The following is a 69,699-nucleotide window of genomic DNA, read 5'->3' as shown; positions in this document are numbered from 1 at the left end:
AATAATGCTTAAAAACTGGAAAAATCCCGGATAATTAGTTTGTTTATATTATTTTTTAACTTATTTTGCAATGGTTTCGATAGTGTAGCATTTGTAAGGATTATATATATAAAATCAAATGCCTTTCTTTGTTTAAGAATGCATAATGGATTAAAAAATAAAATAAAAAGGCGGGTAAAAGGATAAATTTCAAGACCTCATAACTCCCTTGTTTGGATATTAAGCTATAATATCCAAACTGGGACCGGAAGTAGGCCTCTTTGAGCCGAACGACCCTGCCTAAGTAAATTTTTTAAAGAGCAATTAGGGGGGCAGCAGTGGCCCCTTAAAACATTTGTTTAACTAACCGGGAGAGGGTATTTGAAGCTAAAAAATCGCACGATCCACGTATAAGCGTGGTTCAACGGATAGCGCTCTGGACTAGCAACTTAGGGCTAGCGCGGATCGGCGCAGGTACGAATCCCTGCAGTAATCAATTTTTAAAAATTCTTCTTTTGTTCTTTTTCTATTATAATGTTTTTTCAATGTGTTTTTAGATATTTTAAAGGGTCCTATATACATAAAAATAATATTTTTTATTCTGAAAATCGCAAATAATGCTTAAAAACTGGAAAAATCCCGGATAATTAGTTTGTTTATATTATTTTATATTATTTTTTTACTTCTTTTACAATGGTTTCGATAGTGTAGCATTTGTAAGGATTATATACATAAAATCAAATGTCTTTCGTTGTTTAAGAATGCATAATGGAATAAAAAATAAAATAAAAAGACGGGTAAAAGGATAAATTTCAAGACCTCATAACTCCCTTTAATATTAAGCTATTATATCCAAACTGGGACCGGAAGTAGGCCTTTTTGAGCCGAACGACCCTGCCTAAGTAAATTTTTTAAAGAGCAATTAGGGGGGCAGCAGTGGCCCCTTAAAACATTTGTTTCACTAACCGGGAGAGGGTATTTGAAGCTAAAAAGTCGCATCATCCACGTATAAGCGTGGTTCAACGGATAGCGCTCTGGACTAGCAACTTAGGGCTAGCGCGGTTCGGCGCAGGTTCGCATCCCTGCAGTAATCAATTTTTAAAAATTCTTCTTTTTTTTTTTCTTTTTTTCTTTTTTTATTATAATGTTTTTTCAATGTGTTTTTAGATATTTTAAAGGGTCCTATATACATAAAAATAATTTTTTTATTCGGAAAATGGCAAATAATGCTTAAAAACTGGAAAAATCCCGGATAATTAGTTTGTTTATATTATTTTATATTATTTTTGTAACTTCTTTTACAATGGTTTCGATAGTTTAGCATTCGTAAGGATTATATATATAAAATGAAATGTCTTTCTTTGTTTAAGAATGCATAATGGAATAAAAAATAAAATAAAAAGGCGGGTAAAAGGATAAATTTCAAGACCTCATAACTCCCTTTAATATTAAGCTATAATATCCAAACTGGGACCGGAAGTAGGCCTCTTTGAGCCGAACGACCCTGCCTAAGTAAATTTTTTAAAGAGCAATTAGGGGGGCAGCAGTGGCCCCTTAAAACATTTGTTTAACTAACCGGGAGAGGGTATTTGAAGCTAAAAAGTCGCAAGATCCACGTATAAGCGTGGTTCAACGGATAGCGCTCTGGACTAGCAACTTAGGGCTAGCGCGGATCGGCGCAGGTACGAATCCCTGCAGTAATCAATTTTTAAAAATTCTTCTTTTTTTTCTTCTTTTGTTCTTTTTCTATTATAATGTTTTTTCAATGTGTTTTTAGATATTTTAAAGGGTCCTATATACATAAAAATAATATTTTTTATTCTGAAAATCGCAAATAATGCTTAAAAACTGGAAAAATCCCGGATAATTAGTTTGTTTATATTATTTTATATTATTTTTTTACTTCTTTTACAATGGTTTCAATAGTGTAGCATTTGTAAGGATTATATACATAAAATCAAATGTCTTTCGTTGTTTAAGAATGCATAATGGAATAAAAAATAAAATAAAAAGACGGGTAAAAGGATAAATTTCAAGACCTCATAACTCCCTTTAATATTAAGCTATAATATCCAAACTGGGACCGGAAGTAGGCCTTTCTGAGCCGAACGACCCTGCCTAAGTAAATTTTTTAAAGAGCAATTAGGGGGGCAGCAGAGGCCCCTTAAATCATTTGTTTCACTAACCGGGAGAGGGTATTTGAAGCTAAAAAGTCGCATCATCCACGTATAAGCGTGGTTCAACGGATAGCGCTCTGGACTAGCAACTTAGGGCTAGCGCGGTTCGGAGCAGGTTCGCATCCCTGCAGTAATCAATTTTTAAAAATTCTTCTTTTTTTTCTTCTTTTTTTTCTTTTTTTATTATAATGTTTTTTCAATGTGTTTTTAGATATTTTAAAGGGTCCTATATACATAAAAATAATTTTTTTATTCGGAAAATGGCAAATAATGCTTAAAAACTGGAAAAATCCCGGATAATTAGTTTGTTTATATTATTTTATATTATTTTTGTAACTTCTTTTACAATGGTTTCGATAGTTTAGCATTCGTAAGGATTATATATATAAAATGAAATGTCTTTCTTTGTTTAAGAATGCATAATGGAATAAAAAATAAAATAAAATGGCGGGTAAAAGGATAAATTTCAAGACCTCATAACTCCCTTTAATATTAAGCTATAATATCCAAACTGGGACCGGAAGTAGGCCTCTTTGAGCCGAACGACCCTGCCTAAGTAAATTTTTTAAAGAGCAATTAGGGGGGCAGCAGTGGCCCCTTAATACATTTGTTTCACTAACCGGGAGAGGGTATTTGAAGCTAAAAAGTCGCATCATCCACGTATAAGCGTGGTTCAACGGATAGCGCTCTGGACTAGCAACTTAGGGCTAGCGCGGTTCGGCGCAGGTTCGAATCCCTGCAGTAATCAATTTTTAAAAATTCTTCTTTTTTTTTTCCTTTGTTCTTTTTCTATTATAATGTTTTTTCAATGTGTTTTTCGATATTTTAAAGGGTCCTATATACATAGAAATATTTTTTTTTATTCGGAAAATGGCAAATAATGCTTAAAAACTGGAAAAATCCCGGATAATTAGTTTGTTTATATTATTTTTGTAACTTCTTTTACAATGGTTTCGATAGTTTAGCATTCGTAAGGATTATATATACATAAAATGAAATGTCTTTTCTTGTTTAAGAATGCATAATGGAATAAAAAATAAAATAAAATGGCGGGTAAGTGGATAAATTTCAAGACCTCATAACTCCCTTTAATATTAAGCTATAATATCAAAACTGGGACCGGAAGTAGGCCTCTTTGAGTCGAACGACCCTGCCTAAGTAAATTTTTTATAGAGCAGTTAGGGGGGCAGCAGTTGCCCCTTAAGTCTTTTGTTTAACTAACCGGGAGAGGGTATTTCAAGCTAAACAGTCGCACGATCCACGTACAGGCGTGGTCCAACGGATAGCGATCGGGACAAGTAATTTCGGGCGATCGCGGTTCGGCGCAGTTTCGAATCCCGGCAGTGGGCAGTTTTTAAAAAATTTTCTTTTTTTTTTGTTCTTTTTTTATTATATTTTTTTTCAATGTTTTTTTTAGATATTTTAAAGATTCTTATATACATAAAAATAATATTTTTTATTCTGGAAATGGCAAATAATGCTTAAAAACTGGAAAAATCTCGGATAATTAGTTTATTTATATTATTTTTAAACTTATTTTACAACGTTTTTGATAGTTTAGCGTATGGTGTTCTAAGTATAAAATCAATATTCTTTCTTTTTGAAAGAACTCCTAATGGAATAAAAAATACAATAAAATGATTTGTCAAAGGTTAAAATTTCAAGACAGTATAACTTCCTTTAATAATAATATTTATATTGGACCTCGTATTATATTACGGGGTACTAGTTAACCCTATCAGAGGAAATAATTATAGGCCTATTAGGAGGTACACTATGTGGCCCTACAGGTTTCTATGTATGTATCTATGTAATAGTGTATTAAATAGCCTTAAAATGAGGAAATTCAAAGGCAATATTCTGGATTAACCCCTAGCCCTATATCTTACCTTAATATTGACTCATAATACTTATATTGGACTTCGTATTATATTACCGGGTACTAATGTACCCTACAACAGGAAATAATTGTTTTCTTATTATGAGGTACACATTGTGGTCTTATAGGTTAAAATGAGGAAATTCGTAGTCAATATTCTGTTTTAGCACATGGCCCGATATCTTACCTTAATATTGATCCATAATATTTATATTGGTTGGTTGTTCAAAATGCCTGCATATTGGGCCGATACATTTGGACCGATAACTGCCACACATGGCCCGATATCTTACCTTTATATTGACCCATAATATTTATATTGGTTGGTTGTTCAAAATGCCTGCATATTGGGCCGATACACTTGGTCCGATAACTGCCACACATGGCCCGATATCTTACCTTTATATTGACCCATAATATTTATATTGGTTGGTTGTACAAAATGCCTGCATATTGGGCCGATACACTTGGTCCGATAACTGCCACACATGGCCCGATATCTTACCTTAATATTGATCCATAATATTTACATTGGTTGGTTGTTCAAAATGCCTGCATATTGGGCCGATACACTTGTCCGATAACTGCCACACATGGCCCGATATCTTACCTTAATATTGATCCATAATATTTACATTGGTTGGTTGTTCAAAATGCCTGCATACAGGGCCGATACACTTGGTCCGATAACTGCCACACATGGCCCGATATCTTACCTTAATATTGATCCATAATATTTATATTGGTTGGTTGTTCAAAATGCCTGCATATTGGGCCGATACACTTGGTCCGATAACTGCCACACATGGCCCGATATCTTACCTTAATATTGACCCATAATATTTATATTGGTTGGTTGTTCAAAATGTCTGCATATTGCTATATAATTTATATTGAAGCAAATATTATATTTCCGGGTACTAGCATACCCTATCAAAGGAAATAATTATAGGCTTATTTGGGGGTACCCCCTAATTAAGGGACAATTAAGGGGTTATAGCAATTAAGGGGTTCTGTAATGGGTCCAAAACCCTTTTGTTTGAATCTAAATAGGCTGACGAGCACTATATATGCGTGGCGCAGTTAGTAAGGCTGTGCGCGTGTGATTTTCGTTGAGCGCAGGGTTTTGCAGCACCGAATCTCGGCTGTGCTCAATTTTAAGTTTTTTCTTTGTTTTTATTTTACATTAAATTATTTTTTAATGTGTTTCTCGATATTTTAGAGGATCCTATATATAAAAAATATTTTTTCCTTCGGAAAATAGCGAATAATGCTCAAAAACAGGACAAATCAGGGAAAATTCATTTATTTATTTTATTTAATATTATTTTTTAACCTCTTTTACAATATTCTCGATACTTTAGCGTGCATAAGGTGTTCTATATACAGAAACAAGTATCTTTCTTTGTTAAAGAGCGAAAAATTAATGAAAATGGTACAGAAATGGATGGGTCAGAAATTCCAGACAGTGTAACTCCCTTTAATATTAAGCTATAATGTTCAAACTCGGTCCGAAAGTTGGGTCGATTGGGCCGAGCAATCGTACCGAAGGAAATTTTTTAATAGAACAATTAGAGGACCCTCAATGGGCCAAAAGCCTTTTTGGTTAACTTACCGGGTGAGAGCTCCTTAAGCTAAATATTCGAGGCATTACCATGTGTGGCGTGGCCCAGTGGGTCAAGCTGTGAGCGTGAAAGGTTCGTTGAGCGGAATGACGCGGGTTCAAATCCCGGTCGGGTCAATTTTTTAAATTTTTTTGTTTATTTTATTTTATATTGTAACAGGTCGTGAGCTTGAAACTGATTTAAGATCCATATTTTCACAACATAAATAAAGTGTAAGGTTTTCCATGTTTTGAATGTTATCCCTTATTTCGCTTTATTAGTGCACAATGTTCTCCGACATCGAAAATGACCTAAAAACCCTAAAAATTAAAATTTGGAAGGGAGTTTTCAGGGAAATGAGTCATGGCGTTTGTCAACTTTTGCGGAAATCAAGGCCTGCAAATTACTGTTGCGCAGACAAAGAAAAAGAAGTATACAATATCACTGTATTGTTATTTTTTACGATAGAATCATAGTATGCTAGTTGATTTTTCCAAATTCATTTGTTGTTTGTTTCGCTGAAATTTGAATTGTAAGAACGCGCTATAATGTAAGCACTACAAGTGTAATAATATTGGATGGTATGTTTTTTGAAATCTCAGGCATAAAAATGAATCGAAATTTGTGACCCGGCAGACTTTCGACGAATTTTAATCACTAGCGCCATCTGTGCCTAGCTTTACTCGATTAACTCTGTCTTATCGCTATCTGTTATTAAAATATGGTGTCATCTGGCAATGAATCCATAGCGGAAAATCTCTCAGCCAATTGTTGACTAATAGGTGTGCAATATTTGGCAACTTTTCGCATTTACAGCTGATTGAGGCGTCAAAATTTCAATCTGCGCATGCGTAGTTGCTCAGCTGATTGCACGTATAGACACAAGTCACAGTGAAATAATAAGTAATACAACTTTGACTACTCACATACCGTTGCGGGGAAACTAAATTCTGTACATTTAGTAGAGTCATTAATCTTTCTTTTACCTAATTCACATTTAGTTATTTTTTATTTGAATGAATTTTATATCTATATAATCATGTCAACCCTCAACCCACAATATGACACTCTTGCTAAAACATTTGTTCAACAGTTCTATGGAGTTTTCGATGATGCAGCAAGGCGTGCAACTCTGGCCTCCTTTTATAATGTAAATAAATCTATGCTATTTGTTTTGTTAAGAGAGCTATTTGTTGTTGATTACAGATATGTTCATCATTTATTTTTTGAAAGAATGTTTGAAACAATTTGTAATATGTATTGATGTGCTACGTTAAACAACCAAACATTTCAAGTAAGGCCGTTCAGGTTAAACATGTTTTGGTTGATAATTAAGTACCTATTGAATCAATATAGTATTGTTTTTAAATTTCATTATTCATGTGTTAGCTCTAAATAAATATTTTTTTAGTATTTGTGTTAATCAAGGTGCAAGGCTTGGGACGATTTTATCACCTGTCTTTAATTTGTTAAATTAGTGTTATCTGTAATAAAGCTTGGTAGTAGCGCTGTTATATATTAATAATTTAAATTTTTCTAAAGCACTGTTTTACTTTAGGCAGAATGAGTTGGGAATCTATGCAAATAAAACTTCCAGGCAGTAGGCCTTTGAGAATCTAACAAGAATATATCACAGAAAGGGACCAATTTGAACTCCAGAGTTCTCCCTAGAAGTAGAAAAGGGCTCTCACCACCTTAAAAGTTTTTCAAATGGTGTAATGTAATAACTGAGCTTGATTCTAAACAATTACCCTTTTATACTAGCTTATGTGTGCTTTTTATAAAAAAAATAGTTTTCAAGTGTTATCAAAATAACACACAAATTTGAATATTTCATAAAATAATTTAAGGATAGCACAATTTTAATACTTTGATCCATATTATAATTATTTGGTTGATATTACAGCAGTTTTTTTAGATTAAATGAAATAAAAGTGTTTGCCGATGATTGATTGATTGAATTTTTTTTATTGATTTTCAATATTTGTTATTAGCAGGGGTATGTCTAGGTTTATATGAGAGGTACCTATTTTGTGAAAATTTAGACTTAATTTATGAAAAACTATATTAAAAAGTCCACACAAAAATATGGATCTATCGTTTCCTATGGGGGACAAAAATAAAATTTTAAGGAAAAGTATTTTTGTGAAATTGCCGATTCCCCTAAAGTTAAATTTGTAAAGGTACCGCTAAATGGTAGTAAATGTCACCGTTAATTACATTTAGGTGAGCAGAATATATCTGACAGCGCAAGCAAGACTTTGGAGGAAATTCAGGCAGCAATGGGGAAATTTTTGATCTAAAAATTAATATAAAATTTTTTGTTAAAAAATTTTTCGCTTTTCAAAACTTTTTCTTATTAAAAAACATATGTCAATTTGTGTAACCATTAGCTTGAATTCCTTTAGTTAATATGTGAGACCATAAATTTAATTGAATAAATTTACTATTTCAATTATTTTCTATTTTATAGTACATATGTTCATTTATTCAAGAATTGTGTAAAATCAAATTATTTTATTTCTTATATAAACTTTGTTTTCCAATTTATTATTTTTTTTAAAGCTAAAATTCTTGGAAATTTTAATCTACCCCCCTCCCCCCCCAAAAAAAAGAACTCCTTTGGGTATATTAGGCTGTGAGAATTTTTTGCACTCCTGCTTATATGTACCTACATGAATATTTCCAATATTAGTGAAATAATGTTAATCTTATTGATGTATGATTAGTTCACTGATTAATGAACTAATTGAAATTTATAAAAAGATAAAATAATGTATATTTAACCCACCGACGGTTCTGCACGTAGAAAGTCGTAATTTTTTTTATGCTCGCAAATGGTCGTGAACGTAGAAAACCTCCCTTCATTTTTCCATCTATAGATGTTCCTGCATGTAAAAAAAACCTCTGATTTTTGTCCGGCAAAACGGCTATGCACGTGAAAAGACTATTGCTTTTCCCCTTCCTTGCGGAAATTGGCGTGAAATTCACTCCCTTCTCAGCTACGGTTAATTGATGTCCACTCCATCACCTGAAGGGTAGAAATACTCAATACACAATGGAGTTTGCTTTCAAAGAAAATGCGAAAGGATTTTCGAAAATATTTAACAAAAACATTTTTTTTTTCAGTATAAAAAGAAAAGAAATCGGTATGGGAAGAGAATTGCATGACAAAATAGAACTAATTTTCATCTAATGTTAATTCGCAGAGATTAAAATTGATTTAAAAAAAAGTAACATGTTAAAATTGACTCAGTGCAGGTGATTGATTTTAATTTTGAAAATATAATGCAATAAATCTCGGTAAAAGTGATTCACTTAAATGTATGGAAAAAAAGGATATGATATATTTAAAAATAATGTTTATAAATTATTTACATTTAATATTATCTTCAATTGTTTAAATAGTTTTCCATTTAGTTAGATTTCTGTTTTATTAATAAAGTATTTAGCGAGTAAATAATAATTGCTTTTCCCGTTATTGTTTTTTTTTCTTTTGCTGGTTCAAAGAACATTTTCTAATATACCAAAAAAAAATTTACAAATTGCGATTTTTTGTTAGTGATTAAAAAATTAATATTTAATATTCAGTTTCCATTTTTATTCTTTCAAAGTATTATCTAGTTTAAGAGGCAGGCATTAATTATTGAATTAATGATTCAATTTTAGTTAAGGGTGTAATTGCAGGTTAGTTAGCATCATCTCATTTAACTTCAAAATACTTTTTTTTTCATATGATCCTATGTTAATTTTTTTATATTCTCTCCCTCCCAAATCAGTTGCTACATTTCCAGTAAGTTGAGTTATAAATAACTTTCGATGCAGTTTAATAGAACAACAACAACAGTAAAATTATAATAGTACTGAATTCACGATTCGTTAACTAAAATATCATTTTATGCGATTACCTATGGAAGAGTCTTAACAGAAAGGGGATTTGTTTGACAGCGATTTTCTTTCAATTTTCAAGCAATTTTTTTTAGCAACAACTTTTTTTCAAAATTAGCTTCAAAAAAGAATTTTGAAACTAATTTGGTGCTGATTTAAGTAGGGAATGATTGGTATGTAAACGTAAACTGATAGCATAGCACCTTGAAATCTCTGAAAAATGTTGAATCAAAATCATAAACTCATCAGTATCAATAAGCAGTGCAAAAGTATTCAAATGTAGAAGAGGGAGTATATTATTATTAAATGTCAATTATCTGACAGCTAGGTTTTTAGGCTTTTTTTTTTTGGTTAGAAATTTGTGTATATATTTAAATTATATATATGCATAGGTTTCACATAAAATTTTATATATTAATTAATATTTTAATTAATTTCCTTGGAATGTATTTGGGAATGTACCACCTTAAAAATATTACAATATCGAATAATAAAATGAATAATACGATGTCGAATATTAAATGTTTTATTATTTCTTAACTCGATTTAAATAAATGATTTTGTACTTAATTTGCTCTAATTAAGTTTATACAAGCACATTGGAAATTTCCTACTTTAACCCTTTAATGGGCCATTTATTTCTAGTAAAGGTAAGTTAAAGTATTTTTGGGAGTTGAAATTGACAAAAGAATAGTAATTGATATAAGAAAAAAACCCCCTCATTTAGCTTAGGTAAGTTTATACCACGACTTATTAAGAACTCATTGACTTTTCTTTTTCGTTAATTATAAAATAAATTTTATAAGTGCTACAAACTTAAAGAGAAATTATATATTTTATAACTTTTATACGCATTTTTAAACTAATAAATAGTAACCCATTTTATTCAAACGCGCTTCAAGAAAGCTGAAGTTGTTAACAAATGGAAACCTAAATTGAAAGTGGTAAAAAAGTGGTTAAAGTTTCAAAAAGTTTCTACATATCTGATATTAGATGTAAGAAGGTATTATTGTAATAGAATAGGTATCGTAATTTGTTTTTTCGTATTTTGCTCTTGGAGATGCCCCCTCCCCCAGTTTTGTTATTTTTGATGTTTAAATTTATTTATTATACCCTTGAAACAAAATAAGCAGTTCTATAGCTTTTTGTGCAAACTCTTGAAGTAACATTTAAAAAAAAATTTTTTTTTTAAATAATCGCTTGTCATTTTTAATATTTAATAAAAAATAATAATATGACATTTTAAGAATTTTAATGTACACAAATTTCTTATAATTTTATAAATTATTTAAAACTAACAAGATCTTATTTTTATAATTCGTTTACCTAAAATATGCTCTTAATATTTATAATACTTATTAATTTTAGCACTTTTTTATTAATAATAATAATTAATTAAATCAAGTATTCAACAACAGTCTGCTGTGAGCCAGAGGTTCATAAAAGGTAAGGCTCCACATACAATGGCATAATTGTGATGGTATGATCTACCTTATGCACAGGCCACCTTTACTTCCCTGACAAGCATGATAGTAAATTTATAAAAATATACCATCAACTTCTGATGATTGTAACAAACTCTAACAAAATAACTCAATTAAGGTAAATTGCAGTAAAAGTGGAGTTAAATTACACAAATTAATGTGCTGGAGTAAATATAAAAGTAATTTTGAATAATTACAATGAACGAGATATAGTTCCATCAAATATGTAAAATTAATAATTAAAAGAGTTAAAGTCTAAACAGCTGAAGAAACAAAAACTAGATATTTAGTAATTTTTATTTTGCTACTAAGTGTTCATATAAGCTTTCATCATATCTAGAAATTAAATACTAGATAATTTCAAAATGAGCATAAGTAACATGTTTTACTAAATTGAGTTAGCATTGGCTTTGCCATGTTTTTAGGTATAAAATTAGATCTGTACAAAAAAGAAAAGCATCACAACTAGTTTTTTTATCCATGTGTCATAACTTTTATTTAATGTAGAAAAAACACAAGTCGTGAATTGATATCATTATTTTAATCTTTTGTTAAACGAATTTTAATTGAATGGATTTAATAATTAAAATAGATATTTTAATTTCGTTTTACTACTATTTTTTATGACTTCTAAATAAACTTTTGCGTTGTTAAAAAAATAAAAAGCAAAATTTTATTACCATATTTACTTTATCTCTAGAATAAATACTTATTATTTCATTCTAAGAAAAAAAAAGAAAGAAAAAAAAAAAACTCGTGCCATTTTTTAAATAACTGATTCAATGCAAATTAATTATCAAAAAAGGTTTGTTTGAAATATTTCACACAACTTTAAAGAATATTTCTGCCTTTATACCGTTAATGGGAAAGTTGATTACTCCAAATTAATTAAACACTTGCACTTCTACATAATAAATCGAATTTTTTTTAGATACATTTTGATGCATTCTATATAAAATAATCTACGCTATCGACAAAAAATACTGTAATAAAAAGGACAATCATGTAATAAAAAGAAAAATATTGACAAAAACAAATTTTAAAACGCTACGCTAGATTTTACTTGTTTCTTTTTTCCTTTGTTTTTTTTTCCGCAAGAGATTCTATGCTCACTCACAGCTCAAATGAAATATTTTCAAACAGATTGAAAAAGTATATCTTTCACGTCCCAAAATGACCTGAGCAAAGGGGATAGTGCGGACAGTCTATAATTACAACACCTCCAAAAGTAAACCACCCCACCTGTCAAGTAAATAATAGGAGAAAAATTGCCCTTTAAACACAGTTTTCCATTATAGGAATTATCTCTTGGCAAGGGTTCTTAGAAAATGCAAGCGGCTATTTCAGGAACAGCAGTTTCTAGATATTGTAACCATTTGGAAGTAGTCAAAATTAAAATATCAGAACCGTCAATGGGTTAATAAGTTATTAATATACAATAATAATTTATAAAAAAAATAAGTATAAATTTTTTTTGAATGACTTAGTAATTTTCTTCAATCAATCAATTCAATGGTTTTACCATATTACTATTTAGTACAGTTATTAAAATAAATATCCTGGTTACTTGTTATTTTATTATGTTATAATAGCTTTGATACCTCTTCTTTCTAGACTATGCAGCTCTGCACCAATCAAAAGAATAGTCTTATTCATGGGAGTACAAAAGGCTTTCTATTGGTGTATGCTTTAGGCAGAGTTAAAATGGTTGTTAAGTGTTTTTCTCTTTTAACTATGCTGATGTGTTTCGATTTCAAATATTTTTACAAGTGAAGAGATTGGATGAATTTCAATTTTATGCATTTTTAGTTGTCTACCTATTTTCTACACAAAAATTTGGGTTATTCGCAAAAATTATCTAAAAGAGTTTAATCTCAAAATAATTCAAGAACATTATTGATTGATCATTTATAATTTTGTATGTATGTTTATATATAAATACTTCTTTTTTATAATATCTAATAATTTTCCTTACGCTAAAATTTTGGTTTTTTTGACGTGACGGGGGGGAAAAAAACTCCTGTCAAAAGCTTGCCAACTCTGATAAAATTGCTTTTTGTTCACTTGGCAGATACAAGTCCTTCCTTGAGTATACCTTCTACAAATTGCAAGATGAGAGGCAGGTAAAAGCAGGGCTGCAAAAAACCCTCCTACACAGAAATACTACTACACAGGGTTGCAAAAAACCCTCATACACCTAAAGTGGGTTTTTCTGAAATTTTCTTCTTTTTTATCCTCTGTTATATTAAAGACCTATTCTATTGAAATATATATGTAGTCTAGCCTAAAAAAATGAACCTATAATGAAAAAACTAACAACAATCTGAAAAGAAAAATTATTTGTGGAATTCATGAAGAAAAATTTATAGGTTTCATATAAAAAATAGAATAATTGGAGTATAAATCATACTACAATTAAAGTTATTTCATAAGGATTTTAATTCAAAATAAACACAGGGAAAATACATCATAAATCAATGAGGTTATCAGTGTTATAATACAATCTGGATTTGACTGTATGGCCATTGATTAGTCTGTGCCTTTGATTCGTTTTCTATGCAAAAATTATTTGTGGAATTCATGAAGAAAAATTTATAGGTTTCATATAAAAAACAGAATAATTGGAGTATAAATCATACTACAATTAAAGTTATTTCATAAGGATTTTAATTCAAAATAAACACAGGGAAAATACATTGTAAATCGATGAGGTTATCAGTGTATACAATCTGGATTTTACTGTATGGCCATTGATTAGTCTGAGCCTTTGATTCGTTTTCTATGCAAAAAAAAAAAAAATTCCTCAAATATTTTTTAAGATTAAAATATAAATAAAAAGTAGTCCTGTGTTAAAATAAGTTTCAAATGTGTGGTGTATGTGAGTACATATAAAATTTTGAATCGTGATGTCAGAAGAAACTTTTTTCAGACAATTTGTATTAATTACACTTTAATTACCTATATCGTAAGTCAGTTCATAAAATTAGACTTAATTATTATTATTATTAATTTAAGCTAATTTAAAATGAGGTATTCATCTCTGCTCTCTCTTTTGAGAAAAACCCCAATGAAACATTTAAAAATTCACCCAGGTTTTTTGCAACCCTGGTTAAAAGACTAGAGCCTATCACAGACTACCTGTTGTAGAGATCTTGGGAGGGAGGAGGTAGTTTTTGAAAAATGTGCCCACTTTGCCTAAAGATGAAGGTGATAGCATAATCGTCTCACAACTTGTAGAATGCAGCATCCACTTTACGGTCGCCCTAAGATTTAATGCAGATAGCTTGTAATCTACATTCTGTGAATGTGAAGGTCATTGTGCATCTTTCTTGGAATGATTGTTCTCATTTAGAGAGGATTTGTTCTTTGCTGCAAGAAAATACTCTGAGGCAGTCTATGGTATACTAACCTTAATGTTTTAATTAAGAGGCTTCCTGAGTTAATTTCATTCTGATACAGAAGTTTAAAATTGATTATGAGAAAAACAAATCAGAAATCAAACCTATTATATATTCTTTTTTAATTTTTTTAATTATCTTTTTGTAAAATACAATAATGCATATAATCTAATATTTTAAAGGCAAAATCATTATAGTACTTATAACCTCGAATACTGCCACTTGGGTGATATTCGATGGAGTGGTCGTTCATGTCCCCTGACTTTAATTCTATTAAACATGTTTGGGTCCTTTGGGCACTCCATTTCCGAGAGGCAGCGACCTTCGATGAACTCAAGCTTGCCTTGGGACAAGAGTGGTTGCCACAGAAAATAATAAGGACCCTGGTAAACAGTATGAAACGGTTTGTGCTGCTGTCCCACGTTTCATTGACATCATCAAAAATTAGTCTAGTACTGGAATTTGATTTTCACGTGGATTTTAAATATCCCAATGTATATTTTAAACAATATAAAAAATTTGAATAGTGCATTTGAATATTTACTTTTTAAGGATATAATTCTGACGAATTTTTTGCAGCTACTGCTATTGATTTCTCCATATCTTTTAATTCCGATATTTTTTTATGCAATATTATTTATTACAACAACATAATCTTGAAACGAAACATGCATTTGAGGAGCCCAATTTGCGTGATTTCGTCGTCAATCTTTTTACAGCAATTAATAGTATGGATTTCATGATTTTTAATTATATTTTTTATTGTCATAATTATTTACAGCATTCGAAGAAAGGAAATAATTTGTGTCCCCTCTCCCACAAAATGTGAGAATATTACCCATAATATTAGAATAAAAAATTATTACAGGTATTATTAAAACATATATTATATATATTTTTTTTTGTTGTAAACACAGCGCTTTTGTTATTTTAAATTAGTAACATATTATGTTTCTTATAAAAAGTGTCTTGCAGAAGAAATTAGTAATTGAGAGTTTTGTCACAGATTGCTCGAAAAAATTCCGCCTCAGGGTTCACATTGCTAAGACTTCATGCATTGAACAGGGTGCGTAGCATTTTAAAAGAGCGCTTAAAAGTGCTTATTTTCGTTTTATAAAAACCCTTAAAGCTGCTTTTTTCATTGAGTGTTTTGAAAAAGTGCTTAATTTTCCCTTTTTCAAAGTGAGATTTTTCCTTTATCATGTTGATTTTTGCTTCGAATTACGCTAAAAGACACAGTGCATATTCTTCTATTCAACATTTTAACAATTAATTCAACCCCAATCTATTTCTGCGTATTGTCAGTCCATATCGTATAAAAACACCATTCATTTTACATGATTCAAAATTTCATGCTTTTTGACAATTATGAAAAACAATGCCAAAACCCAAATGTGAAGAACAATGCGGACCCGAATTTCTTCTAAACAGACCCCTGAATTCTGATATGTAACCAACAGTTTTATTGTATTTTTAGTAACTTAACTATACTCTCCATCATGTAAAATTTCCAAAGGAGGTCAGTCCTGTTTTCGTCCAATTCTTCTTATTCATTAGTAGCGAGAGTAAATTTTGTGTTATCTTGCAGAAGGTTATGAAAGATTGCATTTTTGATAGGCATGAAAACCTTTATTGTCATACAATTTAATCTATTTATTTATTTATTTTTTTTTTCCAGGAAGAGAGATCAATGATGACATTTGAGGGAGAACAGTTTTTTGGTTGCTCAAAAATTATGCAAAAAATTCAAGTATGTTACTTTTTCAGATTTGATTTTCAGTCAAAGAGAAACTAAATAATACCAATTAAAAGTTTTCTCTACATAGTTTTGTTAAAATTTTTTTGGTGGTTGTCTTGTAGTTGCAGGGTATCAGCCCACCTAGAAAGTCGGTAGTGGACAAAATTTGTCATGATTTTAACTATTTTTTTTAAAAAAAGTCGTGGGAAGTCATGGTTTTAGGTCGCTGAGAAATCTGATTTTTAAAATGGAATTAACATTTTAAAAATATACCCCCCCCCCAATTTCATGGTGTTTTGAATATCTGAATTTGTAGCAAAATCCCTACTCATTCATATCGTATTAAAATATAAAATGTTTTTATCGTGTTCTTTAAAAATTATGATATTCTTTCAAATAAACTTCCAGAATTTTTATTATTTTTTTCTTTTTTTTATTAATTTAAAATTCTGACTGAAGCAAGCCAATCATTGGTGAATTTTTTTATTCTGAAATGAGAATAGAAAAATCAGGAATATTTCTTTCCTTTCCGATGAACAAGAATAGTACATAGCTGCCAACTCTACAGGATTTTCTAGTAGACTACTGAATTTTGCAAGTTACTCCTGGTCTACTGGTTTAGTTGAAATTCTCCTGGTTTTTGTAAGTTTTAGAAAATTCCCTAAAAGTGAGTAAGGTTCCCCAAAAAAATCTCAATAAAAATCCCTAAAATTCCGTCTAAGAAAAATATTTAGTACATTATGCAACAATTATTATGAAATTTATATTATTTCGTAAAATCTACTGGAATTTTTAGTATCCATGTTGGCAGCTATGCATAGTGTAATACATCAAATTTATTCTATGTTTGCATTGAGTGAATTTCTTTTGATCTAAACAAGATCTAAGGGAATTAGGAGGATTTCTGCCAAATCCAGGATTGTTGGATCAAAAAATGTCCTCACTTTTTGAAAGTTAAATTTAAAAAACTTGAAAAATTGAAATCCAGTTTTTTCTATAAAAAAATTGTTTTCTTTGTGGCCTTTCAAAAACTATGCACCAGAAAGTTCATTTTATAATGATTACTTCAATCTAAACCAGGAGAATCTTACTGGTTTAGTTAAAATTCTCCTGGTTTTTGTACATTTTAGAAAATAGTAAGGTTCCCCAAAAAAATCCCTAAAATTTCCTATAAGAAAAATATTAAGTACATTATGCAACAATAATCATGAAATTTATATTATTTCGTAAAATCTACTGGAATTTTTAGTATCCATGTTGGCAGCTATGATAGTATCTTTAGAATATAATTCTGCAGAAAAAATTATTTGCTTTTGTATTTTTCTCAGCTATTTTATTGCTTCAACTCTTTCTTTACTCTGTTTTTTAAATTTAAAATCTATAAATATGAAGATGCAGTTTTGGTTATGCCTATCATTTCAATTAATGTTGTTATAATGCTTTTTTAAATTTATTGTTGTGTTTTTGTCAGAGAAAATAGTAACTTCATTATGTCATGATAAATTCTTAGAATTAGTCAAGGATAGGACTGGGCGATGTAAGAAATTTTATATTGTGATACATCGTCTGTTAGACATCATGATATAGCGATGTATCGCGATTTAGCATATATTAAAAAATTATCTATCATAAATCTTTAAATTAGTCAAAAAGGAATAAATCTATTACAAAACAAAATGTCTTAAGCAAACCCAAGCTTTATTTTAATTTTCTTTTAAAATTAAAAATGATTTAAGATTTATTGGTTTAAAAATAATAATTAACTTACAAAATATTTTACATACATGCATTAAAAATTAAAGGAAAAGAAAAACGAAAGTAAAGAAAACAAACTGAAGAAATGTTCACTTAAATGAATTATTTCTTAAATTATTAGTTGAAAAAATCTGTGCTTTTGAAACATTGTTAGATCTCTATCAAATAATTATACTTATGTGCATTAAATAAATTTAAAAAAAAAACCCTCACTTTTTATAACAAAGTAAAGTACAAAATACCCCTATTAAATTGTATTGCTTAAAATAAAGAACAATAATTAAAAAAAAAAAAAATTTATTCACATTTTCTTTTTATTAATAGATTGAGTTCAGAATGAAAATGTAGGATAACAGCGATTGTGCAACAATTGCCATGTAACAGTAGGTCTACTGCAAATCATTTACAAGAATGGTTATATCCCGCCAAACCGAAGATAAAAAAAGAAAAAAAGAGAGAACGAAAAAGTGACGAAATAATGCACAATAAAGAACGCTAAGTATCAAAAGTCTCACTGAAAATAATTTACAAGTAACGTTAAACCCCGACAAAATAAAGTGCACAGCGATCTCAAAATAACGTAAGTCCAGGTGAAAATAATCTTCAAGAAAATTAAACTTCCGAAGACAAAAATGGCGCATAAAGAAATTATGCATAGCTATTTCAATGCTGATCCTCGCACGAAGCGAAGAGTTGTTTCGATTCACTTTTTGTTATTTAACATCACGAAACTAACATCGTCTTCATAGCTAGACTCTATCAACAGCTCCGCAGTTAGACGAAATCAAAATAGTCCTCATCAGTGCGTTGTATTATACGACGGCTTAAATCAGATTTCTGATGCATCGTCTAAAGCGAAGTCACTATCGGCGGCTTATATCAGATTTCTGATGCATCGTCAAAGATCAAACAAGTATTACTGGAAACTCAGTAATATGTTTATTACTTTTATATAAAAGATTTTAAAGGCTTAATATTCGTAGTTTTAACATAGCTTAATATGAAATGATTCTGCTCCCATAAATATAATCAAATATTAAGTTATTTTTAATATTGGGTTGATGCATAAGTTCTAGAGTTTCTGTTTAAAAAAAATTTTACAACTTTATTTTTTGAGTTAAAATAACAATTTAATCAATAATGTACTCTCCGTTGTTGTTACGACTTCCGAAACATTTTTCGATGCCTCTTCGGTTGAAATCACCCCGAAGCTTCTCGAAAAAGTTGTCCAACCAAGCCCGTAATTCGACATCATTATTGAACGAAATGCCGTATAAAGCATGTACTATTAGTAAGTTTCAACAAATTTGAAGTGAAAGTTAAAAATTCAATTGTAGCAACTGTTTCCTGTATTAAATTCTGAGTTAACATATTTTATAAGATAGATCTGCATGAAATAATATTAATTTTTTCTTTGACTTTATTTGAGATTTTTTAGTGGCAGTGTTCTGTGCTGAAATAATATTGTTTTAATCCCATATTTTGTTCCTTGCATTAGTACTTATCTTTTTTTCAAGAAGCAGAAATTTATTTTGACATGCAAAACCATGAGAAAGAAAAGAATAATTCCAAAAGCAAAGTAAAAGTTGAATAGAGACTATTCTACAATAATAAAGAATGAATAAATATTAAAAATGAATGTTTAACAGGGAATAAACTAAATATAAAGAAATCAAAACAGGGTGGCCACCTGTCTGGAATTATCAGGGGATTTTTTATACTGAAAAAATCAGGGAAAGAAAAGCTTTCTTAATTTATTTTACCATCGGTTATTTTAGAATTGTCTCTAAACAGTAGAAATATCATCAACTTAGCAAAACTTTATTACGTTATGATGACCCTGTAAAACTGGAATGGAGGAACCTCTTTGGAAAATATGCAGTTCTTCTAATCCATTCTACTTTTTTTCTTTTGAAAAAATCAACCAACAGGGAATAAACTAGGTATAAAAAATTGTATGGAATGTATGGAAAACACATTAAATGATATATAAACATAGAATATAAATTTTTTAATCATATGTGCTTGTTAGGAAGAAGGAAAACAAAAACATACCGTATATTCCGGCGCATAACGCGCCCCAGCGTATAACGCGCACCCGTAATTTCTAATTACTTTTTTTAAATTTTAAGATACATTCTTCGTACAACGCGCACGAAAATTTGGATTGTACATGTGCAATATCTCGTCTTTCAAGATTGTAAATAAAAAGTATTTTTCCCTATCTTTTGCAAAAATAAAGGAACTGAATTTGACATGTATGTGAGGGTAGAATGGAAAGAGCAATAATGTGATTCTGGATGGACAAAAATGGTGTTAAATTGTGGGTAAAAAACATCTTGCAAATCCGTCCTGGTTGCGTCAGAAAACCAGAAAGCCTTTTAGAGTGGGACATGTTTAGGTCCCACCTTACAGATAATACAAAAAAATTTTTCTAATTATAATACAAAAAAATTTTAATAATTGTAATTATAGCGGAAGACGAATATAATGAACTATTTATGTAATAACGAAAATCAATGAAGTATATAAGTAAAGGTATGTCATTTCTTTAAAATAAAAGTATTTTTCTATATTTAAATTTTTTTAATCTATAATTTTTTATATTCGGCGTATACCGCGCACCCGTAAATTCCAATTTTATTTTTTGCATTAAAAGTGCGCGTTATACGCCGGAATATACGGTAGTTTTTTTTTTTTTTTTTTTGAGTACTTGATGGGTACGAATTTCTAGTTGGGCAATTCTACCGTAAGGTCAACAAGGTGACCAAAATTTTAAACAAGGCATCATTTTCATGGTTAGTTAACCTGAAGATTTAGAAATAATCACTTTTAACTTATAAATATCAATTTTCAATAAGTTTTATGCTGTTAAAGGAAAAGCTATATTGCTTGAAATTTTTAACTAAAATAAGTGAATCTCTAACTAGTGCAGTTTTTTTTTTTGGTCATCTTGTACAAATGTGTAGAAACACTTCATTTTGATTAACAAAAAAAGATTCTCAATGCACTTTTGATATTTTACATCCGACACCAAAATACATAATTAATTATACTGTGCTACTAGGATTTAACATGATTTAATTATTTTTTCTGTTTAGAGCAAGATTCTAAAAGGCATATCACACATAGCGAAAATTCGTTCAATTCAACCATCAACTCAACCCCAACTTCGACTTTCTGTTCAACAACCACCTGAAACAGTTGAACTATGGTTGCCATATGGTTGAAAAGAGTTGACCATTGATTAAAAAGTGATTTCTTTCTTTTTAGGTGATTAAGCGCTTTATAAATAGACAAATAAAATGTTTCATTGAAAGTTTAATTTAATTTAATCGACGGCAATGGATCCTTCCATTGCAATTTCAAGTTTTATCATTTACAGTTTAATAAAGAAAAAAAAAGATAAGAGAAGGACACTTTGGAGTAAAGCATGGCGCTTACGAAGACAGAGATTAGAAATATCAATAGGCCGATCATGGATTAGAGTCCCCTTGCCGTCCGGCTAACTATTGGAGGTCTCCATGGTTTTCTCCTTCATGTAATGCAAGTGTGGATTAGTTTTATCAAAAATCCTCCATGGAGTCAAATTTGTCCCAGTACTTGATCCAGGAGTTCCCTTGTCTTCTGGAATTAGTTCAAAATGACAAGGGTTCAGAGTTGAACATTTGTAGTTGACTGTTTCACAACGGTTATAAAATAAAGTAGTTTAATTCATTATAAATAATGGTTTAAATAAACTTTCTTTAGATTAAGATTTATGCACATATTTTTGACTTCGCTAAATGTAAGTGGTTATATTATTTCTAATTTTAAATTTCTCTTTTTGACTTACATGATTATGCATGATGTATCAAAACTCATAGCCTAAAAAATTTCGTTAGTAAAGTAAGATCTCCGTTATTTTATTTCTCCAGTGTTGGCCGGTATGGTCATATTTTATAATCTCTGTTAGTCCCATGAAAAATTATCTGTATTAATAAATAATTTTGTTGTTGATATTCTCTCTATTAATTAATGTTCATAATTTTGTTAGAGCCTGACCTTCCAGAAGATTGCACACAGTATAACCGCTGTTGATGCTCAGCCTATGTTTGATGGTGGAATTTTAATATCAGTTTTAGGTCAACTAAAGGTAACAATCTTTAAAACATTCTTCAATCATTGGACAAAGTTAATTGTCTTAGTTCTCTTTTAACAACTAACATAGATTCATAATGACAGCTTTTTAATCAAATTATTTAATTACAATTACATAGCTACCAACTCTACTGGATTTTGCTTATTTCTCCTGGTCTACTGGTTTAATAAAAATTTTCTTGGTTTTTGTACATTTTAAAAAATTCCCCAAAATTGAGTAAGTTTCCTAAAAAAATCCCAATTGAAATAAAATTTTTGCACTGATTATTGCTTGCTTGAATATTTAAATAAGAATTACTAATACCTAATGAAGCGAGAATAATTTATAGAAATCAATTTAAAACTTTTTTTTGTTCTTAAATGTTCAGTTTATTTTGATTCAGAACTCTCTTTTTAAATTAATTAAAAAATCCAATCTTAAGTATTTTTCATGAATGAAGTGCCTATTACTATTCAAAATTATCAGTAAACATAATACACAGCCAGGGGTCTGTTTAGACTAAATTTGGGTCTGTTAACGGACCCTTCGCAAAATATCTTTTCATAAAAACGGATCCTTCACAAAATAATTTTATCTTTTAATCGGACCCTTCACAAATTTGTTTGTCTTCATTATTGTTTTGCTAATCGAGTAAACCCTTCCCAGGAAGAGCGGGGGGGGGGGGGGAGAGAGAAAGGCAGATGTAAACGAACTATTTTTTCTTCTGCAGGCGCTTCTTCCTTTATTCGCCCGAAATTAATATTCTGCGTTCAGCAGTATAGGCTAAATACAAAATATTTGTATGTTGCATCTCGAATTTAGTAGCAGCAATTGTTGTTTATTTTTCAAAATTTAAAATTTTTTACTATAATTTTAGAGTGTTGAGTATAATCCTGTATCTCTTTACAATTTAAAAACTTCTTGAAAAAGGTTTTTACAATAACTGGACCCTATTTGCACAAATTCACAAAAGCAGGACCCTGGTTGTAAAAATGTGACTTAAAGTTTATTTTATATTAACAATAAGTAATTTTTTTACAAAAACGGACCTTTCACAAAATGTCTAGACAGACACTTGACAACATTTTAAGCATATTAATGCCAATTATTTAATTTTTCTTTTTTGATGACTAAAAATTTCTAAAATTCCCTATGTTTAAAATATTTAGTATATTATGCAACAATTAGCATGAAATTTATATTTCATAAAATCTACTAGATTTTTTCCTGTGGCAGCTATGCAATTAAATATACTGTATCAATTTCAATGCAATTTCTGAAAATAATTATTAGGAAAAATTAAGATAAATAAAAGTTCATAATTATAAAATGTTCCCAGCAGCATACAATGGGTTCCTTTGCAATCATGTGTCTCTCCATGATCCTAGAAGAGTGAAAGGTTTTTTTATTCATAAAGACATTTTGGTTTGTTGAAAATGAACTTATTAAATAAAGTCTGAAATTAAACTTAATAACTTATATTAACAAATGGACTTAAGCTGCACAACCTTACTGATCGCCAGTCAAAACGAGAATGACTCCCTCTGAATTAACACAAAAAATCATTATTCATTTGAAAGAGATGCAAAGACAATCGAACCTTGATCTCTCTGTCAAATGGCAATAACAAAGTTAATCTGTCTTACCCTTAATTACGTGTTTAATTATAAATTAATATTGACTATTTTCCTTTGGCAGAATCGCAGCGACATTGTCACCTAGTCTTACATAGTTCTTGCAGATGATGGGAAGTTTTTTTTTAAAAATAATGGTTTGCTTCTCTGCAGTAAATGATGTGCAAAACTTGAATCACGCATTTAAATAATAACATTTTGAAGTGCTCAATTAACGCCGATATCGTAAATCCATTTTGATTGTATTTTTTGCAGTTATTGTTTTTGCTTTCCACATGGCTTTCAGGTGTCCCGATATATTTCAGGTAGTATGGGAAATTCGAATTGTGCATTTGATAATTTACTTTTTAAGGCAATTATTCTGTCTATTTTTTATGGCAATTATTGCTTTTAATTTCCACATTGTTTTTAAAACCCAATATTTTTTATACATTATTATGTATTACACATGGTGCGTAGTGTTTTTAGAAAGTGCTTAAAGGTGTTAATTTTCATTTTTTAAATGCCCTTAAAGGTGCTTTTTCATGGGGTGTTTTTAAAAAGTGCTATATTTTTCCTCTTCGAAAATGAAATTTTTTCCTTTACCGTGTCGATTTTTACTGCATATTATGCAAAAGTGCGGTTTTCACTTTGTTCTATTCAGCGTTTTCACAAATCATTTAACCACAATCTATTTCGGCATTCCGTCGGCCCGCACCGTATGATAGCACCCCAATCATGTTTGATGATGAAATACTTGGGAGGTCGCTTGTGCGTCTACTGAGCTGGGTTTAGCGAGATTTACACTCTCGTTTGCAACTCTGCTGCATCTTGCAAGATATTCTCAATTTCAGACTTCATTTTCCACCCTCTGAAATTGAACCGAAAAATCTCTATCTTTTTATCGTGATTATTACAATCAAGAAAAGAATTCTTTGTAAGAAACTCGTTTTAGTTATTTTATCATATGAAAAATATTTTACATTTTGTTAATGTATATAGTGCTTAAAAATATTTTTTAGTGCTTAGAAAGTAATTTAAAGGTGCTTATTTTTGTTGAGAGATTTGGCTGCGCACCCTGTTACAACAATTAAATTTTGAACCTAAACAGACATTTGAGTAACCCCTTTCTGAAGATTCTTGATTCGTGTGATTTCGTAGTCGATCTGTTTTTCGGTGATTACTGCTGTAGATTTAATGATATTTATTATTTTTTTAATGTGATGATAATTAACAAAACGTGATAATGGAAGTAATTAGTGTGTCCCCTCCTCCAACAAAATGCGAGAATATCCCCATAATATTAGCATAAAAAAATATTACATATTTAGTTTTAAAAAATTTATATTCTTTTTTGTTTTTGTAAACACAGTGTTTTTGTTACCTTAAATTAGTAGCATACATCTTTGCTTTATTGAAAGTATCTTGCAGAAAAAGATAGTGCTGGATTATTATTTACCTGTGTTCTACAATTTGGGGAAGAATAATTATATATTAATAGGTAATGGTTATTTTTAAACTATTAATTATAAAATATTAATGTTATAAATTTCCCACTAAAGACTAAGTTTATAGTTTTGTTTTACTAATTTACATACTATCTTTAGTGGGGAATTCATAACATTAATATTTTATAATAATTTTAAAAACAACCATTACCTATTAATATATAATTTTTCTTCCCCAAATTGTAGAACACAGGTAAATAATAATCTACATCATCAGCAAATATTTCTGATGCAACTGTTCAAATACTAGAATAAATTTTTTAAAAAAATTATAGTTGTTTAAGATTCAATTTAGTGAAATGATCAGCAACAGCTATTGTAATAATATTTTCCAATAAAAAGCTACTAAAAATTACTTTTGCACAATAATCACAGGAAGCGTGCTTGCGTCGATCAGAACAAGGGATTGGTTTAAAAGCAAAAATATCAGATTTTCAGATTTGATTTAAAAATAAGGAACAAATCCGAAAAATTCTGAACAGTTGGCAGCTATGATATTATCATGATAATTAGAACAAACACTGGGAGCACGTGTAGGCACCATTGATTATAACAAGAATGTAGGACATGCATGACAATACATGTGGAAATATAAAATAACTTGTTTTCTTCCGAAATATTTATCTACATTTGGGCCACATATTTTATAATAACACCAGATTTAAGAAAAGCACAAATGAGGGAAGTACCTATCTATAATGTAATGTGAATAAATTATTCAAGTGTCACCATCTTTCTATTTCATTACTTTAATCTGCTTGCATATTTTCTTGTCCTTCAATAGAAGAATTTAAAACTTTGAATTAACATATCTGCTGAATTTTTTTCGGGCTTTTTGCGACAAAATTCTCCAGCACTATCTTTTTCTGCAAGATACTTTCAATAAAGCAAAGATGTATGCTACTAATTTAAGGTAACAAAAACACTGTGTTTACAAAAACAAAAAAGAATATAAATTTTTTAAAACTAAATATGTAATATTTTTTTATGCTAATATTATGGGGATATTCTCGCATTTTGTTGGAGGAGGGGACACACTAATTACTTCCATTATCGCGTTTTGTTAATCATCATCACATTAAAAAAAATATATCATTAAATCTACAGCAGTAATCACCAAAAAACAGATCGACCACGAAATCACACGAATTGAGAATCTTCAGAAAGGGGTTACTCAAATGTCTGGTTCCGTTCAAAATTAGATAAATACAAAAAGGAGAAGAAAAAAAATGAAGAAAATTAAGATAAGCAATAAGTATTATTTACTGCACATAAGCTGCAAGTAAATAGAACTCATAAAATAAGTTCAAAATGTAGAGAAAACATGAAAAAAATTACAGAACAATGAATAAAGGAAAAAAGTAAAAGAGGAAAATAAATTAATAAAAACTGGAAATAAAAGATAATCTTTTATTTTTTGGACTTGTATGTATATATTTTTATTTTCTGAGCTTGTATATATATTTGTGTGTGTCTTTTCAATATCAATAATTAACTAGAAAAAAAATTAGTCTATCATTATTGAAAAGAAAACATGATTTGCTCATTTTGCACAAATATGTATGAAGTGTAAAATTTTACTGAATTTTCCCAAACCTAGTTTGCTCAATAGGACATATTCTGCACCCCTTGTAACATAGAAAATAACTTTAAATTAAATTTTCAAAACGAACAATTAAAATATTAACTTAGAAGAAACAAAGCAGGGATATCTTCCATGGTGAAAAAAAAATGTTTTTCTTCAGAGAAAAAAACATCAAGGAATTAATAATTAGTTTAAATAATAGTATTAATTTACTAGCTATTTAATACACATTATTTTTAAATAAGTTGAAACTAAAAAGCAACTGTTAAATAATATTTGTGAATTTCTTAAGAAATAAAAATAATTGTGTTTTTTATTATTTTATGTGAATAAGTATAGTGAACCCTAATTTCATATTTATGTAAAGAACTGTTAAAATAATGTAAAATCAAATTATACTGATAATATGAAATTAACAAAGCACATAACAAACATACACTACTGAAAAAAAAAATTGAATTCATTTTTATATATACAGTGGAGCATCGTTTGTACGACGCCGAAGGGACCACCGAAAAACGTCGTATAAACGATAACGTCGTATAATCGATTTTTACTTCTGAAACTGAAACTAACTCTGTTTTCAGTTAATTTTAATGTTTAACGTGTTGATTTACGCAAATTTCTAAATTAGACAAAGCAAAACAAACAAATAACCAAAGAAGAAAAATTGCAGTGAGCAATTTGAATGTATGTTACCTTTAATTATATTTTCTTGCTATTAGTCTCTACAATGCTTTGAATAACGAGTTGAACCTACTGCTTTCTATGATGCAATTTTAGATTTCTAATCACGGCCAAATCTAATGGCTGAAGCGCACTTGTGCAATTTGCAGAAAAAAAGAGAGCTTTTACATTTTCCAAAATAATTAGTATCGATGGGTGCGCTGGACATTGGTCGATGAATAGCAAAATTTTTCGTTTTTGCCTCTTCATAACATTGTCTAGTTTTTTCAGTCATCTAGTAAAAATTACGGTCGTCAACCAAGCATTCTTGTTGACACCCTTTTCTGTATCATTCATGTAGGCAAATTCCGTCCTTTTTTAAAATACACAAGAAAAAATAAGAAATTTAATAAACGTGAACAAAATCTAAAAACCGACGTATAACCGATTCTGTGCGTCGTATAAACGATATATTTTTACATTAAAATGAATAGGAATGATTTGGGACCACACTAAAACGTCGTATAAATGTAAACGTCGTATAAGTGATCGTTGTATAAACGGTGCTCCACTGTATTTATTTAAATGATAGCATGAGTTTGAAGTCTCATAATATTAATATTTTAAAATGTGATGTATGGGAAAATAGCTTTTTTTTTTTTTAAATTTTCTATTACAGTACAGAATCCGTTATCCGGAAATCAAAAAACCGGAAAACCAAAAAACCGGAACGAAATTCGATAAATTTTCCCGCCATTTTAAAAAAAAAATTTTTTTTTTCCCTTATAAGATTTTAGGATTTTTCTTTCTTTTTTGAGAGATGTTTACCTTACCATCATTTTGGAAATAATCATTAGTGTATTACTCCATCGTTTTTTCTTCTTTTTAAGATTATTTCCAAAAATTTTTTTTTTTAAAGTTGGGTTTAACAATAAAAAAACGGATTTTTGTAACGATTCAGAAAACCGGATAATCGGTTCCGTACTGTACTAAATTAACACTAAACCAACCTAATAACACTTAATGTATACCTATTTCTACCATAGCCAGTCAAATGATCAGACTTAAATGAGTGTATGAAATACGGATGTTAAGAAGGAAATAAATTTTAAAAAAAACTTAATTATAATTAAAGATAATTGTATATTCCCACTTTTATGTATTACAAACACGAAGAATAAGAATTTTTAATTCATTGCTCAATGCATTTTTTACATGTACAGGATGTTTCCTTCCTTTGTACATTTTCCACAAACATATTTCTTCTAATTGTTATTTTTTTTTCTCAGAACTTGTGCTCTCCTAATTGTTTTGACATTTTTCTGGGTAAAGACTAACAGTTAGAAATGAAGTGAAGCTATCAAAATAAAATATAAGCTACTGATCAAAACTTTTTTTGTCACTTTTTCTTAAACAAAAGTGCCACTCTAAAATTTTAGGTATACTTTCTTGAAATTTGAATTCACAGTTATTCTGATTGAACTCACTGTGCACCAGTCTATGCAGAAATGTACGACTCATCGAATGCAATGCGTCGAGCACGCATGACATCGTCACTTCTGATCCGATAACCTTATAAAGCAATATACCCGTCAAATGACCAGTTGTGGTAAAAATAGGTGTACGACAAGTATTATTCGAAACAAACAAAATACCGCAAAAAAATTAATAATAATGGAATATTAACTGTAATTGTAAGAAAAAGTCGCTAAAAAGATGTTTAATTGTTGTTGTTGTTGTATTTCACAGACTGATGATGACCCTCCCCACAGTTTCAATCAAGTGTTTGTGTTGAAGCCCCAAGAGACAGGAAGCTTTTATGTGGCCCACGATGCTTTCAGGCTATCACTTCATTCTCTCTAATGTTATGTATTGCAAATTATTCCAATTATTAAATAACCTTTTATTGCTTTGAAATGAAATTTTCTTTATCTTGATGATTTAAAAACTTAATTTGCACCTTCTTAGTATTCAAGGTCTTAACCACATCCCTCATTATTCCTGGTATGTATATATTACAAATATTTCCTATCTCATGTAAACTTGGGCATAGCAGAATTCGTCAATATATTTTGCTTTATCCGGCAAAGCAAAAGATAATAAACCAGGGTTGGGGTTTTGGACGTCCTAAACTGGTTTTGGACAGGACACGTGGGTTTTACTGTCTTAAACTGGGTAAAACTGTCTTAAAGTGTCCAAAACCTTGAACGTTGGTAAAAGGTAAAAATTCTATGGGTGTAACCATTGTACACATAATAATTACATGTATCAATAAATATTTGATATTTTTTATACAATTTACTATAACTTATTAAAAGAAAATAATATAATATAATAGGAAAAGGTTAATAATTTTTGAAGCTCCACAATTCATTGAACAACAAAAGTGAATACCTAATCCTTTAAATATAAATATGCTTTTAATACTGATAAATAATATTTTTACATAAGGATAAATATGGCAATATTAAAAAATAATAATTTTTCTCCAAAAAAATACTAAATTTGTTCAAAAATTAACCTTTTATTTTTCACAATATTTTTTTTAAAAAATTTTATAATTTCTGCATCACAGAATAATAAAAAAGACATCTATTTTTTTAAAAAAATTTTTTAAATATAAATATATTAGTTTAAATTGAAAATACAAAATAACTGAAAAACGTATTAACAGTTTTGAAGGGCATAACATCAGTTTCAGTTACTGACACTGGTGATGTACACACCACTATGCTAAAAGAATTGAACATGAATGAAATAACAGTATTCTTGAATAGTACTATAGGTAAATAAACCTGTTTATGACTAACCAAGCACTTAGTCCCTAATAGCTTAACCTGTATGGCAAGGTCCAACTTCAGTTATGTACTAGTATTGAATGAGAGGACCAATTGAACTTGATTACTGATTAATCTTTCTTTGTTTAAATTGAAGAGTCAAACAATATTAATAAAACATTATACTTTTAAAAACAAATATTCTCTAGTATATTTAATTATCAATATGTTATTAGTTCTATGTTTATTTTACCTCTTAAATATTGTTCAGGTAAAATTGTGACATAATTTGAGTAAAAGGGTTTTGGACAAAGGGGTTTTGAACAGGACGGTTTAAACCGTGGATTAATCCATTCTGTCCTAAACCTTGCCAACCCTGTAATAAACTGCTGTGATTGTAAGTTTGCTAATATTTGTTTGGGAGTTTTGCTATTGGTGGGACTGCAGACGTGTTTTATACCATGGGCTGATGAATTTGCGCAGAAAAAAGAGTAAAAAAAATGGTGTTCGCGAGCGAAAGTGAAAGTAATGCAGATGATTTTTCAGTTTATGTAGATATGAACATATACAAAGACTAATATATAACTTTTTTCATTTGCCCGAGATAATTTGAAATAGTAAACTGATGGTAAATTAAATATTTTTTTACCGCATGAAAAAATTACAATTTCAACTTAGAAGTTGTGTATTATGTTTTGTTTCAGTTCTTGTATTTATTAATAAAATAAAAATTGTGATTTTTTTGAATTTTTTTGTTTTGTTTTCAAAAACACGTGTAAAGGAAGTGGTTAATTACAGTTTACGTGTTTCCAGTACTCGAAAACAGGCGCCCTTTTTCGAGACAGGTTAAAAAAAACTAAACTGTTTGAAACAGAAAATGTAAAGTTTCCAAAGAAAGTGAAGCACAAAACTTCTAGTTTAATTTTTTTAATCATTCTCGGGTTGCGTGGTTATTCTTGTACTGTTTTTCAAGCTTTATTTTCCCTTTTTAGTTAATAACTTTACGATTTTTGTTTCAAAAATTGCTTTTGTTTCCTCATTCCCGTCTGAAGTCTGTTGTTGGGCCATCGGTACATGTCGCTATGGATATACATCTTCAATATTTCAAAGGAAATGAAGTTTTTATATCGTAGAGTTTTTCTTTCCACTTCAGTTTCTTGAGATAGTTCATTTAATCATCTATTCAACTCGATGACCGTTTGCCATGTTTCTGATTATTTCATGATCCCACTCTCATTAAACTTCTGGTCCCCGTGGCAAAATCGCAGTGACACGGCAACATTGTCACAGAACGTTGCCAGGAGTCTGTTTAGAAGAAATTTGGGTCCGTTAACGAACCCTTCACAAAATATCTTTTCATAAAAACGGACTCTTCACAAAATATTTCAACTTAAAAGCGAGCCCTTCACAAATTTGTTTATCTTCATTATTGTTTTGTTAATCGAATAAACCCTTTCCAGAAAGGGGGTGGGAAGACAAATGTAAGCGAACTATGTTTTGTCTTCGTCAGACGCTTCTTCCTTTATTCGTCCGAAATGAATATTCTGTGTTGAGCAGTATAGGCTAAATACCAAATATTTGTATGTTGCATCTCTAATTTAGTTGCAGCAATTGCTGTTTATTTTTTAAAATTTAATTATTTTTTCTTATAATTTTACAGCGTTGAGCATAATCTTGTATGTCTTTACAATTTAAAAACTCCTTGGAAAAGTTTTTTGCAAAAACAGGTCCCTATTTGCACAAATTCACAAAAACAGGACCCTGGATGAAAGAATGTAACTTAACGTTTATTTTACGAGGGCGTTTCGAAAAGTAAATATACAATGGTTCGCGTTCCTTAAAAAAAACATTTATTTAGAAAACGTCAGTTACATCTTATTAACTCGATTATTTATTATTTTTCGACATAATCACCCCCGTTATCCAAACATTTGTTAAGTCGGTGCACAAGCTTTTTTATCCCACAGTCATAGAAGTTTGTATACCTTACAAGTCAGAGTTTTCGACTGTTTAAAAATACTAAATAATTATTTTTAAGAAAAATTTATGGATAAAGGAATTTTATTGTTCTGTTCAAAGATGTTTCGATTAAACATGTTCTCAAGATGCAAAAAGTAACATCGGCCTGCAGCCAGGTTTGTGTGTCTGATTTCGTAGCTTAAAAGGGTTAAATTTTAGTACGTGAAAATGCGATCGTTATACAGTCGAACTCCCGTGTATAGTGAACCAAAAGAAGGAAAGGAAATTGGATAGTATCAGAGGTGATTGTGCTCTAGAAAAAATACGAATTTCCGGATTTTTCGTTAACTGCGCTCCGGAAATCTTAGGTCCAGAAGTTTTAAGAAATCATCGATCACATTTATGTATATAATACTTGAACATTTTATTTAAAAATATTAGAACTAGGCCATGGCACAGAATAGACCAAGTTGGCAAAAACTTATTGGGACGGTCTTGGCCTGCCGTAGGCTGTAGTGCCCAGGAAGAAGAATTTATACTTGGTGTCTTTCATTTGTAAATATTTTTTCTTGTAGAATAATAAATGTGATGAGAGATAAACTTATACATAATCATTCATTTAAATTATGCTGTATATATAATTTATTTAGAATTCAATGTTTTGAAAATACCAATGATTTACATTTATAAAGACATTATGCGTCTTTAATCATTTTACTCAAGAAATTTTCTGGATTTTTGAGTTGGACTCACAATCACCCCTGTAGTATGAACTTTCTTCTGACACCGACTGATTTTTTCTTCTTCATTTTTTGGTAGTTTTGAAATTTCTACATGAAATACATATACCGATTTTTGAAATCATCTATTGAGGGGAATGTAACCATTTTTTCTTGTTTGCTTCTTCAGTTTCCCATTCCTAAATATTTTGTACGCAAGACGAAGAGTCATAAAAAAAAAAGTTTTGTTGCTACATATTGTTTTTTAAATTTCCTTTTTATGGGTCATTTGTTTAAATAATGTGTCATAAAAGGGAGTTAAAATTGTTTATAGTACGGATAGAGTGAACTGAAATTTCACTATAGCGGGGTTTGACTCTATTATAAGTTATTCAAGATTCGTACTGGACAACTAGATTCTTTATTGGATAGAAATGATAACATCATTTAATGTTACTTCGAATCCAAATAATATAATCTGAAACCCTTGTGAAGATTGTATACTTTTCAGGCATTCCGCACTGTCCTGGTATACCAGAGCTCACGATACCTTCCACTGTGTAACGATGGTGAGTGTCGTAGAAGACCAGTCCCGAACCACTGTCCCCAGTACACGCAGATGCAGTTTTCGATTGGGTTCCGAGATCCAATCCGGCACAAAACATCCCGGGTCGAATCCTCTCACCATAGGATTGGATGCATTTCTCACCCGATTGCACTGGTAGGTAAGCCATCAACAGCTCTTTGGATGGAAGATCAGTTTCCGTCTGTCCCCACCCTGTCACCTGCAAAAGAGAAGAAGGGTTTCAGTGGCCAAGAGTTCTGCCACACCCGTTTGTAGGGCGGACCCATGCATTCATCCACAGATCGTAATTTTGACTTGTTATGGGACTTTTGCGACTCTACAGATTTAACATGCATTATTCACTTTACTAAACGGGGATTCTTCGGCCTGTGGGGTTCGAACTCTCGGACATGGACCCAGCGCCCTACCGACCAGGCTATCCCAGCCCAAAATAAGTGTTAAAGACCCATTTTTGAGGGTATCTAACTCCGTATCCTTGTAACCCAACCTAGAAGATAGGGAACTCCTGGATGAAGCATTAAGGTAAACTAGGCTTTGAGGTTGAACTAACCCAGTGGTCGAAAAAACATTTTTGTAACTTACTACAACTACTTCGTTACAAATGTAATTCATTACAACTACTTTTTTTTAAAAATGTAGTGACAATAAACTACTTTGAAATTGTAGTAACTACTTTAAGGAGGCAAACTAAATGGATGTTCAGAATAGTTTCGAATAAGTAAATGGCTTGTTTTAAATACAAGGGATTCATGAAGATATGTTTACATGAGCCAGTTTTTTTTCTTTCGAATGTGTTCATTTAACCATTATTCTATGCAATTTTTTGTTGCTGTTTTATTTCCTCTAAGAAATTAAGTACATCGAAATCACTTTCCTTTCACGGGTCGCATATGAGAGTCATTATCTAATGACTGCGGGGGATGGAAATGGTGATGGCACGTCTTTGGATCTTCCTCAGGGATGTTTCCCAGACTGTCGCCAATGGCCCATTGTGCAGTTCCAGTGCGACGTAAATGAACAAGAACGATCGCAACGCCATCTAGGGAGAAGACCAGTTCCCTCTCCTTTTTTTTCCAGTTGTATAGGAATGTACTACGATATTTTTCCCTTTCTTAATATTTTTTGTATTTAATTGTTAAAAATATTTTTTTTTAATTTCCATGACGCTTTCTTTTAGTACTTTGTTTATTGTAGTTTTGATTTCCAAATCGTTTCCTAACTTTAAAAAATTTAAAATTCAAGACAAACTTCCTTCCTCCAGCTTCACATGCTAAATGATGAAAGAGTGTGAAGTGTAGCCCATTTTGGTAGTCAATAGACATGGTATAATTTTGAATACCCATCTCACAAAACGAGGTCTTAAAAATCAAACTAATTTTAGATAAATTATTGAATTTTTAGAAATCATAAAAATATTTTAACATGACATTACTATGGATGTTGGTTTTCAATATAAGTGTAAACAACAGCAATCTCGAGCTCTTAACCTTCTCTACTTCCGGTTGGAAAGTATACGGCTACTTATTCTACGATGCGATATTGTTAAACAAAAATCATTTGTTTTTAATAAAAGAAATAAACTATATAATTCTGCTGTATTTCATAAGATATTAAGTAATTCTGGTGAGTTTGATGGAAAATTTTGAATTAGTTATTTAAAGATGTATCGTTAAAAAATGTGACATGGCTGCTACCTTAAAAAAGAAAAGAAAAACTCGCTTTTTTGGCAGTCCCGACTTCGCCTCTTCTTACCATTTCTGTTTATTCTCATTACAAGCCGTGTAGCGAGATTAGGTTCATTTTTAAAATGGTCATTTAGGTTTAAAGTTGGTATAGTGTTGACAAGGTAAATAATGTTTTATAACGATTATTTTCTTCAAATGGTGATGTCTTGAAATGACAGGTCTTCAAATGACGATTCTTTTTTAAACACAGCATAGCTGCCAACTCTACTGGATTTTGCAAGTTTCTCCTGGTTTAATTAAAGTTCTCCTGGTTTTTGTATATCTTAGAAAATTCCCTAAATTTGAGTAAGTTTCCTAAAAAAAATCCCTATTGTAATCGAATATTTGCTCAGATTATTGCTTGAATATTAAAATAAGTATAACTAATACATAATGACGCGAACCTCATTTATAGAAATCAGTTCAAAAATTTTTTTGTTCAAACATGTTCAGGTTATTTTTATTCAGAACTCTCTTTTTAAATTAATTTAAAAAAATCTTAACTATGATGATGAATTAAATACCTATTAATATTTAAAATTATGAGTAAACTTAATTCATAACATTTAAAGTATGTTTAATGCAGGGCTCAAAAAACCGCCCGTCCTCGGCGGACAAAAATTCCCTGCGGACAGCAAATATCTCGAATCCGACGTCCGCGCGGACGGCCATTTTCCCGTTAATATTCGTGATACATTTTCAATTTTTGTTATCTTACAAGAGTCTAGCGCCTCACTTCTAAAATGACCCTCTAACCTAGAAATACAGCAACATACTGCGCTTGGTGGAATTGATGTTTTCTCTGTCTGGGAGTACTGCAGTGGTTGAAAGAGGCTTTTCAGCAATGAGCTTACAAAAAAACACATTACGTACTGGTCTTAAACAAGAAGGGTTAAACGCAATTATGAACATCCACCTAAATGGAAAACCCCTTTCAGATTTCTGTGCAGATACCTCTAAATTATTTGCTTGATTGTGGAACTGGCAAACGTCATATTTGTTTCATTTAAAAAACGAAGTACCCTCGGATAAATTGACATTCCAGATAACTTGACCTTTGTCATTTAAATTATTTCATAAAAGAAGTACTAGGTTTTACTATTAGTAACTTAGTATTTGTAATCCTAGTAGCTACTAATTCATTGTGCAATTTATATAAACGTTTGTAATAAATAAGAGAAAATTATATTTTTATTTAATTAGAAGCTACGGGTTAGTTTCAAAGGAGGACGGGTACATTGTTGGACAAGCCGTCCTCGGGGACGGGTAAAATTTCCGACTTTCTTCGAGCCCTGGTTTAATGCCAATTATAACTGGAAAATATTGCAGTTTTTCTATTTGATGACTATAAAAATTCCCTATGTGTATTTCCTACTGTGTATTTAACAATTAGCATGAATTTTGTGTTTCGTAAAATCTACTGGATTTTTTCCTACCCATGTTGGCAGTTATGCATACAAGATATACTAATCACGCTGTGAGCCAAATTTCTTACAAATACACCGGAAGCGGTCTTGTAGTGTAGACAGTTGTTCGTGACAAATGAAAGAAACTTACGTATCCGTATTTGTTGGGTCTAAGGTTAAACGTCGTAGTTGACTTTGTAGGTAAGCAGACGGGTTGTATTCTAGGTGTGTATCGAATCCTTGGAAAGAACTTAATCAAAGCAATATCGAAAGCATAGGTGGAGTTATTGTAGTTCGGATGCAAGACGAGTCTTGTACTCTGCAATAGAAAATGTTAATCAATCAATATGTTGCTTTGCATTGATTCCGATGTTTTCATTGTTATGAGGCTCCTTAAGTGATGAGAGATACTTAAATTATCCTTCCCTTATTTTTTAAAATGCAAAAAAGTACACTTTGAAAAATGATAAGGTTGGAATTATATTTCTTCAAGGAGTTTATTTATTATAAGAAATGAATTAAAAGGTAAATTCTGTATCTTCCCAATGTTGAGAATGCCTCGATCCCCCCTAGCGGACAAATACGGAAACATTAACTTACGAACTTTTTCTCCTCCAGTGCGGTGTAGCTTAGAATTTGTTGAGGACAACTTACAACTTTTTTCATCTGTAAATAGCTTTCCCTTTTTTTTAAATTATGATTATGAAATACAATTCTTAAACACCTTGCTCAAAGTCTTTTTCAGTACAGGTGTTAATTTAGTTATCTACAACCAAAGATCTGGAAGTGTAGACGGATTGGAACGGAAACAAGGTAAGATTCCTTGTTGAAATATAATTTGAATCTTTAGAAGTCGTTATTTAGTATCGTTACACCAAACGATTTTGATTTGAATTTAATTTTCTTATAAAATCAGATAACTACGCTAACTTCGAAGCAAAAATCAAGGGGGGAGGGAGTTATTCCTACTTTCTTAATGGGGCAGGGGCTTGGGATAGGATTTGTGATTCGCAGTGAGAGTTCAAAATGCCATAAGCGTGGTTACGTAATATTTGAACCATCGCTTAAGAAGGGAAATAAATTTTGTAGTATGACCATGGAATAGTATCTGAAGTAACGGAAAACTATTTTAAAGAAGAAAAAAAACTATCAATTGTTTAAAAGTAGTAAAGGTGTTTTGGTATATGAAACATGTTTTGGAGTCATATAGAAATAGTTTATTTTTGAAAAGGGAAGGCAAGCCAGACTGACTCAGTCTCATCTCCATGAGGACTCGTTTTTAGCCTTTCCTTGAAATCGTACTTGTACTTTAATCTTTTAAAAAGATTGCAATTTAATATTCTAATGACAGATTAGCAGTCATTGATTTTTATTTTTGTAATTATATATTTATATATTTATAATTATATATTTAAAAAGTGAGCCTTGAAAAGTTTTTTAATTGCTCACTTCATTCAAAAACCGTTTGTTGTGGCGAGACCGTCGGGACTAGCTGATGCACTTTGCACAAACAGTACTTTTTATTCTTGTGTGGTAAAAAAAAAAGTTTAAATTATAAAGGTGAAAAAATAAAACTCTTAAAGAGAAAAAATTTTGCTATTTGTAAATAAATGAAACAACATTTTGTAAGTTAATATTACACTTCAGTTAAAGATTGTTTTTTCCCCTCCAATAGAGAATCTGGAAGCAATTATCATAAGTTGTTTTATGTTAATTTTTTTTACGCGAACTTCAATTTCAGAATGCTATTAGTTAATACTAGTGGGCTGTGCCCCCTGCTCGCTAACGCTCGCCAACCCCCGAAAATTGCTGCGCAAACTAAGCTCGCTTCGCGCGCTATTAACTTAGGTACATTGCAAATGCACAACGTTCTAAGAATTCAAAACAATTATTAAAATCCATATAACAACTTTTTCTTTTTTTTAAATTACATCTTTTTACTAAATACTAAGTCATTAAAATAAATTTGAATTGAAATGAAGACTCATTGAATGAGACTCATTTTTCAATGTATAACTAATAACAATAATAAAACAAATAAATTCGTGATATAAATCAAAAATCGTCAAATAAATTCGTGAAAAAAAGCGCCTTCGACAAAATACTATAACAGAGATCTATCGACAAAGACTACTCACTTCTGTCTAGCTTAATAGTATAAGATTGCCGCAGCTGAATTGTTATTTCAGTTTCCGTTTTTAAAAGCGCTATATGTTGAGCTACCTCAGCTAGATTTGGCATGTGACATTTTTAGCGGCAATCATTGGTTGATTTTCTAGCGTTGCCATTCGGGGAGTTGTAATGAGGCTTTTTTTTGTCGCCGTGTAAGAGAAATATATATAGATTTTATTTATTATTTTTATTTCTTTCTGATCACATGTTAGATACCTAAATTAAATAACCTAAATCCAACATAATTGTCTAAGTCTTAAGATGTTTGAACCACATAATCAACTTTGAATTTAAATTTATTTTATCTTCAAACATACTCTCTAACATGGTGCCACACATTTAATTTAACAATCGTGCTTCAGCTTTTTTTTCTCTATTCTTTAGGACTGCCGTATGAAATTGAGTGGCCAGTCAGTTTCACATTTGATCCAAGTTTTTCCATGAAAACTCTGTTGGCTCTAAAGGCCTGTTTACAAGGTTCCAAGTTCTTGAATTGGAGGAATTTCTCTCTCCAAGAAAATGGATGTTTCGTCGACACTGTCCAAGTTCTTGAATGTCAATGATGGGTCGGGAAAAAAAAACTAGCTCATTGTTAATATTCAACATTATAAAATCATACTTTTATGCATTTAAAATTACAAAATAAATGCAAATAAAATCATAATAATACAAATAGACCCTAACAGATTCATTTAGGTCCCGCAGTGGACTGATCGTTAAGACAAGGTTCCCAGCAGATCACCGAAATCAAGCATCACTGGCGGCGGTCAGTGTGCTGGTGGGTGACCACTTGGATCAGTTTGAGTAGGGACTGAGGGTGTGCGGTATGAGTCCTCGTTAAACTGTTCTACCGTAAAGTGCTCGACTTCGCGTGCAGGTTGTCGGGCTATCGAAGCGGGGATGCCATCCCCTCTACAGAGGATCAAAATTGTGATGGCATGTCTTCGGATCATCCTGAGGGATGTTTCCCAGACCGCCGCCAATAGCCCATTGTGCAGCTCTAGTGCGACGTAAATGAACTACAACAACAACAGATTCGTTTATTTGAACTAGAATATATGAAAACCGACAACAAAATGACATTTGATGCCTGATTGTTGACGTCACAAAACTTAAGACGCTGATTGGTTAAGGGAGGAAAAACTTGGCTAGAAAGTAGGCTCTACTATCGTCCAAGGACTTGGACCAAGTACTTGAAAGATCGTTTACACAATCCAAGCTCAAAGCAAAACAAGTTTTCATCAATATCAATCAATCTTCGTCCTAACCTTGGATCGTCTAAATAGGCCTTAACCCTCAATTACTCTTCCCGAGCAAACTAGTTATCTGGAATGTTGCATCTGTATATTAGCTGATCAGTACAGAGCTGCATAGAAGCTACATACCTGCATTGATTATCGTTTTTGTGTTTTATCACAAACTTATTGTGTAAACAGACTGTACATCAATTGATTTTGACATCATTTACTACATTTGTTTAAAGAGAAAACATAACTTTTAAAGCCCCGCTTCAAAAATAAAGATTGATTTTATTTGAGACTCACCCTAGAGTTGAGGACTTGGTCGTCATCTTCACTATTTTCACGACAAAATTTCCCAAAGCGGAGGACGTATCGCGTTCCCGTGGAAAGACAGTGCGCAGCTGTGAGAACTGTACGCCGATTGACCAGTAATCCACCACATACCAAGCTCCCGTTCTCTCTCGATATAGCCACTGTCCACGGCCATTCTCCTGGTTTTGTCTTGTTTCCGTGATGGATGCGCTGCCTTGTCCGCTGATACGACCTCCCACAATCTGCATTCAAGGAAGACAAGTTAGTGAGATTTTGTATACCATAAAAATGGAATCCATTCATTTCTTGGCAAAAACGACTTTTAAATTTTATTCAAGTCTCTACTAGATGGCAGCACCATTCCGAAATACTCTTGCGAATTAATTTGGAGCTTTATTCGTTTAGAACTGAACAGCTTGGTTTTTACGCATCTCTATTGAAACTGCATTAAATCAAGTTAATTATTTATGTCTGCAACAAACATAAAAAACATATGTATTTTACTTTGACATTTTTAAAGGATGATTTCAGCAATTACTGCAGTGGCGTAGTTTTGGGAGATGAAAACCTCTCCGAAATTATACATTACTAGATTAATGAAACATTGTATTGTAAAGAGGATTTGGATACGAAAAATGTTTTCATTACTCGTTTTTAGTAATTTAACCAGTTAGAATGAATATATACACAGGGTTATTTATAATTTCTTCCGGGTTTTCGACGCGTTATAGTAAAAAAACGAAGACGAATATGACAAAAAAGAACATATGAAATTATTTGGAAAGTATTCAAGTTTTAATTTAGTTTCGGAATAATTTCATATGATTCTTTTTTTCATATTCGTCTTCTTTTTTTTTTTACTATAACGCTCCGAAACCCCGGAGGAAATTATAAATAACCCTGTATATATATATATATATATATATATATATATATATATATATATATATATATATATATATATATATATATATATATATATATATATATATATATATATATATATATATATATGGGTCATTCTCACAAAAACAGTCATTTTCATGTCCCCAGTATATTTTATGTTTGTTTTACAGCTTACGAAGAAAAAAATTCAGGGAAAGTGTCCTTCAGAATGCAAGCTAACAAAAGAATAAAAATAAAACTATCAATTTTTATTTTTTATTTATTTTAGGTAATTAAAATATACCAATATGTCATTCCCTCACTTGTCCCCACTGCTGATTTAAAAAAAGAAAAAAATTGTTTCTGAAATACAAAATTTTTTTTTACAAATTCGTGTTTTTTATTTCAGAATACTAAAATATAGAATTCAGAAAATCAATTTTAAATTGAATTTCTGATAGAAATATTAACACAGCACTATTTTAAACTTTGTCCCCAGTGTTTCGCGTCATTCCCTCACAACAATGTTCTTATCACCTGCAATCTTCTTAGAATAAAAATATTTCAATAAAAACTTCAGAAGTTAACAACTGGCATCATAGAACAAAATTGCAGTATGTTTCCATTTTCAACTTAAAGAAGCTTTGCTGTGGAATACATTTGAATGAATCAAACCAGGTAAAATTTTTTACATTTGTCAGACCCTCATGTCATTTTTTAGAGTAAAATAAAATACAACTTCATCGAGAAAGTGGATAATTATATGTTGCTTTCTTGTATGAATATAATTGTATGTGATTGACTTCAGAAATTCATTAGGCCTAACTGTTATTTTCAAATTTTATTGAATTCGTCATTCCCTCACTTGTGTATAAAGTGAGGGAATGATTCAAGATGAGTATATTATTAAATTTTTTTTGTTCAATCGTGCCAGCCAATTTTATTTCCCAAACCTGTAAAAACTATTAAATATATAAGACTAAATTATAATAAATATTAGATATACTTAGTATGTTATCATTTTCAAACTTTAGGTAGATGTAACTTAGATAAAAACATGTATTAAAATAAAATATCATTCCCTCACTATTAGTGTCATTCCCTCACTTTTTAAATAGTGAAAATAATTAATTTACTTATTAATTAATTTGAAAAATGAATTAAAAAATTAATAAATTAATTTATTAAATTAGTTAATTTATTTTTTAATTTAATTAATTAATTATTAATCATTATAAATTAATTAATTATAAATTAATTATATAAAAAATTAATTAATTTAAATATTAAGTATAATTTAAAGGATATATACTTTCTTTATAATGTCATTACATATTTCTATTAATATAAAAAGTTTCAGAGCTTTTTATTCACTTTACTTTTTTGGGATTTTATGAACTGAAAAATGACAGTTTTCGTGAGAATGACCCATATATATATATATATATATATATATATATATATATATATATATATATATATATATATATATCAATAAAAAATATGTATGAAGTGCTCCATCAAGCTCAAAAAGAGTCTCATCTCTAGATTGTGCTATTTCAGAACAAGTTTTATAGTATTCTTTAGGCTGATTTTTCTCAGATGCTATTTTTTGACTTTTGTTGCCGGGGTGCGATATATATTTCAAAAACAGGTAGCACTCATTAAAACAACGCCAGTGCAACCCTGTAACATTTCAAATTTTTTTACTTCAGGGTTGTCATAATTTTGTACTCATGACAACCATGAGAGTATACAAATTGAAATTTTTATATCCATTTTTCACAAATAATACAGTTTCTTCATTTTGCATTATGTTGTAGAAATGCCATAAAATTTTTTTTTTACCGTGTACATTATTATTATGTATTTAAAATGATGTATTGTATATGTTTTTCAAATCGAAAATGTTGAAATATAAATGGTAAAAATAGAATACTTCAAAAAAAAATGTAAATCTTAAGGGTTACGCATCTATCTCTTCCCTCTAGCACATTACGACTTGCATTCAGACCATGGATTCTATGCTGACATTTGCGCTTGTTTTCTATTACCCCCTAACGCATGTACTATGAGTTTCGGAACACACACATACAGGGCTGGTATTGTTTCCTATGTATTTTTTCCTGTTGAATCGAATGAAAACAAATCGAAAGGACTAGTATTTTAAAAACTGCAATGATTATTGTTTAATAATATGTACTTTTTTTCAATTGTATTTACTATGAAGAAATCCTTTATTATTCCAAAGCTCAAAGTTGCTCTGCCTGGAGGCAGCTAATTGAGAAAGCCTTGGCCTGCACTAGGCTGTAATGCTGACGAAGAAGAAAAAGATTCCAGAGCTATTTATCCTATTCACTTAAATTTATCCCATTCAGCACTTGAAATTACATCGGAAAATATACGTTACAATTTCAGATATCCTCTAGATAGCAATGCACACGCCTGTAGAAGTATTTTTTTTTATACATAAAGCACATTTAACTTTTAAACTATTGATTCTTGTATTGTCCCATTCGATTCAACGTTAAAATTAAAAAAAAATACATAGTAAACAATGCATCATTTGACTAGATAGCAATGCCAGATGCGTAAGGCGCTACAAATACAAGTTTGTTGTATATAAAACCCACATAACGTCTAAACTATTAGTTCGATCATCTAGAAGCAATGCAGAAATTTAATTCTTCCCCCAAAATCAACCCCCTTCTTTTCCTCAAAAAAGAATGGACTTAACATATAGACTATAGAATGGACTTAACATGTCTTATATACTAGAGAATTGGAATTGTATTTTAGTAGTGGTAGATACACTACAGTACACCCCCACCAAAATTATAGCTGTGATAGTATTCGATAAATGGATATCACTAGTTGATTCGTTGCTGTTTTGTGAGAAGTCAGTGGACGTTACTGCCAAGATAGGCTTATATATATATATATATATATATATATATATATATATATATATATATATATATATATATATATATATATATATATATACACTAGTGAATTGGAATTGTGATAGATACACCTACCTTCTACACATGTGGGAGGATCTGAAGACCAGAGTTCTGTTGACTCGCAGGTAATTGTTTCATTCCCTCGAAGAATGTAAGGAGCTTCACATGAGTATTTCAGTCGCGTTCCTTCACGGTAGGAGGAGGAGTCTTCTCTGCGGCCATTGACAGGCACGAAGCCGCCATTCGATACGGGGCCAGGATCCTCGCATACTTTTTCCTCCATGTCAGCACCTGCTGTAATGAAACCTGTTACATTTTCACTTGATTGGCTACTCACCAATCAGTTTCTTCTTCGCACTTCCGATCGCTGTCGATGGATGGTGTTTTCTGCACTAGGGAGCGCTGCAAGCTCTTGAATACCTATATTTCCGGGACAATAGTGTGTTTTGAAGCCATTGGGCTCACAATGTGATCATTGGTTTCTGATACTTTCTTGAGTACTATTTCTTGTACTCGTGTATTTGCTACCTGATTTATTTTTTGTGTTTAAAAGAAGAATCGTCATTTAAAGAAGTTAGAATTGTTATTTGAAAGAATAAAATCGTTATAGAACACTTTTTACCTTGACAACAACATACCAACTTCGAAATTCAAACCTAAATGATAATTTGTAAAATGAACTTAATATCGCTGCTCGAACAATGTGCTAACACTAATTTGCGATTGCTTACACTAAAAACAAACAGTAAGAAACAAGTAAAAAATAGGCCAAATGAGAGCTGCCAAAAAAGCGAGTTTTTTCTAAATCTAGCAAAGACAACAAAATTTTACATCAAACTCTCCACAATTACTTAGTATCATTAATATTTTATGAAACACAGCAGATTTGAGCTCAGAAATTATATACTTTATTCCTTTCATTGAAAACAAAATTATTTGTTTGAAGACATCGCCTCGCAGAATAAGCTGTACTAAGCAGCTGTATGCTTTCCAACCGGAAGTATAGCAGGTCAAGAGCTGAATATTATTTACATTTATATTGAAAACATCATCCATAGGGTGCCTGATTGATCAGTTCTCTCTCGACAGGGATGGGAGGAGCGTGAATTGCACGCAGTGAGAATGGTTCCTTAAATAATTGCATGTATAGCTAAGATGACTCGACATCTTGTGGACAGTCCTCGAATTTCAATAGTTAGATCTTAACATATGATCTGATCAGGAATTTAATCGAAAAATTCTCATCCGTTTTTTAAATATGCAGTAAAATATCAAAAAATTTAATATGATCTTGCTTTTTTAAGCTTTTGATGATTTTATCTTAGAGAGAATATATGAGGAAAACAAAAAGGCACCATGCTAAAATTATGTGCCAGTCAGAAAATAATTTCAGAAAAAAAAAATCCTACACTCAAGTTGTAATAATCGTGATTTTACATGTGTTAAACAACTGTAGAATATCATATGAAAGGACAAAACTGCTTGAATCAAGTTGGATGAAAATGATTCTGATATCAGTTTCCGATTTTAAAAAAAAAATCCTTGCTTCACATATTATTTTCCATAAATATGTGGGTGAAATTTCTGAGGATGCTCCGCTGAATTGTTCTCAAATCATGGTTTAGAAATCACTTTGTGTAAAGGTTAATTGTATAATCCGGCTAACATTTTAAGAGCTAGGATAATTGACCTCACACTTTTTAGGTTTATTTCATTGAGTTCACATTTCTTTAAGGTTTAGTTAGAAAATATTTCCTACAGTTTAAAGTAAGCAGAGAGTAATGCTTTATACTTATTAAAAGTTTATTACGGCCGGAATAGCCTGCTTGGAAGGGCGTTGATCCCATGTCCAAGAGGTCGTGAGTTCGATTCCGGCTGGTCGAAAACTCCCTCTGTAGTAAATGGTGACTGGTGCACATTAAATATGTCGAGTTACAAAGCTTTCCAAGTTCCCATGACAAATCAATTCCTCTGGGGGTGTCGAAATGGATCATTCTCTTGTTCAGGTCAAAATTACGATCTGTGGATGAATGTATCAATGGGTTCGCCCTCTAAATCGGGTTATGACGTGTGTGTGACTGAAGTCATATTTTTGGCCGTAGATGGCGCCACTGTAAAACAAGCAACGCACCCACTGCCTCAAATTTGCTTGGTTTCATCAAGCAGGCTTGCTAGTTTTGGCAAAAAGTTTTAGGAACAACAACAAAAGTTTATTGTAATGAGCCTCAGCAAATTTTGTTTCATTGTAGAATTTATCGTGTTAATTAGGCTAATTTAAGATTGTAAAATACTGAAGACTTTTGAAATTAATTTTGCGCATTGCAAAATACTGCCGACATTATTAAATAGTCGAATATTTTAATTCGCGGGATTTAAAGGATGCAGCAACTTCCTGTGAAAATCGTGTACCTCTACATATTTGGACAGGAGATTTTTCGGAAAACTTTCCACGAAAACCTCCCAAAGTTATTCCGACGACAAAGGGATTCTAACCCATGATTGATCTACCATTGATGATATTTTACGTCAGCACTGTAGACGGCGCGAACCGGAAGCAGTACTCATATCAACCAATCATGACTGTGAATCGAACTTGAGGGGTGAGATCTCTATCTCCTAAGCCACCACGACTCTGGGGAGTTATTTAAAAATTGATGTATATATTTTATAGCGCCTGAGCCATCACGGCTCAATAAATTGCATTTTATTTTATAACCGTCGTTGAACAGCCGATTCAATTTTGTGTTTATGACCCCCTAATGTTCAACTCCGTAGCCTTGTCATTTTGAACCCACTCTAGATGATAAGGGAACTCCTGAATAATGTATTGGGAGAAATTTGCCTTCACATAAGCCGCATTTGCGTAACATGGAGAGGAAAACATCACACGGTTAGCCTGACTAGTAAGGGGACTTTAACCCAAGATCTGTCAACCACTGAGGTCGGTGCGAGCCGGATACGGAATTCGTATCGACTAGCCAACTCTGGGATTCGAACCCAGTTCACCTCATTGGAAGACTCTACCCCCTGAGCCACCATAAAAAAGCCTTACTTTCTTGAAGATTGCACTGTGGTGGTGGTGATGACCATTGTCCGTTTTGTAGACAGGAGATACGGTCTGCGCCTACCATCTCATATCCTTCAACACATACGTATCTTAATTCACTTCCAAGAAGAGTCCTATTTCGGAAAAGAACTCTTCCATTCTCGGGAACTTCAGGTTCTTCACAGTAATCGGCATTCGCTGCAAAAGAAATGAATGTTAGTCTTCAGTTCTAAGAAAGGCTTAACTATATCCTTTTACTACTATCATTCAATCAATTGTAGAAAGCTAGAGGTTGAACTGCATTGCTCGACACTGGACATAATTCTTATTTAATTAGTTTCTTATTTCCATTCGAATAGAAACGTATTGGTTGAAGGGGCCGATAGATTTTCAGTAGGGAATTAAGTGAAATGATTCACTCAAATCTTCATTTTTTGCAAATTGAAGTAATTATGCTTCCCTACAAACTTTAAGTGGATTAATTTATTATGGACGTACAGAATAACTTTTGATCTAAGGATTGGATCTTCACGATCTAGGACTTAATGGGGATGTTCCTACACTAATGTGCTTTCAAAAGAAATGTTTTGACACTTTACCAAAGTGTTCTGAAGTTAGTATATATTTCATTAATATTGTTTTAGAAATAAAAATTGACCTTAAATAAATGTATTTTAATTATATTTAAAAAAAACACTCTAATTTTTTTCCCTTCATATTAATAAAATTAGAGAGTTATTCATGACTGTGAGGATGCAGTACATTTTGCCCGAACTCTACAAAATGTAATCAAAAAGCGAGAAAAGTGACATTTGAAATATAAACGAGAGTGTAAAAATTAATATCCATAGTTTGTTTAGTATACTTAGAACTATCTTTGGTGCCATACCAGAGGGGGGATGTTGGCGAACACGGTACAACTTTGAACTTTATGGGCTCTATAAACATCCTCAAATTATGCAGATAATCCGAAGCAACCGACTAAGATGGCTCGGACATATATGGAGAGGCCCTGAAGATAGCCCTGTAAAAATTGCCACCTTCAAGAACCCTCAGGGGTCCCGCTCTAGAGGTAGACCACCTACTCGATGGCTCAACGACACCGAAAGCGACCTCAAAGTCCGAAAACTGGAGGGGAGTTGCCATGGACAGAGGGAGCTGGAGAAGGCGTGCTGTTGAGGCAGCCAGGACCTGCAAAGGGTTGTTGCGCTCCTGAAGAAGAAGTTTGTTTAATGTACATATTCTTATTTTCCATGAAAAAAAAACTGCTGTATGAGAAGAATCATCTTTAATTATGCTCTCTCAGTCGTACAATTATGCTATTTTGGCGATTTTTTTTTCATGGCATAATATGTCTGTTTTTCCTCTCTTTAAAAAATAAAACTTAGAAGAAATATAGAATGTTTATATATACACTTTAAGCCACCTTACAAGTTTTAATGGATACATTTAGGATGAATATCCATAGTTGAACTTCTAGAACAGTGGTTACCAGTCCGCGGTCCACATCTCACCGCCAAGCTTTTTTTTTTTGTGGCCCCCGCGAACTAAAATATATTAGTTGTAATTTTTTGCGGACAATTTTAGTAAAAAATCTATATGGGTTTAAAGTACTTTTCTTCGTTTAAAAAAAAAAAAAAAAAACCTAATTTCTTCGTTTCTGTGAAATTTAACATACCAACGGTGCAAAAAAAATTTTTTTTTCTCAGGTAAAAATCTACTTCTTATTTTAACTTTAAATTCTATACTTTTGTTTTGTACAACTTGATAAAAGTCTGACAGTAATGTTCCTTCAAACATAAAAGAGACCTATATAAAATTTTGATAAAGTTACGGCCTGCCATTTGACTGGTGTTTTTAATTGCGGTCCCCGGCCTCATGTAAGTTGGAAACCCCTATTCTAGAGAGTATATAAACTGTTTTAAAATATCGGTATTTTAGATTTATTGCGAGCATCTTTCAACAGGATCGTATATCGAACGACACATTTCTTGTGTTTTTTTTCTTCTTTCTTTACTGAAGCGTGAAAATCACACCTTTTATATGTGTGCCATTTTTAAACGTTAATTAAAAAAAATAACTAGCGATTATGTGACGCTATTTTATAAGAATATTCTTTTTTAGAATACTAATTACTTTACTAATGATTTGAGATCATACATTTCAAAGTAAATTAAAAACAAAGGTGGAATGATTCTTCCTGTAGATAAAAATCTGTGGGGCTAGTAGTTATCGACAATGTCAACCTTCATCTCTGAAAGGGTCGTCCCCAGATATAGAATCGAGTTTACGTGTCTTTTATACTAGTGAATTGGAATTAAAGTTTTTGTAGTGGTAGATACACTGCAAATCTGATGATGGTGTTGCATCTTTCCATTGTTGTCAGTACATTTTTATTGCTTGACTGGCTGTTTGTTAGGGGGGGGGGGAAGGTGGTTCTTTTTTTAAGCCTAGGGATAGAACTTTTGTGATTTTCATTTAAATAAAACCTTACTTTCTCGAAGATTGCACTGTGGTGGTGGTGATGACCATTGTCCGTTTTGTAGACAGGAGATACGGTCTGCGCCCATCATCTCATATCCTTCTACGCATGCGTATCTCAATTCACTTCCAAGAAGAGTCCCATTTCGGAAAAGAACTCTTCCATTCTCGGGAACTTCAGGTTCTTCACAGTAATCGGCATTCGCTGCAGGTTAAAAATATTTCAACTTAATACTTATTTTTATGTAGTTAATCTATAAAAAATATTTTCCCGTCTTCAGTATTCTAATTTATATTGAAATCGCCACTCAAGACAATCAATGTGAATAACTTAATCATATGTTAAACATATTTTAAATTAATATTATGTAAAACGTTAACCGTGCAAGCTTTTGAAAATAATAATTAAAAAAAAATGCGATGCAACGGAACTGATAAGTTATACACGCATAAGCTGATATATTCATATGTTAACAAGATGAACTTATTCATGTATAACGGAAAGTATATGTTCTTTCTTCGTACTTTCGAACGATTAGGTAATTGTAATATTCAGTAGCTCAATGTGCAAACATATCATAATACATTAGCCGCTGTGGCCTCCCCATGAGGTGACCCGTGTTCGATTCACAGCGATAGCCGATCGTTAAGGCTCGCACTGAACACCGTAATATATCCTCAGTGGCATACGGCTCATGGCTAAGAATCTCTTTGCCGTCGGGGCGAACCGTAAGAGAGTTTCATGGTTTTTATCTCTTATGTAAAGCAAATGCGTTCCATCAAAAAGTCCTCTACGAAGGCTAGTTCGTTTTAATACTTGATGAGGGCTACGGAGTTGGCCTTGACCCAAAAAGTAAGCCGATGGTTCAACGCTGATTATAAAATATCATAAAACATGACATCTATATTGATTCTAGAATGTGAAATCTGTGACAGAAATTACTATTTTCAGGATGCGTAGCCAAATCTTTCAACAAAAAATAAGTACTTTTTAAGCACTTAAAAAATATATTTAAGCACTATATAACGTTAACAAAATGCAAAATAATTTTCAAACATTACATGATTATAACAAAGTAACTAGTTTCTGACAAAAAACTCTTTTTTTTATTATTATCATATATTAGTTATTATAAAATGATCAAGAGATTTTTCGTTTCGATATCAGAGGAGGGGAAATGAAGTCTGAAATGGAGAATATCTTGCAAAATGCAGCAGAGTTGCACATGAGAGTGCAAGAATCTCACCGAACCCAGATCAGTATATGCACATGCGAACTTGCAAGTATTTCATCAAACATGTAAAACGATTAATGCTTTCATACGCAACCGATCGACGGTACGCCGAAATGGATTGTGGTTGAATGAATTGTGAAAACGTTGAATAGAACAATGTGGTCCCGCATTGGACTGATCGTTAAGACACGGTTCTCAGCAGATCACCGAAGTCAAGCATCACTGGCTGTGGTCAGTGCGCGGGTGGGTGACCACTTGGATCAGTCTGCGTAGGGACCGAGGGTGTGCGGTATGGGTCCTCGCTAAACTGTGCTACCGTAAAGTGCTCGACTTCGCGCGCAGGTCGTCGGGCTACCGAAGCAGGGGTGCCATCCCCTCCGCAGAGGATCAAAATTGTGATGGCATGTCTTCGGATCATCCTCCGGGATGTTTCCCAGACCGTCGCCAATAGCCCATTGTGCAGCTCTAGTGCGACGTAAATGAACTAGAACTAGAACTAGAGAGAACAATGTGAAAAGTACGCTTTTGCATAATACATGGCGAAAATGGACATGGTATAGAAAATAAAAATCTCCTTTTCGAAAATGGAAAATGAAGCTATTTTGAAAATATCCAAGGAAAAAAAGGACCTTTAAATGCTATTAAAAAACGAAAATCGAAATTGAGCACATTTTAAAAAATCTACGCACCATGTTTTTTGTTAACATACAATAGATAATTATAATTGAAATAAAAGAGTAACTTGTTTCTGACTGGTTTTTCAAAAAGTATGAAAATGCTTAAAAATTTCGCATCGAATTGAATATCTAAAAAATACAAAAGTATACGAAAGATTTGTAAAATATGCATTCAATTATATCCTCCAACCTTTCCCATTGGGGTAACTTCATGTAAGAATTATCCCTATTTTATTTTTCCTTCATATTTGGAGTTTCAAGGGAGAAAAAAATACCCAATTTTGATTTGCAGGTTGTTGCATTGTATGTCGATTGTTGCGCTCTTTGGAATTATTTTACCTGATTATTCTAAAGCCGTCATGATTCAGATGATTGAGCGCTTAACCATAGAAGTAATGACCAAGGTTCAAATTCTAGCGACGGTTTTTTATTTAAATATTATACTCTCGCATCGACTATAGTGTCGTAGGGGGATATATATATATATATATATATATATATATATATATATATATATATATATATATATATATATATATATATATATATATATATATATATATATATATATATATATATATATATATATATATATATATATATATATATATATATATATATATATATATAACCTTCGATGAGCAGCCCACCCAATTTTTTAGGCTTACGACTACAAATGTTCAACTCCGTAGCCTTGTAATTTTAAACTCAATCCAGAAGACAAGGGATCAAGTATTGGGAGAAATTCGCCTTCGGAGTACTTTTTGATGAAACTAATACGGATTTGCTTTACACGGAGAGGAAAACCACTAAAACTTCCTACGGTTAGTTGGACGACAAAGGGACTCTAACCCATGATCCAGCGGAACACTGAGGATATGTTACGTCGGTGCAAGCCGGGTGCGGAATCCGTTTCCACCAACCATTGCTGAGATTCGAATTTACCTCATTGGAAAGCGAACGCTCTATCCCCTAGGCCAGGGGTGGCGAACCTTTATACACCAACGTGCCATTTTTTTCTAAAAAGTTGTTTAATGAGGTCATAGACGTGCCGTCAAATAATTTTGACTTCTTGATTATTGGGAAATAATAATACTAAATACTATCAACTCAAAACTCGTTATTTACATTGAAAAAAATTTTTCTTGCAATGTCTCAGTTATACGCGTTATTCAACTTAAAGTAACATCAGTGAGACTTCTGTTGTTGCAGATTAGATGACAAGTAACTTAGATTAGGTTACAAGTTGTTAGTTTAAGCAGGACTGTTAATTTTTCTGCTAGTTATTTATTGTTAGCTTGTTTTTTATGGTTATTAGTTGTTTTTTTTAGCATTTATTGTTAATTTTTTTATTAATAATTGTTTATTATTTTGTGTGTTTTTGTGAATTTTAATTTAATTGTTACATAATTTTCATAATGCAATAACATTTGCGTAATAACAATTCATAGTGTAATAACCAATGTGATCGGTGGCGTGCCCAAAATATTGTGTCGGGTGCTATAAATGGCACGCGTGCCACTGGTTCGCCATCCCTGCCCTAGGCCCTTCTGCGCTAGGCTCAAATTAACAAGGACGCGAAGCTTAAGCATATGGCCGGTTATAAATTAAATAAAGACAACTCCACAGTAGATTCCTGAATCAGAAGAGTCTTCCTACCTGTGACGCAGGAAGGAAGTGTTGGCCTCCATTCCTGTCCAGGAAAGCAGTGGTATCGACCTTCGTACAAACCATCACATATGACGTCGCACTGTGTTCCTTCCATCCCCACACTGCAATTAAAGAAACTTCCACCCAGTATCTCCGGTTCACCACACCACACACTATTTGCTGAAAGAGAGAAATCACGAAAGGTTGAAAAACCTTTTATTCCAATGAAGCAAACCTTTCATCCTAAAAGGATTAAAAATTATTGCCACTTAGGTCCATCATGACGTTTTGGATGACGTCACACTAGGATCAAATTGCATCGTCCATTGAAATTTCATGACAATGTGGCTACAGCATACAATACGTTGCGAAAACAAACCTTTTAATGACCTAGATTTAAGATTATTTTCACCTTGAGAATAGCTTCATGAAAGGATTTTATCACGCTTGAAAACCCTGACTCAATCTCGATTTAAGAGTTTTATAGAGAAACTTGTTTTCCAAGGTTTTGAATTAGGGTCATGTGCGTAGAATAGAGCAGATCGTCACAGATCTTGTTTTAAGGTTAGAAGATTTACACGCGAACCGCATAAAAACCTTTTCAGGTTTACATCAAAAAGTTTTTGCTTTCACTCAGCAAAATATGGGTCGTGACTTTATTGGAGTTTGGGTGAGGCTGAAAAATTCTTTTAACGTAAAATAAAGATTGCTGAATGGGTATAATTTTGTCAGGCAATTTATATCACGTATTGTACAGGGTGTTCCAAAATTATCTTTACAACTTCAAAAATTCATAACTTCGAACATAAACAAGATATTTTTATTCTGTCTTTTGCATGTATTACTGCAACTAATAAAGTTTTTTTTTCAATAGGCTGAAAAGTTATAAGTGAGGATGTGGACACCACAACAGAAAGCTCAATGCGTCTCATGGTTCATAGAGACGAAATCAGATACACAGGTTCAACGGAACTTCAGGACAAATTTCGAAAGAGACCCTCCATCCGTGCATGGCACACAAGCTTCATGAGCACCGGATCAGTACTGCATAAAAGTGGAGCCGGACGACACAGCACAAGTCCAGAAAATGTGGAGCGAATACGGCCATGAGACGCATTGAGCTTTCTGTTGTGGTGTCCACATCCTCACTTATAACTTTTCAGCCTATTGAAAGAAAAAACTTTATTAGTTGTAGTAATACATGCAAAAGACTGAATAAAAATATCTTGTTTATGTTCGAAGTTATGATTTTTTGAAGTTGTAAAGATAATTTTGGAACACCCTGTATTTTACTCACATCAAAAGATAATGTCGAATATCCATCATCAGTTTAGTAAGAGGATCAAACGAATATTTTTATATTTCCTTCCAGTTGGAGGCCTGTTTAAGGCTGTTCTCATTGTAGTCGGGGGGAGACCTGATGGATGAAATATCAAGTTTTCTCAACGGTAATCAGAGTTGCGTGAATCGCAAGAAGTGTGAATGGCCCTTTAGTTTGCATAGCCGATGTTTAAATCCTCAGACTGCGTTTTCAATTCCAAGATCCCAGCCGAAGTCAAACATCACCGCTTGAATGAGTCTGCGTAGGGACCGAGGGTGTGTGGTCCTCGTTAAACTGTTCTACCGTAAAGTTCTCGACTTCGCGTGCAGGTCGTCGGGTTACCGAAGCAGGGGTGCCCTCTGCAGAGGATCAAAATTGCGATGACATGTCTTCGGATCCTCGATTGGGATGTTTCCCAGACCGTCGCCAATAGCCCATTGTGCAGCTCTAGTGCGACGTAAATGAACTACAACAACAACAATGTAAAAACTAAAAAAAAATTTGTAAAAAGATTAAAGTGAAAAATTGTTTAATACACATTTTCCTCCGTGTCAAATTAAGTTTAACATCTCTTGTTATATTCCTTGTTATATTTACCTAAATTAAAAGGAATATAACAAGCGATCTTCCAACCTTGTATGAAAATGAGTCAAATTGAACTTTTATAATAGATCTCTTGAGTTAACCTGAGAAAAAGATGTCGCTGGTACCTGAGTCACGGAGGCGATTACCCACGCCACATTCACACAAAAACAGAGAGAAACATCCTTGCCCTAAACGGGATTCAAACCCCCAGTCAATCAGACGCAATCATCATTTATTACTTTTCTGCCACTTCTATGGTAACTCATACTATTAAATGTTTTTTTTTTTTTATCGATATTGAGTGTACACAGTAAAACAAGAAAGCTCATAAATTGACAAAAAAAATTATAAAATACGCTTTGAAGTTTATGATATTTGGCAGTCACAATTTAAATTATAATTATTCTGTAAAAAGGTCTAGTTTTGTGTTGCAGCGGTTACAAACTTTAACAAGAACGTAGGAATGCCCATTTATAGAACTCACATTTAGACTGCTCATTTTAAGCAACTATTGTAGCAAATTACTTTACGCAAAATACTTTAGTTCTTTTATCGTGACTTGGGATTAACTTGACAAACTCGGTACGATAACTTAGATAATCCGGTTCGATAACTACCGGTACGATAACTACCGTGCCGTTTTTAAATCCTAGTGTGAGCTACCAATAAAAAAAGAACTACCAAAACGTTGTTTGCAGCCTATAAAATAACATTTCTAGTAAACATAAACTGAATTTGAACTGAACCATAAGAGACAAAAATAAAATTCCGCAGAATGCAAAAAGAAGGAAACACCAACACTCTGAATAACTTTTGATCTAATATGGGCTTGAGCCAATCTTAATAGTTTGGTGGTCTCATCTTCAGGCTATATTTCAAACACTATAAACTTAAACCCTTTTTCAGCATGTTAAACTGAGGTCCTCGAACCATTCAGGCTGGTGTAGAATAAAGAAAATTTTATTTCAAGGATGACACATACCTGTGACGCATCGTGGCAGAGGTGGACGCCACTCCCTGATGCACTCATAGCGTCCTTCGTAGAATCCATTACAAGTGATGTCACACCGAGTTCCTCTCGATCCAAGTGTACAGTTGAAACTACTTCTTCCCGTGTGCTCTAATTCACAGTGCGACATCGCTTAAACATAAATACATATTTTAACTGTGGAAAAGGTCTGGTTTAACTGAATGCTTCCTTAAAACCGATTTAGAAAACTTCCGGTGTGTCCGCTTATGAAGCGATGTTTATTTTGTGACTTTACCCTTCATAAGAGTTTCTTAAGTAATTTCTAAAACAAATTTAAGAAAATTCATATAATATTAAAGTGTTGTCATGTTTTGACAGTTTGATTGGCTAAATTTTTGTTTTATTTTGGGTAGACTGCTTACTGAGTCTCATTTGTTGTTTTGTTAAAAGTTAGATTGAACGAACGCGCGCTTTATTGAAAGTATAATAATACTAGGAGGCTCCGCCCCCTGCTCGCTAACGCTCTCCAACCCCCGAGAATTGCTATGTAATCCTATGTGATTCACACCGTGAACCATGGCTCGCTGCGCTCGCTCGCCAATGAACACAATGTTCTAGCACAAAGACATAGTATATTATCATCAAAGTCATAGTATTTTATCATCAAAGACATAGTATTGTACTTATGTAGAAGAATTCTATCAATGTTCTTATTGGCTTTTAAAAAAGTATATTAGCTATTTAGATTGTACATGGTGAAAAAATCAAAACATTAGCTAAATGAGAAACATATTAGCAAAATAAATTATCAAATATTGCAGTTACACACCTAAATTCAACTAAATGTGTATAATAAATTAGTTAATGCTAGAAACTCTGAAAGTTTTAGAAAAAAATTTTATTATTTAAAAATATAAACTTTAAACCCTAACTTTTCCTTGTGAGATAATAACCCTCAAAAAGTCTTTCATTTTCAAGAACACAAAAATTTGTTTTATTGCCAAATGAAATATTTTTTGGTGATCAGCATTATTGAAATCAATTTCTATATTAATTAACATTTGTGATAAAGTACATAACATTTTAGAACAAAATAAGGATGTTTTACATACGATAAATTAAAATGCATGGCTGTTAGCATTACCCGAGAAATACCACGTGGAGGTCGCCATGCTACATTTCTAATCGGGGACTTTTGATTTTGGCAGTTCCCCTTACCTACTGCCAATAGAAGTTTCAATTAAATTTTTTCCAAAAAACATTTTTTTCTGCAAAGCTGTAAGAAATTAACACTAAGCATTTAGAATTTCTTTGAAAACACAATTAGAGATTTGGCATCTTGGAGCAATTACTGAAAGGCTGTCAAATGACTTAACTCTTGACAGGCCAACATAAAGTTGTCCATGTCTAAAAATTTGTTTAGTCAATACTAAACTGATTTTCTCAAACATCTGACTTATTTATAGTCATGGAGTAGGCCAGCCTAATTAATTCCTAATTGAGTTTAAATTAAATATTATCATGTTTTTAGGGCATGAATCTGAATTGAACAACCTGATAATGCTCACTCTGGTTATTGTTTCCGTTTTTAAAAGCGCTATATGTTGAGCCACCTCAAGTTACATTTGCCATGTGACATTTTTAGCAGCAATCATTGGTCGATTTTCTAACGTTGCCATTCGGGGAGTTGTAATGAGGCTTTTTTTTGGTGCCGTGTAAGAGAAATATATATATAGATTGAGTGGCCCGTTTTTCCAAGCTTATAGGCGTCAAAATCAGTGAAAAGTAGTAACACGAAAGACGAATTTTAACCTCCTGCGCTTAGTTTTCCACGATAAACCAACCCTAAAACTGAATACAAATGTGCGTGTCTTTCATTTAATGCAAGAAACAAACGATGAGTGTCTTCTGAGTCATTTATCTTAAAGAAATTTAGTGTATATGCATCATAAATTATTGATTCTGACCGTAAAATGAAATCTTATTTTACTGAATAATCTTGTTTCTTGCTGTAGTGTTGCCAACCTTTTTCGATGCAGTGTAGGTGAAATATATTCTTCCACTGTTTCCCAAACGGGAACCAGTGGTCCCAGATTTAAAAATAAAATATTAATTGTAAGGGGATTTCGCGAAACTAAACATACTGAATGCAAGACACCCACAGTAGTCAACAATGGAGGTTTCACAAAACAGTCAAGTATCGATGTGCCAAATTAAATTGCAATCTTCCTCTTAAGCAATGTCATTTTTAAATATAAGACATCCAAAATACGATCAAAATGGGGTGGACTAAGCCTGCAGATTCTCATAATCCCCTCTGCCCATTAAGGGAAACACATGCCCCTGATTGAAAACTTCAAAAATAGACAAATATTAAATAACACTAAACATGTTTCAAGTAATTCAAAAATAGGCGTTCATTTTCAAGAAGGGGTGAAGAAACAAAAAAAAAATGTACAGTTGATGAAAAAAAAGAGAAACAAAACTAGAAAAGCACAGAAGCCAAAAGAAAAAAATATAAGATGAAAAACAGAATGAGAATAATCATGGTAGCAGAAAGAGGCAAAACAGAGTAAAATGCATTTCAAGGCGTTATCGAAGGAACTAATGTCGTTCACATGGATATTCTTCTAGATCATCCTGATGTCATTGGGGTTGAAATACAGTGCTGGAAAAAAGTATTGAGCCACAGAAAAAAAAAGCGTAGGTAGAAAGGACTTGTATGGTTTTATTTAATAATATAGCCATAGATTATGACATAATAAAATAAATAAACATAACGAAATCGATAGCAAAATACATTGACTATCACTTTATGTGTCGATCATTTCAACGCAAAGTAAGTTGGAAAAAAAAGTATAGAATGGGTAATCAATATGAGATGTTTTCGATCTCGCAATAGATAAGAGTCACCCGGACAGAGCTCGTAAAATGCTGCTCCAAGACATCTTGATTGCACCCATCTTGAAACGTCGGTTTAAATAATATGCCCCTCCAAAGGTCACTCGAGGGGTCAATAAATTATCTCTCCTGATGCATAATTGAATTCATTTGAGTTTGTATAAATATAACTGTGATGCGGCTTAAACTATGAATGTTACCCAAGTTTGGAAAATAAGTGTGGTTCAGTCTGTCCTTCATATCGACAGTCATCCATCCAAATTAAACTTCTTAAGTTGTTTCTTTGCAATGGCTGAACGAGCATCTTTGTGCCATTTAGTAAGTGGCTCTTTTAATTGAATGTTCGGATTATTACTTAACGCTTCCCTCATTATTCCCAGTTAACTCGGGCGTAGAAGAATTTGTCCGTATGTTTTGTTTTATGACGTTTTTAATCAGCCGGAACCAAAAAAAAATTGTAATCTGCTATGATTTGAAGTTGTGTTTTGCTGTTGAATTGTGGGACAGCCCGGACAGCATACGTGATTGTATATACAATGGTTGCTGAATTTACATAGAAAGAAAGAGTGAAAAAGAAAAATGGCGTTAGGAAAGTATCACTTTGTGTTCTTCCTTGTCTTACAAAGACGAATATTTATCATTTTGTCCGAGATAACTCGAGAAAGTAAACCTGGTGGTAAATTAAAGGTTTTTTACACATAAAAAAATTAAAATTTCCAGTTAAAACTTGTGCATTATGTTTCGTTTTAGTTCCTTGTATTTATTAATGAAATAAAAAAAAATATTGATTTTTTGCATTTTTTCCCCCTTCAAAACAATTATTGAGGGTGCGGCTGCTACGTGTCATTTTTAATTTGTGAATCTTACGGTGACAAGCAAGCTTCAAGCCTCGTCTTTATTGCCTTAGTAAAAAAATTGTTTTTTTTTTATAATACTCTGTTTACTACCAGAGCTTTCAGGATTCCTGAAGTAACTATTTATTACAGCTTTCTATTTTTCTTGCAATTTGAGAACCACTTAAAGCAATTTCCTCAAAATACCTCTTTTTTAAAATTTATGAAATATTTAATGTTAAAAAAATGCCCATTAAGATTGTACAATAAATATTTTTGACATGCGATCGCCGTCCCGCAGTGGACTGATCGTTAAGACACGGTTCCCAACAGATCACCGAAGTAAAGCCTCACTGGCTGCGGTCAGTGTGCGGGTGTGTGTGACCACTTGGATCTGTCTGCGTAGGGACCGAGGGTGTGCGGTATGGGTCCTCGTTAAATTTTTCTACCGTAAAGTGCTCGACTTCGCGTGCAGGTCGTCGGGCTACCGAAGCGGGGGTGCCATCCCCTCTGTTGTGATGGCATGTCTTCGGATCACCTTCTGGGATGTTTCCCAGACCGTAACCAATAGCACATTGTGCAGCTTTAGTGCGACGTAAATGAACTACAACAATGACATACGATCGCCAAATAGCAACCTTGTTCATGATTGTTCACATCCTTCTACCAAAAATGGCGAAATAGTATCGTCGTATACCACGTGATGAAGGCGGAGCCTGGTGAACGAATTATTTATACCATGTCTCTATGGTATGTACCCTATAACATGGCTTTTACCATGCTTATGGATTTCTTATCGTCGTTGGCGAGTAATGATTTTCAGAAGATGATCTGTTTGGCGAAAGCATTGCTTACATATTTAATACAGAAGGGCCACTTACATTGGCAGGGTGGAAAAAAGGATTGCGGCCACCAAATTCCATCTTGACATCTCAGAGTCATCCTATCATCACCTCCACCAAGAAATGCATAACCGGGAAGACATCCTCCGATGCACCGCACCCTCCTTTGAGGAAGAAAAAAAATTCATTACATACGTTCTATTTTTATTGGAATGAAACAAGAAAAATAATCACACTCAGACAAGTCTTCCATTTCATCCTGCTATCAATATAATCCTCGTTCGTGGTATAATCGTACTCAAAACAAATTTATAAGTGACACTAAAATTCAATTGGGTATAATATGAAAAAAGCACAACTACTTCCACTTACTAGGAATAACATTTACCTTTTAGTTTAATTAATAAATTGAGTTTTAAATATGCTTACTAAATTCATAAACTTCGGTAAAACAACAATATAAATTATTTCCAAAGGAACTAGACTAATACAATTCCAACCTGGTGAGTAGCGACTTATAACAAGACACTTCGTTCGATGCTTTTACTTGTTGCTAGAAATCAGGTTCGCAGAAAATGCTGTTTACTAGTTAAATTTAGTAGGAATAACACGATCTGTGACGTAGGCTATAGTATACCCAATTACAGAGTATCAACTATTCAAATCTTGCTAGAGGACGCAATGACCAGTAAGACTTGGAAAAAATTTTTACAATAATATATAGTATCCAGATATAGCCGTATGATGTCACAGTGGATTGTCCTTAAGAAGATTTGTCCTTTCTTTTACCATATTATTTTTATTTATTACCCATTGGCAAAATGGGTCTTGGTTTTGATTGGATGGCGTCCACACACTTGTGTTCGAGAGTAACAGTAAGCAGTGCGCATGCGTTGCTATGGCCACCGCTGCTGATTTTCCTTTTATTTTCGCTAGCAGGCATTTTTAATGTACTTACATGATAATAATTTAAAGTATTTTTATATTCTCATAACTATTAACGTATAATTATTGCCTTGACGGTGATTTCAATATAAATATGAATTTAACGGAGACGTTCCAGAAAAGAAAAAGCATTTGGCCAATGATCGTCATAGGGCGATCCCAATTTTTTTTCACCTACCGCAGCGTTTAATTACTTCAAAAAAGGAATCAGTTGTAGATTTCTCTGTTACATGTTTGGTGGATCAACATATCCGTGAGAGGTTTTCCTTCTCCATGCCGAGTTAGTTACATCAAAAAATCCTGCGCTAGTTTGTCTCAATGCTTAGTCCAGTAGAATGGGCACAAAATAACCATGATTTGAACACTGTTAATCGAAAACTCAGATTTGGGTCCGCTCTACAACTCCACTGATAAAATAAAATTAAACAAGCACGATGGGTTAAGTGGTTGAGCTTCCCAATGAGGCGACCCTAGTTCGAATTTCAGTCGTGACTGGTTTGCACCTATCACAGTGCTGTCGCTAAAAATATCCTCCGTGGTAGACGGATCATTGGATAAAAGTCCCTTACAGGTGGGGAGGTTTTCGTGGTTTTCCTTTCTATGTAACTCAAATGCGGATAATTTCTATTAAAACGTCTTCCACGAAGGCTAGTTTGTTTCAATGTTTGACCCAGGAGTTCCTTTGTTTTCTGAGTTGAGCTGAAAATGACACTGCTAGGGGGTTGTGATAGCTAACCCTAAAAAAGGTCGGCTGCTCAACTCTGGTTATAAAATAAAATTCCTTAAAAACATTTTCTGGTTTTCCTTTCCATGTAACGCAAATGCGGGTTAATTCAATACCTCCTGGAATCACTTTAGTGCACAGTTGGAGAGATTTTGAAAGATGTCTTCTGACTGGATCGGATTTTTTTGTTGAAGGTAAACCGTGCGAAAGTCTTTTCTAGGATGTTTGGTTAATTTTATCAAATAGTTCTTCTGAGTTGGGTTTAAAATTACAAGTCTGTGGAGTTGAACATCGATAGTCAATTATCCAAATAATAGATAGGTTGTCCTACGATGGTTATAAGATCAAACATCGTCATAATTGTATACTAATTTTTAAGCCATTTTAGAGAATTTTTGCAAAAACTGAAGAAAAGAATCTCATACCTAAAACTGCTGCTTTGTGTGCAATTCATCCAGCCTAGTGCGGGACTTTCCAAACGTGGGCAAACCATACCTGCAAGAGAGAACAACATTTTATTTACTGCGCCATTACACGAACTTCCATTCAATGCCTCTGACTGCAAAGTTATATAATTTATACACACACCAGTAATTGCTACTCATTCATTGCTGTTATTTTTTATCCATTTACAAAAGAATATTTTTTTAAGCGAAATAGACATTATTGGTAGCTTTAGAACATTATGACCATTCTGTTAGCATTTTAATCGTTCCAAAATAAACTATTGCTTAGACAGGAAAAATAAACCTCTGCACTTGAACCTAACACCCCATTTGCACGATGTGTCACAAGACAACCTGTTTTTCACTTCTGATTTTCCTAGCCAGCTTTCAACCAAGCATTGCCACAAGAGATTAAACTTCAAAGTGTCATCATGTCCAGCAATGGACTGATCGTTAAGACACGGTTCACAGTAGAATACCGAAGTCAAGCCTCACTGTCAGTGTGCGGGTGGGTGTGACCACTTGGATCAGTCTGAGTAGGCGTGCGGTATGGGTCCTCGTTAAATTGTTCAACCTTAAAGTGCTGGACTTCGAATTCAGGCTTTATTTTTTAACCATCGTTGAACAGCCGACCCAATTTTATTGGTTTACGACTACTAATATTCAACTCCGTAGCCTTGTAATTTCGAACCCAATCCAGAAAACAAGGGAACTCTTGGATCGAGTATTGAGAGAAATTTGCCTCCGGGGAGGACTTTTTGATTAAGCTAACCCGCATTTCGTTACATGGAGAGGAATACCACGAGAACCTCTCACGGTTAGCCTGACGGCAAGGGGACTCTAACACATGATCCGCCTACCACTGAGGATATTTCACGTCAGCACTGTGGTCGGTGCAAGCCGGATGCGGAATTTGTATCGACTGGGATTCGAATCCGGTTCGCCTCATTGGAAGGCGAACGCTCTATTCCCTGAGCCATCGCGACTCTTCGAGTGAAGGTTGTCGGGCTTGCCATCCCCTCCGGAGAGGATCAAAATTGTGATGGCATGTCTTCGGATCAGAGATGTTTCCCAGACCGTCGCCAATAGCCCATTGTGCAGCTCTACTGCGACGTAAATAAAACTACAATAACTAAGTGCGAACCATCAAAATGCGCCTTTTCAACCCAAAATCAATAACTGAACACGTGACAACTTGGAAAAAAGAACTGTTATTTTTTAATATCTTTTCGAAATAAAAAAAGACTAGTTCAAACAATATTCTAAATAATTTAGGTAAATGGACGTAACGATTTTACCTAAATTTAATCTTTAAAAACGCAAAAAAGGTCGTAAAAGAAGTCAGTCGTGTCCATTGGATATCGAGTGCCTAAAATAAAGCTTTTCAGTCATTCCCCGAAGCAACGCTTTTTAGTTTATAATTTTGTAACCTTATTCGCTAATTAGGAACAGAATATCAATGTGAACCAATAAATGCATTAACAAACGTACTCCTTATTTGCCTTAAATTTATTTCAATATAGAATAAAAAAAGGTCATGCACTCTGATATATCTGGTCATGCTCTCTGGTCACGCAATATAGATCTCTATTAATAGTAAAATTTATTACATCACAGAATGAAATAAACAAAAAAAAAGTATGACAGAAATACTCACTGCTCACTTCATTGCCATAAGGTAACAACTGCCTCTTTCTTCTCGACCATTTCTCACCTGCAAAACAATGACGACACAATTAATTTTCACTCAATCGATTCTCCCATATAAGAACTTTTATGCATGCAGTGAGAACGGCACCACGATCAAGGCAAACGAGAGGAGTGTAGAAGTAACACTACAAATGGGATTCCACTAAGACCCCACTGAGTACGTACGATATACACGCTCATAAAATCTGTGGAAGAGAAAGTTCTGTGGTTGGTTTCTGAGCATTACAAAGATGTGGAGAAAATTTCCTTCCCCTTTAAATCTACGTCTTGACCGAGGAAGTAGGCTCACTATTGAGATGCCCTTTGCAGAAGATCTTTCCTCGTCTTTAGCCCATTGGGCAGCTCAAATGCTACGTACCAACCAATACAAATTTTAATAATAATAAGTAACAGGGGGACGAAACGTGGCTTCTGTTGTGTTACATAGTTAGTATAAAGTGTTTTTAATATTTACGTATTTATACTTTTATTTTATCGTCGACTTTTTTGAGACTGTCAATGTTCGTGACCATTTTGAATTCCATATACAAGAGAACTGCCAAGAGTTAGCTCATTGAATGTAAGAAGCGATGCTTTACATTTTTCAGAATGCAAGTTTAGCCGAAATGGAATTTAACTCGTTTTTTTTTTTTTTTTTTTTAGATAAATGCATCTCAAAAGTAGTTATTCGATATGAATTGTTTCGCAAAAACAAGGATGATGAAAATCCTAATCTTAAACCACAGTCTTCAAAACCACACATTTATTTTAATATTGTCATTTTTTTTTGTATCAGTAAAGTAACTATGTAGAGGAAATTATTGTAATGCAGCATAAAAAAAAAGCTGTTTAAAAGATAAATTAAGATGATCTTTTTTTAATGGATGGGTTAGCTATTCTAAGCGGAAAGAATTATCAACCTGCAGTTAAGGTAAATCAACACTCTCTATTTTGTCACTTAGAAAATTGAAAAAAAAAAAGTGAAATTACTTTTGTGATCGGTTTACTGTAGCATATTTTTTAGTAGTCACTGTAACATTTTGGATAAATTTGAATCATGCAATTGCGTGCACTACACATAGTGATGAAATTTTAAGGCAAAAATATAATTTTAAAGCATTCCAAAAATAATTAAATTCATGACATTTAATAAATTGTAAGCTCTATTAAAAAAAAAATATCAAGAAGATTTTGTGACGAAACACTACACAGACTTCATAGGAAAATTCACTACTAATCTGCGACAATCTCAATCCTTATTTATCAAAAGATTGAGTCGAATTAGCATGTCTTATATGCAACTCAATTGATGTTTAATAATCGTAGTTGTAGTTACGCCACGATACTCCCCCACCAGAATTTTATCAGGGATAGAATTCGACGAGCGATTACCACTAGTTGCTGTATTTGTGAAAGACCGGGAGACCTGTGTTAAGTTCATCAGATGTTGAGCGTTTGTCGTGAGAACTGTATTAAGTTTACGGTTGCGTGGTCTTTCCCGTGTTGCTATTAGCAGTCGGCCGAATCCCGTTGTGTGTAAATGAGACTGAGAAGCAACAGCGCGAGGAGGACGATGATGCAGTCACAAAAAGCGAGTCAACTGTTCAATATGGTCCATCCATCGAAGTTCAAGTGTGCAAATCGATATGGGTGTTACTTTCGAGATATGCGAGTTCATATCCCGTCCGGGTCACCAATATTGGGAAAGTGCAATGCGACTATGTCAACCTTCATATCAAAAGGTAACAAAAGATTTAACGGAGTTATCATGTCTGATATACTACTGAACTGATGTTCAATAATCGTAATGGTAGTTACGCGACAATTTAAACAAAAATATTTGATTAGATTCAAAAGAGTCGGATACTTTTTTAATTTTTTTAAATCCAAAAGGAACATGAATCCTGGACGAAGATAATTAGAGCGGATATTCTCTCTCCCTCTCTCTCTCTCTCTCTCTCTCTCTATATATATATATATATATATATATATATATATATATATATATATATATATATATATATATATATATATATATATATATATATATATATATATATATATATATATATATATATATATATGTAGAAAACATGAAAAAAACTACAGAACAATGAAAAAAGTGGAAAAAGAAAAATAATAATAAAAATTCGGGAAGAAAAATCCATAAAAAAGGGAAAAAATTAATAAAATCCGGAAAATAAAAGATATAATCTTTCCATCAGCTCACACGATTATATCCGCAAAAAAGGGTGCTTTCTAATATTGTATCATTATAGCCAAAGCAAAACAATAATGTGAGGTTCATTACAAAAAATAGAATAGAATAAAATAGAACACATTAAATAAAAACTTCACGTAAAAACAGAAAATAAAATATGAAGAATAAAGCCTAAAACAAAATGTATAAAGCGAATTCAAATGAACGGGGAAAGAATGATTTAAAATATTTTCGTAACAAGATTGCCAGATTACGAAATATGAAAACAAAAGTGCAAATTATAAAATAGACAATTAATATTTTAAGAAAATTAGCATTTATTTAAGGGAAGAAAAAAAATAGAAAAGAGAAACAAACATGAATTGCCCGTTATGCGCATAATTTTAGCCACGGATTTGTCCGAAATGGATTTGCACATGGTAAAAATTATAAAAATTAACAAAGTAGTTTTTTAGAAAATTTATTTATAATAATATACTATTAACTCAATGGTTTTATATAGAATTTAATTACTTGTAATATATACATACTTTAATTAATATAATCGTGTGAGCTGATGAAAAGATTATATCTTTTATTTTCCGGATTTTTATTAATTTTTTTCCTTTTTTTCGGATTTTTATTATTATTTTTCCTTTTCTCCTTTTTTCATTGTTCTGCAATTTTTTCTCTACATTTTGAACTTATTTTATGAGTTCTATTTATTTGCAACTTATGCGCAGTAAATGAAATTTGTTCTTTTTCTTAATTTTCTTCGTTTTTTTTTTATTTTTCCTTCTGTCCCTTTTGTGTATATATATATATATATATATATATATATATATATATATATATATATATATATATATATATATATATATATATATATATATATATATATATATATATATATATATATATATATATATATATATATAAACAATCGAAATTCTATTTAACGAAGTCCCGATAATAAGTTCGTTATATGTAAAATTCGTTAAATAGAAAGTCACCTTTTGACCTTCACCACTTAAACAACACAAAACTGGTTTCAAATTCATAAACACTAGGCATAATTAAAATAGCATTGGATGCACCTTTATTCTGTAAACTGGTATCTACTATTTATTTTATAAATCTTAATCATAAAAGAATTCTGCATGAAAAGCAAAAATTGAGCAAAGCATTATCCAGTGTTACACTATCATGCTACATATATTTTCAACTAAAAAAAGCTAAATTTATGCATAAAATTATAGCTGCATTTATTATAAAAGTAATTTTAAACATACACATGCGTTCTTAAGTTTAATTCCTACGAATAAAATCCGTTCATTTTGTCTGGATTTTTTGTTGGCTTCGACAATCAATTGAAGATCATTTACCCCATAAAATGCAAGTTTAAAATGTTCTGAAATATTTTTGGGAAAGTGGATCTCAAAGAAAAGTTAGAAAATTTACTTTGCTATTAGGAAGTTATTTTACGGAGAATGCTCTTTGTTCCTCGAAATATATATTGTGTAAAGAACACATAAAAGATGTGAAGGATGAATTTTCAGCCGACACCGAAAGAGAGAATAAAAAAAAAAAGAATTACCTGGTAACATTGCTTGAAACCTAACATTAAAAACACTTGAAACTTCAAACTTGAAAATTATTAAAGCAATAAATAGTTTTCGGTTTTTAACAATCATAACTTTTATCTATTCTTATAAAAATGTTATTAAATGTGGAGATGAAAAACAATCAGATTAGAAGAAAAACATCCCGGAAATGCAATATCCGCCACCTTTTAATTCACTCTATACTACAATTATTTTGAAATTCGACCGACTACTTTAAATATTGATTTTGGTGAATAAATGAGACGCATTAAACATATTGGTGACAGTGAACTCTCGCTACAACAATAATTCCCTCTATTACGAAAATGTTTCGTGCCCCCCCCCCCCCGATGTTATCCTTCTCTCAATATTCTCTGCAACCCCAGTAAAACGATTTTTTTCCCCAAATTTCAAATTTATTTTCTCCGTTTATGATTGGTTTTCAAAAAATAATGTTAAAAATCTTATTTTATCATCTTTTTTTTTTTTGACAAGAGAAGACTCACTGCTGACCACCCCAAGTGATTCCATTCTTAGAATGGCCTTCCTTACCTCTAAAGAAATCATAGATGTAACATTCCTATCCATCGTGTTAAAAGCTGATCATGAGTCACAGGCATCACACCTGAAAGAGAATTTTTTTTTCTGGGCACCATTCATAAATGAAAATCATTTTTATGCTTTGGACTCCATGCATACTTTGTGGATTGACTTGACAGTAATGAATAAACTAACAATTTCAATAAAAACAGTTTTCAGGTATAATTACGATCTTATTCTTTGAATTTACTTCAATTGTTTTTAATATTTAACCATCATTAACACTGTCCATGTTGTGATGGCGCTGTCATCAAGGTAGATGTTGCAAAAAGACAGAGGAGGGAACGCTCTGATGGAGAGCGGAAGCAAATTGTTTAGGTGGATTGGTTATATTAATTTTCTTCAAACTTCATTTTTTTTCTTTGTTAATAAATATTTGTGTTGTTAACTGGTTACCATTTATTTGGCCAATTGTGATTTTGGGAAGTATCTGAGTGAAGAAGGGAAAAGGAGGAAAAAATTATACGTTATATCACAAACACTCTGCAAATTAATTTTTTATATAAATACATTTATAGTTAATACATATATAACATTAAAATTTAAAATCTTATTGTGTCCCCAAAGTAATATATCTCTCTACAAAAGTATTGTTGTAGCGAGGTTTTACTGTAATATGAAAAGTGAGATGGGAAATAATTCTTGTCTTTTCCACAATTTAATCAATACAGCATTTGTGACTCTGAGCTAGAGAGACTACAATGTCGTGATCATTACGCATAGGCCGCCTTTACTTCCCAGATAAGCTGGACTTGAACGAACCCTAGTCCTTTTAGACTGTATTATTATGAGGAAAAATATGAATTTTT

The 69,699-nt window shown here is 32.1% G+C and overlaps 2 protein-coding genes across 2 annotated transcripts; one reads left to right on the top strand and one right to left on the bottom strand.

Moving 5' to 3' along the window:
- The first annotated feature begins 6,514 nt into the window (after positions 1-6,514).
- Positions 6,515-29,316, top strand: LOC107450697 (putative nuclear transport factor 2). Its single transcript, XM_016066548.4, has 4 exons — positions 6,515-6,789; positions 16,088-16,159; positions 21,939-22,037; positions 29,144-29,316. Exons 1-4 carry the CDS (start codon positions 6,679-6,681, stop codon positions 29,255-29,257), a joined length of 396 nt encoding a protein of 131 aa, XP_015922034.1. The 5' UTR covers positions 6,515-6,678; the 3' UTR covers positions 29,258-29,316.
- A 3,935-nt stretch (positions 29,317-33,251) lies between these two features.
- LOC107450699 (clotting factor C) lies at positions 33,252-68,448 on the bottom strand. Its single transcript, XM_016066551.4, has 12 exons — positions 68,284-68,448; positions 64,455-64,511; positions 62,777-62,846; positions 60,722-60,846; positions 56,119-56,277; positions 53,240-53,410; positions 49,682-49,873; positions 47,194-47,385; positions 44,217-44,435; positions 40,282-40,532; positions 36,717-36,884; positions 33,252-33,634 (listed from the first exon to the last, which is right to left on the bottom strand). Exons 1-12 carry the CDS (start codon positions 68,378-68,380, stop codon positions 33,293-33,295), a joined length of 2,043 nt encoding a protein of 680 aa, XP_015922037.1. The 5' UTR covers positions 68,381-68,448; the 3' UTR covers positions 33,252-33,292.
- Positions 68,449-69,699: the final 1,251 nt, after the last annotated feature.

Source organism: Parasteatoda tepidariorum, chromosome 7 (assembly GCF_982258835.1).
Source record: "Parasteatoda tepidariorum strain Cologne lab strain chromosome 7, Ptep-v5.0, whole genome shotgun sequence".
Lineage (NCBI taxonomy): Eukaryota > Metazoa > Arthropoda > Arachnida > Araneae > Theridiidae > Parasteatoda > Parasteatoda tepidariorum.
The sequence above is the reverse complement of the archived record's forward strand: the minus strand, read 5'-3'. Positions and strand labels throughout refer to the sequence as shown.

Bases quoted from the DNA above. Each gene is read 5' to 3' on its own strand.
- LOC107450697 (XM_016066548.4), top strand. From the start codon at position 6,679: ATGTCAACCCTCAACCCACAATATGACACTCTTGCTAAAACATTTGTT. The intron at 6,790-16,087 runs GTAAATAAATCT...TTTTTTTTCCAG, and splicing joins CTCTGGCCTCCTTTTATAAT to GAAGAGAGATCAATGATGAC. The intron at 16,160-21,938 runs GTATGTTACTTT...TAATTTTGTTAG, and splicing joins AAATTATGCAAAAAATTCAA to AGCCTGACCTTCCAGAAGAT.
- LOC107450699 (XM_016066551.4), bottom strand. From the start codon at position 68,380: ATGATTGTTAAAAACCGAAAACTATTTATTGCTTTAATAATTTTCAAG. The intron at 62,847-64,454 runs GTGAGTATTTCT...TCTCTCTTGCAG, and splicing joins TTATGGCAATGAAGTGAGCA to GTATGGTTTGCCCACGTTTG. The intron at 44,436-47,193 runs GTAAGGCTTTTT...GTTTCATTACAG, and splicing joins ACAGTGCAATCTTCAAGAAA to CAGGTGCTGACATGGAGGAA.